General features: G+C 33.4%; 2 protein-coding genes and 1 pseudogene across 2 annotated transcripts; 1 reads left to right on the top strand and 2 right to left on the bottom strand.

Annotated features, from left to right (window-relative positions):
• Nucleotides 1-18047: 18047 nt before the first annotated feature.
• Nucleotides 18048-21495, bottom strand: LOC120174092 (peroxisomal 2,4-dienoyl-CoA reductase-like). Its single transcript, XM_039181066.1, has 5 exons — nt 21178-21495; nt 19048-19207; nt 18719-18888; nt 18405-18627; nt 18048-18225 (listed from the first exon to the last, which is right to left on the bottom strand). The coding sequence occupies exons 1-5, from the start codon at nt 21361-21363 to the stop codon at nt 18071-18073; spliced, it is 894 nt and encodes a 297-aa protein (XP_039036997.1). The 5' UTR covers nt 21364-21495; the 3' UTR covers nt 18048-18070.
• A 23432-nt stretch (nt 21496-44927) lies between these two features.
• Nucleotides 44928-45556, top strand: LOC120174113 (SKP1-like protein 14). Its single transcript, XM_039181080.1, has one exon. It carries the CDS (start codon nt 44968-44970, stop codon nt 45478-45480), a length of 513 nt encoding a protein of 170 aa, XP_039037011.1. The 5' UTR covers nt 44928-44967; the 3' UTR covers nt 45481-45556.
• Nucleotides 45557-46259: 703 nt separating this feature from the next.
• LOC120174111 lies at nt 46260-48325 on the bottom strand (annotated as a pseudogene).
• Between the last annotated feature and the right edge of the window lie 23764 nt (nt 48326-72089).

Here is a 72089-nt window from a genome sequence, read left to right as displayed (position 1 = left end):
TTCCCATATGCAACAAACCTTTGTATGGGATGGTTTATGCATTTCCTTACCCATGTAAGTTAATATCATCCTCAAAAGGAACAGAAATTTCACTAGGAGATGATGAATTACCTCCACTTTCCTCCTTAGAGGCAATTGGACTCAAGTCCAACTCTTGGCATATTCTAGGTTGTGTGACGGCCTCTGAGATTGACTTTTGCTTTTGTCTTCTCATGTAAACATTGAGTTACTTTCTCTCAAGTGGGACTTGGTTACTTTGAGGTGTTCTTGGAGAATTTTGGCTAGGTGGAGGTGTTGAAGGAATGTTTGGAAGAACAAGTTCGGGAGAGATGACCCTAGTTCGGTTAGGGGCAGTTGTGGTATTATTGGAAGTTGAGAAATAGACTGCAAATTTGGTGAAGTTTGAAATATCGGTTGCAACTCGGAAGATTTTGGGAAGGAGGGAGATTAGTGATGGTCTGAAATTCACTTAAATTGACCCCCTGAATTTCATTCTTAGCTAAATAAAAAAGGAGTACGTTAAAAAAATGTAACATCCATAGATAAATAAAATTTCTGTGTGACATGGGAGTAACATCTGTAATCCTTCTTAATTGAAGAATATCCTAAAAATATGCACTTGACATACTTGGGATCTAATTTAGACCTGGATTGGTGATGGTTGTGAACAAAAGCAGTACATCCGAACACTCTGAAAGGGAGTATAGAAGACATAGGCTGCAAATAAGGAAAGTTCTCAAGGAATATTTCTCTAGATGTCCAAAACTTTAAAGTTTTGCTAGGCATTCTATTGATCAAGTATGTGGCAGTAAGAAGTGCCTTTCCCCAGAAATGTGTAGGAAGGTTACCAGAAAAAAGTAAGGGCCTAGTGACTTCTAAAAGATATCGGTTTTTTCTCTCGGCAATCCCATTTTGTTGTGGGGTATCTAGACAAGAACTAATCTGGATTATCACTTTTTCATGACAGTAAGCCCCTAGAGTTTTGGCAAAGTACTCCCCCTATTATCACCATGAAGAATTTTTATTTTATTTTGAAATTGTTTTTTCAACCATACTATGGAATATCTTAAATTTCTCTTCTATTTTAGATTTTTCTTTCATTAAAAAGGTCCAAGTAGCTCTTGAATGATCATCTATGAAAGAAACAAACCACTTGCAACCATTAATATTCTTAACTGGTGAAGGGCCCCAAATGTCACTGTGGTTAATTGAAAAGGGTTTAAATGGTTTGTAAGGCGAAGGAAGATAAGTGTGTTTTTTATGTTTTGCAAGTTGGCAGACATCACAATTAAGAGAACGAAGTTGTCTTAATGAATAAATGAGGGAACAATTTTGCAAGATAGAAAAAAATTAGGGTGTCTTTACCTAAAATGCCATAACATAATTTGGCTAACAGTAAGAGAAAAATCAGATTTAACAATACTGGACTGAAAAGGTAAACTTGATTTGGCTTGTCTTATAGGAGGTAATTGTCCTTGAATGATGTAGAGGCCACCATACAACCTCGCATTGCCAATCACTTTCCCTGAATCCAGGGCTAAAATTCACAACCATTCATAGCAAATTTACTTACATATTTCATTTCATTAGTGATTTTACTAACTGTCAAAAGATTGCAAGTGATGGAATATAAAGGACGGAGTTTAAGCAAAAATTCTGGTTAATCCAGACTGAATCACTCCCTTCAACTGGTGATAATGACCCATCTGCTGTCTTGACATGAGGATGAGAGAAAGTGACTTTGTAAAATTTTGGAACAGGGTAATGTGTCCTGTCATATGATCGGATGCTCTGGAGTTGACAATTCATGTTCCCATGCCATTTCTATTAATCATAGAGGGAAAGGAAAAAATATTTTCATGGGTTGTGAAAAGAAAATTGGAAGTACTAGTCTCGAGGAATGTTTTAAACTTACCATTTTTACCAGATCTGCGTCTTACCAGAAATTTGTCGGGTTCAAGAGCCAATTACAAACAAGGAAGGATAAGCACTTTCGAATTGTCCTTTTCGTACCATCACGATTATCTATTGTTGAAATTGTGAAAATTGAAATTTAAGTAAAAATTTAAAAATAAGTTCCAAATCACTTACCTTTGAGAATTGGTTGTTGTAAATAAAATAAATTAGTATTTTTAAAGAATGAAAATAAGAAACATTTGGATCCAATATGCATGCACAAGGTGAAAAGGTCATAGATACCAAATAAAATGATAAAATAAACTAACAACAAAATTAAAGATAAAAGAAATAAACAAATGCATAATACAAAATACAAAATAACAAATCATAAAATAAATAAAAAATAATATCATCACTATAAACAATTAACATTAAAAAAATGAAAAAGACTAAATTAAAGTAAATAAACAAATTCGTATGGTGCTAAATTAAAAAATATAAAATAAATCAAAGATGAATTCATCAAATCAAAAAGAGAAAAAAATCAAAATTATTAAAAGTAAACGGCAAAAGGAAATGGAAATAATTTAGAAAATATGTTAGGTCATTAATATATAAATACAATAGAAAACAATAAGGAAACAAAATTAAAACAATTTTGAAACATAAAAAATAAAAGAAAATATTAAGGAAACACAGTAATGCATATTGGAAATAAAGATAAGAAACAAATCAAATTAATGGAACAAGCGATAGTAAAAAAACAATTAGGAAATAAAATAAATTTTTCAAAAGAAAGTATAAAAATTAAGTAAATAAATAGAAAAATAGGAAAGGGATTAATATGAATTGAAATAAAGTTACAAATATAATTAAAATAGAGTTAGGGTATGAGTGATCAATATAAATTTTTAAAGAAAATAGAAGGGACGACGGAATAAATTACTCCTACTCGTGCATGATACGTGAATCCCAAAAAGATTTGAGTCAGGTCATCAGGTCATTTAATTGAATATAAACTCTAAAATTCTAAAATATCAATTCATATTTCTTTTCAAAATTCTGGGTAAAAAAATCTTGTCTATTCAAGAGCAATCATCTATTTTCATCAATAAACCTCAAGGTTAAATCTATGAAGATTTATCGAAAGCTCTTTCCTTATTCTTTGGTTCTCTCTTCGATGAAGTTTTCAAAAAAAAAAGGTAGCCCAACGATCGAAACAACCGGAACACAAGCAAAAAAAAAATACCTTTAAACAAAAATTCTTCTTTTATTGATCTTTTTTCGGTCTTCTTACAAGAATTTTCCCTAATTCCTCACTTTTTGTCTCTTCTCTTATTTTTTCTCTTTTTTCCCATCTTTTTTTTGTGTCCTAAAGAGATGGAAAATGTCTCTATTTATAGTTGAGGCTTCGAAAATCTAATGGTCTAAATTTTTTACATCAATGGCTAAGATGTCCCCAAATAATACAAGTTCTTATTATCTAAGGAAATAAAATCTAATATTATATATTCACATCAATTAGCATATTATTTTTCATTGATAAGAGACCACACTAAATATGGCAAGATTCCTCTAAGATATTCTCTGATATGATGACACTTTCCTTTTCACCAAGATCAGTGTGTACAGGCTCTCTTGCATTCAGATAAGTTTAGAGTATGGACAAAAATTGGAAAAAACAACTTTACCTCTTTGCTCATTGGTGTGTAACGGGAATAAAGAAAAGATAAAAGATGACCAATTTTTGTTCGACTGATGTATCTTTGTTCCTTGGATTATCACTTTCTTTTACCTTTGGTTGATACGCTCTTCCACTTTTTTTGTGTGTCTTCAAGAATGAGTGAGCCTTTTTTAGTACATTTCAAGGGTTCTTCAATATCTTCAAGTATATGGGTTTGAAAATATTTTTCTGGTTCATCTTGGTCACAAAGTAGTTGAATCTACAAAAGTCAACATAATCATTGGTTAGTGGGTCTGTGAATATTTAAAGTTGATAAAGATGACTAGTTCTCCTGCTCGAGGTAGGGAAATCGTGCTAAAGTTGGATTCTTCGAGCCCGGTATCTTTCATTGTGAAGTTGAGATCTAACTTAAAGTTATAGTTGAGTCGTCAAACATCCAATGGTCTAGATTAGTTACATCAATGGCTAAGATGTGCCCAAATAATACTAGATCTTCTTATCTAAGGAAATAACATATAATATTATCTAATCACTTCAATTAGCATATTATTTTCTATTGATAGAAGATCACATTGAATATGACAAAATTCCTTCGGGACATTTTCTGATATGATCGGACTTTTCTTTTCACCATGGTGAATGTGAACGAATTCTCTTGCATTCAGATAAGTTCGGAGCCCGGACAAAAATTGAGTATTACAAATGTTATCAACAACATATTTTGTATCTTCTTCAGAGGTGAAGTAAGTCCTAAATGTTTCACGAGTTTCATGGATTTCAGTAATAACAGTGTGAGTTTCAATGGTTTATGTTCTATAATTTACTTCATTTTCTTTAAAGTACAAGTGGATTTGCGTAGTCTTATACGTATCATCTAACATGTTAAGAATATCACCGCCTACTCTTAATGATTTAACATGGTAAGAATACCCTAACTCTTTCACAATATCAAACATTTCAGCATTGACATATTGTCCACATAACACATAAAAAAACTTACTTTCTTATCAATGTATTTAAAACCAGATGAATTTACCATAAAACTACCATGGTGCATGACAATTGTGAAATAGTCAAATGATGTACTTGTAAAAAAATTATTAAAAAATAATTTATTAAAACATATTATATGATCTACTTTATTGATTATTTTATTTTCAGATTGTGGTCCCCTTATCCAACTTTTAGAATAATGGTTGCATAAACATAAATCATAATAGATGAACCATCATTCACATGTAGACTATAAAATAATATTTTAAAAAATAAAAGTTGGACCACCATTGGTGATAATTTTACAATAATGAACCATGCAAACAACAAATTAGATGCAACAACTGCTCATAAAAAGTACAAAAATAATCAAGCAGAAACATTTATGTATTCATGTAATGTAAATAAGACAGAAATAGAAAATTAATTTTTCTTTTGGAACAATAACAGATTAAATGAATAGTTAAATGTGTTTTGGGAATAATAAGAGTCCTTTAGTAATAAAAAGAGTCGTTAATAAAACTACGTCGTTTTAATAAAAATTTCCAGGACATCACCGTCATGGCACGGAAATGGCATGTCACCATCCAAGGACGGAGCTAGAACTAGATCTCAACAATTGCCTAATCTTTTTAACAACTTTACCTTAATTATTTGTTTATTTCAAAAAATATAAATGATAACATCAAATATGCATAGTTATATATTTATATGAAATAACAAATTAAAAATTAAAGTAAAGTAAATAATAAAAAATATGATTTTAAAAAGTGCAAAAGACATAACTATCACATAATCACAATAAAAAAAATGTTGTTCCCTCAAATATCGAAATGCATCCACAAGCGAATGTGTACTAAATCTCCTTGCAATATCTCTTTCAAAGTTGATAAGCATGCAACACTAAAAAATTCATCCTTCATTTTGTTGTGAAGTGTTGTCTTGATGTTATTCATTGTAGGAAAAGCTCTTTCAGCACTTCTTGTAGAAACTGGGAGGGTCATTAGAAGTTTTATCGTTCATAATATATATGTATAAGTGTTCACTTTTCTAGTATCCACCAACCATTAACTTAGGTCAGAGATTGTCAACAATTTTCTTAGACCTGAATTCCAAGATAACTCCACCTCATAATGACGCAATTATGTTCGTAAATTATTCTTTTCAACTTCCATGAAATTCTCCAGCTAAAATTTATTCACAAGATTGCAAACGTCTTCAACCTTGAAAAATTTGTCACCATCTCTTGGCTCCAAAGCACAACCAAGAGTTAATAACTCTATCGACTTCTCATTAAATCTACTGTTTAACTCTTGCAGTTGAACATCAACTATAGCATAAAAAAATTTCTACTCGATAATGATGTTTGTAAAATGATTCTATTGGAGACGAGCGTGACCTCCTCTTTTTTTATAAATAGAACTCGTATATGGTATATCTATGTTGCGACTTTCACAAAATAAGGTAATCTACATAAAAAGATTAGTCCACCCATCATCTCTAAATTTCTACAAAAGTATCTTTGAACTCTCAATAAGATGTAGTGAATTCAAAAATATCATGAGATTTTTGTTGTAATGATTGAGAAAGTGAATTTGTGATTTCTAATATTTTCTTCATAAGATGTAAAATGAAGACAAAATCAAAGGAAGTCAAAGTCTCTAAAGTTGTCGCCGCTTCTTCACGTTTAGAAGATGTACTTCCTTCATCAATGAGTTTATATAGAACAACACAAGTGGAACTAAACATTTTTATCAAGCTTGAAATTGATCTCAAGTAAGAACCCCATCGAGTATCACCTACCTTCTACAAATTACTTGTTTGGTTCAAACCAGTTCCAGTTTCAAGTTGTTCTTCTTCAATCAAATGATTTATCTCATTAGAATAAGTATTTTTTTAGTTCATCAATACGCTTATGTGAGGCAAGAACAACATTGATAATAAAGGATAACTTGAAAAAAAATTGATAAACATGTATGACCTCTTTCGGTGCAGCTACTAGTGCCAATTGTATATGATGGGCAAAACAATGCACATAGTAAGCAAAAAGACACTCATTGCTAACTAATGCTTGTAACCCATTCCACATTACTTGCATGTTACTTGCACCATCATAACCTTGGCCTCGAATATTCTTTATGTCAAAGCAATAACGAGAAAGAATTTTAAATATCTCATATTTTAAAGTCACTGCTAAAGTATTAGGAACATGAATAATGCTAAAAAACGTTCCTTTACTAGACCAAAATTATCAACATGTCGTAATATAATAGCCATTTGTTGTTTTCTTAATACATCCTCTGCTTCATCAATAATAACACAAAATTTTTCTTCACCAATTTCGTCACGAATTGCTCTCTTAATTTTCTCTGCCATAATATATAAAATGTCCTTTTGTATCTCAGGCGAAGTGTAAGAAGCATTTTTTTGGAGCATTTTATAATACAAAATTTTCAACATCTTTATTATAAGCGACTAATTGTTTCACAAGTTCAAGAAAATTTCCTCGGTTAGATGAAGATTCGCTCTCGTCATGACCTCTCATTGGTAGCCCTTGTAAAGCTAGCCAACGCAATGTATCTATGGAGTTTTCAAGTCTAAGCCTATTATTAGCAATTTGTAATGATGTTTGCTTATGCAACAATTGTGACAGGTGTCTAGACTGGTTAAGAAAATCCTCCAATTTTTTCCCAACAATTTTATGAGGTGAATTAGGTTCTGAACCTACATGCATCTTAATATAACAACTTTTTTCCATTTACTTTCTTCCAATTTCGAAGCCCATTCATAGTGAAAGTCTTGTGTGATGGATGACTAACTGGTTTGTTTAAAAAAAAAGCAAATAAAATAGAAGGTATCATCATTTTCAGGAGAATATTCTAACCATGAAAAAAAGTTTTTATACCAAGAAGCTTGAAATCGACGAGGGTAAGAAATTTCTCATGTCCAGATTTTTGAATTCAGATAGTACTACTTGATATAGACCCTCAACAATATAAGCTCTTCGAATTGTATTTCTTTCTTGTTTAGAAGGATATTTCCATATTTGCTTTCCCTTACCAGGATCTCGCTCCAAGTAATTAGAGTTGGCACTTGGTTTCTAATTTCTAGCTAACTTTAAAGGTCTATCTTCCAAAGGTGAAACGTCAATAGGTATACTAGTTGAAGTTTCAGTTGTTGTACTTGTATTTTTTGAAGTTCCCTCGCTTTTTCTCTCAAAAAGCTCAATAATTGTTGGGTTTTTCCCATGGAAAGCTGCATTTATATAAAATTAATTCACGAACATAAAAAATCAAATTTAGTAATCACCATTCACCTTAACAATAATTAGATTAGCTAAAGGAATACTAAAATTAAATATAAGATCAAATAATTCTAATTAAAAAATAATAAATATAATATTATTTAATTACATACCTTTAAAAAGTGAGTGTCGAACAATAGAGAATCATATTAAAGCAATATTGGAAGAGGTTTAGTTGATGGGAGGGTGATTAACTCAAGGTTTTTCTATAAAAGATTTTAATATTTTACTCTATTTATAAGCCTTTTGTTGACTCCTACAATTATATTAGTACTAGGGTAAAAAAACATAAAATTGGAGCAGGGGCCAGGGCCCTTTGTCTCTGTTATCATCTCGTTAAGCCATTAACAATGGGTCGGCAAAATTGCAGTTAAACATAAACATCAATGTTAAAATTGACAAAATTAAAAGGTCAGTGGCATAAACGAGTCATAACTTAAAATTGAGTGGTATTTGACGTAGTTTACCTAATAACAATGGAGTATTACTTTTGGTTAATTATCTTTTGGGTAAACTACATCAGATGCCACTAAACTTTGAGCGTTGACTCGTTTATACTACCAAACTTTTAATTTTGTCAATTTTAACATCAATGGAATGATGGCATGGTAGTTGTAAACCGTTAAATAACTAATTGTTGCTGACGTGTGTGCCTTACCAAAATGACATCATTTTGATATAGTTATTTTGATGCCCAGAAAATCTAAAACGACGTTTTTTAGATGAATATGCACTTTTCATTTCAAAACTCAAAGATAACAAAACCTAAAGAACCAAACTATACTAGGAGCTATAAAAAACAAACAAATCAAACCAATAAACCCAATAGCCTATTATCTACCACAACAAATCAAACTGACAAGCCTCACGCCAAGCAGAGAGCGATGTTGGCCAAACTCTCAGTTCTCAGCTTCATCCCTTTTAACCTTAGCTTTACCAACTCCTCAATATTTTAATCAATTCTCCCACTATGGCAATTACACCCCGAAAATGTCTGTAATTTTGTTCCCTTCATATACAAGCTAAGACGGAGGGCCCTTGGGGCCCCAGCCCCTGCTCCAATTTTATATATTTTTACCCTAGTATTAATATAATTGTAGGAGTAGACAAAAGGATTATAAATAGAGTAAAATATTAAAATCTTTCATAGAAAAACCTTGAGTTAATCACCCTCCCATTAACTAAAGCTCCTCCAATATTGCTTTAATCTGATTCTCCATTGTTCGATACTTAATTTTTAAAGGTACGTAATTAAATAATATTATTTATTATATTTTAATTAGAATTATTTGATCTTATATTTAATTTTAGTATTTCTTTAATTAATCTAATAATTGTTAAGGTGAATGGTGATTACTAAATTTCATGTTTTTATGTTCGTGAATTAATTTTATATAAATGCAGTTTCCATAGGAAACAAACCAACAATTATTCAGCTTTTTAAGAGAAAAAGCGGGGAAAATTCGAAAAATACAAGTAGAACAACTGAAGCTTCAACTGGTACACCTATTGATGTTTCACCTTCGAAAGATAGACCTTTAATAGCTAGAAATCAGAAACCAAGTACTGGCTATAATTACTTGGAGCAAGATCATGGAAAGCGCAAGCAAATATGGGAATATCCTTCTGAACAAGAAAGAAATGCAATACGAAGAGCTCATATTGTTGAGGGTCCATATCAACCAGTACTCTCTGAATTCAAAAAATCTGGACATGTTTCTCACCCTCGCTGACTTCAAGCTTCCTGGTATAAAAACTTTCGTTCATGGTTAGAATATTATCCAAAAAATGATGTTGCCTTCTGTTTTATTTGCTTTCTTTTTAACAAACCAGATAGTTATCCATCACACAAGACTTTCACTATGAATGGGTTTCGAAATTGGAAGAAAGTAAATGGAAAAAGTTGTTATATTAAGATGCATATAGGTTTAGAACCTAATTCACCTCATAAAATTGTTGAGCAAGAATTAGAGGATTTTCTTAACCATTCTAGACACCTTCCACAAGTGTTGCATAAGCAAACATCATTACAAATTGCTAATAATAAGCTTAGACTTGAAACCTATATAGATGCATTGTGTTGGCTAACTTTACAAGGACTACCAATGAGAGGTCGTGATGAGAATGAATCTTGTTGGGATTTTACGGAAGCTCGAATCGACAACTGAAAGGGTTTGTAAAGAGGGTTGGGATTGGTCTTTATGTTTAGAGAGTAAGGAGATTGAAAGATAGAGAATTGCACAATGATTTATAGTGGTTTGACTTCTTAACCAAGTCTACATCCACTACCTTAGCTCCTCACCAAGGATTTTCCAAAAAATTCACTAATTTGTTCTTTCTTTTTACAGGATCAAGAGTAACCTTTACAACTCCCTAGTTTTTCATGGGCTAAACTAGAACCTTTTCCTAGCTTTTAACAAGCTCATCTAGAACCAAAACCCCTTTATAATGAAAGGAATATGTAAACAAGGAAATCTCTCTAAGGTAGGTGTTACAATAATTAAGCTCACAAGAACAAAATATTTACAAGAGAAAGATGAAATAAAATTGAAAACTCTTCTCTTGTGTTTGATTGCTTGGATAGTTGTTTTATTACTTCTTCAAGTGTCCTTAGCTTGTATTTATAGCTTCAAATGAGTTTGAAGTCATATATAGCCGTTGGCGATGTTTTGGAGCCGTTGGGGATTACTTTTCTGCAAAATAAGGTTGTCCAGAACTAGAAGTATCAGTACTCCTTCATAGAGTATCGGTACTACCTTTGTTAATTTTAAATTTAACTAGTCGTTGCTAGCCATTGGAGCCTTGTAGTATCGATACTACCTAAGGGGTATCGATACTACTTTGCACTATGGTATCGATACCCTTGCATGGTATCGGTACCCATTTTGTATTCAATGTTTTTGCCTTCATGGTAGTATCGGTACTACCTTGATGGTATCGGTACAACCTTTACCTAAGGTATCGATACCCATTCATGTGGTATCGATATTGCAAAGAACAATATCGGTACTACTTGTAATTGTTTTTTGCTCAATTCATCTTTTAAATGGACTTTGAATTATTTTTGAAATCTTTTAAAACTTTGAATAAATTCAATTCAAGTCAAAAAAACATTTTCCCATAAATTGTTATATCAAGATATAGTTCTACAATCTCCCCTCTTTGATATAATAAAGCATTTGAAAATCGTTGAAAAAATGTTTTTGGCAAAACTCCCCCTTAATAAAATATTTAATGAAAAAGATATTAATTGTTACCGATTGTTGAAAAATATATGAAAATGTTAAGCTCCCCATTTTTCATTAAGAAACTGAAATTTTCAAATCAATACTTCTCTCCCTTTTTGTTATATAAAAAATAATTCAATCTTTAAAGTTATAAAATAACATTGGAGAGTAAGTGGTAAATTTGACATTTAAAAAATCATTTGAAAAATCAAAGCTCCCCCTCAAAGAGTGCATTCCAAACAAAATTTAACTTTAAAATCTTGACACTTAAACATAATTGAATTTCAACAAAGAATAACAAACATGTTAGTAGCACATGAAATTCAATGTATCCAAGTCTAAAATACTTTATGCAATACCAATTATTGAAATTAAGTACATTTGCATAAAGCCTTCAAAAATGTTATGCATTTGAAGAATTTGATATCAATTGTTAAAGAGATATATTTTTCATTTAAAACACATACATAAACATTTAAATTTAGGTCAAAAAAATAAAAATTTATAAAATCAAAGCATTTGAAAATTTGATATCAATTGTTAGAGAGATATCATTTGCATTGAAAATCATGACCAAAATTCATTATGATGAACTAAAATTTATGAAAAATCATTAAAACTTAAAATGTTCATCATAAAGCATTTTTCAACATACATGAGTTGAAAAACAAAACGTAATCATTTAAGATCAAAACTCATGCATGCATAAACTAAATGAGCAACCAAATAACCAAAATAAAAGCATTAAGCTTAGAGGTTACCCATTCCTTCCTCAAAAGTGTGGCTAGAGCATCTTGATTTCTTCATCTTCATTATCATTGCTCCCACACACCTACAAGAGACATTTATTTCGATTTTGGTATCCAAATTGCTTTGGATCCTTGGACATTAGTTTCAATGCCCCTTGTTCCCTTGGGAACCCATACTTTTATAATTTTAAAAGATCTTTTTTTCCTTTATAGGACAAGTATGTTCCAAATGACCATGAAAATGGCAATGTGAGCATTTTGCCATTTTTAAACATAATAAGTTGTTTTTAGAAATTAATTCTTTTTCTTTTGTTAAGCTTTCAAGCTTAACTTTTAAATCAAAATTTCCTTTTTCTAAATCATTTATTTTAATTTTTGAAAGCTCTAAATCATTTTTCAAATTTTATTTTGATTTTCAAAAGCAACTTTTGTTTTCAAAATCGATTTATCAATTTTGTGTTTTGAAATTAATTTCGTATATTTGGAATTCATGGTCTCAAATCCCAAATACAACTTATTATAAGCATCTCGTAACTCATCAAAAGAATATGAATTCAATTCATTTGAGTTAGAAGATACCTCGGGCTCTTCACGAGCCATTAAAGAGACCACCTTTGTTGGTTCTTCTTTCTTGTTTCCATAGATTTCCTCGAGCTTATTCCAAAGCTCCTTGGCACTTGAACACGAAGAAACTCCTTCATAGATTTTAGGACCAAATGCACAAAACACCATGTGCATGGCCTTGGCATTTTGTTGAGCTTTCTTCTGTTCTTGGTTACTCCACTTCTTCTCATTCTTCTTTGGAGAAGAGTATCCTCTCTCGATCATCTCCCATGCATCAAGATCATTGGCTTTGATAAATAACTTCATTAATTTATTCCAATGATGGTAGTTGGCTCCATTGAAGTATGGAGGCTTGTCGGTTGGTAGGGAGTCCTCCATGTTGAACGAGCCAGAGGTGGAAGCCATCTTATCGGTTGTTTCAGAAATTGGTAGATCTTCTTCGAGGATCATCTCAAGGTGGTTAAACCTTCTAAAAAGTTAAGTTGATACCAATTGTTGGGATTTTGCAGAAGCTTAAATCGACAACTGAAAGGGTTTGCAAAGAGAGTTGGGATTGGTCTTTGTGTTTAGGGAGTAAGGAGATTGAAAGATAGAGAATTGCACAGCGATTTATAGTGGTTTGACTTCTCGACCAAGTCTACATCCACTACCATAGCTCCTCACCAAGAATTTTCCAACAAATTCACTAATTTGTTCTGTTTTTTACAGGATCAAGAGTAACCTTTGCAACTTCCTAGTTTTTCACAGGCTAAACTAAAACTTTTTCCTAGCTTTTAATAGGCTCAGCTAGAACCAAAACCTCTTTATAATGAAAGGAAAATGTAAACAAGAAAACCTCTCTAAGGTAGGTGTTTACAAGAATTAAGCTCACAAGAACAAAATATTTACAAGAGAAAGATGAAATAAGATTGAAAAACTCTTCTCTTGTGTTTGATTGCTTAGATAGTTGTTTTATTACTTCTTCAAGTGTCCTCGGCTTGTTTTTATAGCTTCAAATGAGTTTGAAGTCATATCTAGCCGTTGGGTATGTTTTGGAGCCGTTGAGGATTAATTTTCTGCAAAATAAGGCTGTCCAGAACTAGAAGTATCGGTACTACCTTTGTTAATTTCAAATTTAACTAGCCGTTGCTAGCCGTTGGAGCCTTATAGTATCGATACTGCCTAAGTGGTATCGTTACTACTTTGCACTATGGTATCGATACCCTTGCATGGTATCGGTACCCATTTTGCATTCGATGTTTTGAGCCTTCATGGTAGTATCGGTACGACCTTGATGGTATCGGTACTACCTTTGTCTAAGGTACCGATACTACATGTAGGGTATCGATACTACATTATCACTACTACTTGTATTTTTTTTGCTCAATTCATCTTTTAAATGGACTTTGATTTATTTTTGAAATCTTTTAAAACTTTGAATAAATTCAATTCAAGTCCAAAAACATTTTACAATAAATTGTTATATCAAAATATAGTTCTACAAATCTTCATATAACCGAGGAAATTTTCTTGAACTCGTGAAACAATTAGCCTCTTATAATAAAGATGTTGAAAAAGTTGTATTAAAAAATACTCCAAAAAATGCTTCTTACATTTCGCCTGAGATACAAAAGGAGATTTTACATATTCTGGCAGAGAAACTTAAGAGAGCAATTCATAAAGAAATTAGTTAAGAAATATTTTGTGTTATTATTGATGAAGCATGGGATGTATCAAGAAAACAATAAATGGCTATTATTTTACGACATGTTGATAATTTCAGTCTAGTAAAGGAATGTTTTTTAGCATTATTCATGTTCCTAATACTTTAGCAGTGACTTTAAAAGATGATATATTTTCTGTTCTTTCTCGTTATTGCTTTGACATAAAGAATATTCGAGGCCAATGTTATGACGGTGCAAGTAACATGCAAGGAAAGTGGAATGGGTTACAAGCATTAGTTAGCAATGAGTGTCCTTTTGCTTACTATGTGCATTGTTTTGCCCATTGTTTACTGTTGGCACTAGTAGCTGCAGCGAAAGAGGTCATTCATGTTTATCAACTTTTCTCCAAGTTATCTTTTTATTATCAATGTCTTGCCTCATATAAGCGCATTGATGAACTAAAAAAATACTTATTCTGACGAGATAAATCATTTGATTGAAGAATAACAACTTGAAACTGGAACTGGTTTGAATCAAACAAGTATTTTGCAGAGGGCAGGTGATACTCGATGGGGTTCTTACTTGATATCAATTTCAAGGTTGATAAAAATGTTTAGTGCCACTTGTGTCGTTCTATATAAACTCATTGATGAAGGAAGTACATCTTCTGAACGTGGAGAAGCGGCGACAGCTTTAGAGACTTTGACTTCCTTTGATTTTGTCTTCATTTTACATCTTATTAAGAAAATATTAGAAATCACTAATTCACTTTCTTAATCATTACAACGAAAATATCAGGATATTTTGAATTCACTACATCTTGTTAAGAGTTCAAAGATACTTTTACAGAAATTTAGAGATGATGGATGGAATAATCTTTTTATTGTAGGTTACCTCATTTTGTGAAAGTCGCAACATATATATCCCATATATGAGTTTTATTTATAGAGAAAGAGAAGGTCACGCTCGTCGCCAACAAGATCATTTTACAATTGAACAACATTATCGAGTAGAAATTTTTTATCCTACAGTTGATGTTCAACCACAAGAGTTAAATAATAGATTTAATTAGAAGTCGATAGAGTTATTAACTCTTGGTTGTGCTTTGGAGCTGAGAGATGGTGACAAATTTTTCAAGGTTGAAGACGTTTGCAATCTTGTGAATAAATTTTATCTGGAAGATTTCACGGAAGTTGAAAAGAATGATTTACAAACATAATTGTGTCATTATGAGGTGGACTTATCTTGGAATTCAGATCTAAGAAAATTGTTGACAATCTCTTACCTAACTCGGTGGTTGGTGGATACTAGAAAAGTGAACACTTATCCATATATATTCCGAACGGTAAAAAATCTATTGACTCTCCCAGTTTCTACAGCAAGTGTTGAAAGAGTTTTTTCTAGAATGAATTTCATCAAGACAACACTTCGCAACAAATGGAGGATGAATTTTTTGAGAGTTTCATGCTTATCAACATTGAAAGAGATATTGCAAGGAGCTTTAGTACAACATCACTCGTAGATGCATTTCGAGATTTGAAGGAACGACACGCTTTATTGTGATTATGTGATAATTATGTCTTTTGCATTTTTTAAAATCGTATTTTTTATTTTTTACTTTACTTTAAATTAATTTTTAATTTGTTATTTCATATAAATATAGAACTATGCATATTTGATGTTATCATTTATATTTTTTGAAATAAAGAAATAATAAAGGTAAAATTATATATATAACTTAAAGCTGTTAAAAAGATTCGGCCTCTATTGAGATCTAGTTCTGGCTCTGTCCCTGTACAAACCACAACAATTCTAAGCAATCTTCTACAAAAATAACTAACGGTTGTTGACGTGGTTGTCTTATCAAAATGACATCACTTTGATTAAGAAATTTTCTTATAATCTTGGGGTTGAAAAATCCGAACTCCAGACCTCTAAAAAGATAATATGGAGCTTAGCCAACTTGATTTTCTATATGTTATTATAAGAATAATAGACATGTAATATATTTGAGAACGCATTTTCTCATCATCTCCGACGTCTTCTATTGACACTATCGATGATCCGCCGACGTAAAACTCTCCCAAACGTATAAATAATTTGCAACTATACACACAAAGGAAATTCAAAGAACAATTATAAATTGAATTACAAGTCCTCCTTTTATGTCAGTTGTCTTCAGTTTTTATTTTTAAATTCGCCTACTTTATTCCTCATTGTGCCAACTTTCTTTTATGGGAATTCCGTTTTCTTCATCTCCTCCAACTACAGTGCAGCGGAAATAACAGAGAAGAAGCACCGCTGCGGATGAAAAGTCGAGTTGAAGTGGACTTGGCAGCGAGGAAGCAGTAGGAAAAGGCGTGGGGTGGTTGGGTCTTTTGGAATGAAAAGAAAGGAAACGAAGGGCGTTTTGAATCGGAGTGGCCGGTGTTAGAGCAGCAGCAACAATTTTTGCACCACTCTTCGGTTTGCTTTGCTTGGATTGGGCTCTTTGTTAACACTGTCGTGATTTCGATCTTACCTGCATAAATTTCATTTTTTATCTCCTCTTTATCACAAACAGACGATGTAGGCATCTGAATGGATACCATAAATTATTGTATTAGGTGATTTGGACATGTTGGAAAATATGTTTCAAATATATTATATGTTTATTATTTTTACGATAAGATATAAAAATTCTTGATTTGGTGGCTAAGTTCTGGTCTCATTTTAGAGGTTTGGAGTTTTGAATTTCTCTAAACACATAATTGTTCGAATTCCTCCGAACACATAATTATAAAAAAAATTAATAAAAAAAAAGTCGTTTGGGGTCTTCTGGGAATCAAAATAACTACACCAAAACGAGTCATTTTGGTCAGACAATCACGTCAGAAACCGTTAATAATCTATTGGTGAGTAACTATCATGTTACCATCCCATTAAATCATTAACGGTAGAATGACATAATTGAACGTAATTTATTCAAAATAAAATAATTATCTATGATATATTATAATGTTAGTTTTTCATATAATTACATTCTTTAATCATTATAAAAACTACGATCATAAATCACAAAATTAATCGGAAAAGAAAAATAATTTAAATAAAAGAATTAGCATGATAAAGCAAAATTACCCTCAGAAAAGCTTCTTTCTTCTTAAACTTATATATATATATATATATATATATATATATATATATATATATATATATATATATATATATATACACGACTTAAGAGTCACCTTTGTCCCTGTAGTAGACCAAATTTATTATTTTTATCCCTATTGCATTTTCGCATTAATTTAACCCTCAAAGTTATTTAATTGCATCATTATATGCCCTTCCCCTAACTTAAAACTCTAAATTATAAATCATAAGTTAGTGTTTAAAGGTAATGGGGTTATGATTTAAGGTTTAAGGGTTTTAAGTTAAGAGTATAGTTATAAAATAATACAATTGAATAATTTCGAGGGCTAAATTGATACTAAAATACGATAAGGATAAAAATAATAAATTAAATCTATTACAGGAATAAAAGTTATCCTTCTATCCCTCTCTCTATATATATATTGGTTGTCATCCCCTTTTGCCCCTCTCTCTCTATATATATATATATATAGGTTGCCGTCCCCTTTTGCCCCTCTCTCTCTCTTTATATATATTGGTTGCCGTCCCCTTTTGCCCCTCTCTCTCTCTATATATATATTGGTTGCCGTCCAATTCTCCAAGACTTTGTTCTGATTCACCGGTCCTAATTTCACATCCAACTTTGATAAGTGAATCTTCCAAGAAATTTTTTTGCATATTTATCGACGAGGAACCTAGCTTTGGCCTTTTTATAATTATAAACAAATTATATATATGATAAGATATAGGGAGAGTCACTAGTAATTTGTGGTGCATGTTTTCCGTTCCATGGAAGCAGCTAGTAGATGATAAATTATTACAATAAAATGTTCACACACGGAACTATAATTTGTAGCTGGTACGTTGAACCATTGATAATCACTCTGTTGGTTTTACAGCTTGCTGGATGGAGTTCCAACTGGTTTTTCTCTTGATCTCTTTTCAACCACCCGAGACAACCGCTTGACTTCCTCTTTTGGTAGACGGCGCGGCCGGTACAGCCAACTTCCTCCATCAACCACAAGGGTGGTCCCATTCACATATTTACCTTCAAGATTCACATAAATTATGAATTAATAATAGCTCAAAATTTGCTGAGTCAAACATTAAAGCTGGAAAAACAATGGCAATCAAGGGAAAATGTTTGCTACTCTTCCTATCAGTTCAAAAATAGTGTATTTCATAGATGTTTATTTGTTGGTAATGGCAGGGATCAACAAGACTCACCCGCATCTGAAACAAGGTAAACTGCTGCCATAGCGATATCCCATTTGTCCCCTATGTGAAACGAAGGCAATTGCTCTCGAGCTTGGGTTTTAATCTCGTAAGGTGCGAGTTTACTCAAGCCAGGAGTATCTGCAATAGGGCCTGGGGCAATACCATTGACTCGGATATCGTAGTCGGTTCCCCACTCGAGTGCCAAGCTTCTAGTGATGCTATCAACGGCTGCCTAACAAAAAGTAACACTGCAATTAAGCACTAACTCAAGAACGAGATCGTGGTTGCACGGACATCAGAAGAAGAAAATTAGCACACCAAACCTTGGCTGCAGAGACATGTATTTGGTACCAAGAAGCTGTGTAATGTAAAGTAGCACTGATATTCAAGATTGATCCACCACTCGTTGAGTCCCTTCCATGTCCTCCCTTTCTGAGATACCCAAGTGCTTCGTGGCACATTGTAAATGTACCAACAGAATCAATATCCATAACTGCATTTAGGAAAAGAGAAAATGTTAAAGCTTCAAAATGCAGGTATTTAACGGCAAAGATCGAAGTCAAACTTAAATATTGCTATCATTTATAGACAGAATGATTAAAGATTAGATGACACTGAACACCTCAAATGGTATTGAGAAGGCAGAAAGTACCTGTTCGAAACCCGTTAGGGGACAAATCCTCAGCATTCACAAGAAAGTTGCCAGCAGCAGCATTCACAAGAACGTCGATCCGGCCAAAATGCTTGAAAGTTGATTCAATCACTCTTTTCGCATCTTCCGGTTTGCGAACATCCCCCTCAAAGCCAACAGCCTTAAAAAACAATAGCAAGCAAATACAATGTCAGATGATCTTCTGTAGAAAGTAGAAAATCCCCAAAAAAAACAAAGCATATCAAACAATTAATGGATCAATAACCAGCACAAAAAAGAAGCAACTGCTTCAGCTGAATGAATTTATCACAAAAAAACTTAATGATCCGTTTGGGAACTTGGATTTCATTTTATATGTATATGGTAAGAGTTAAACGCATATATTATGCATAAAAAATTAAGATTCAATATAACGTATAGTTAAAAAGAATAAAAAAAATGGATTTATCAAATTCAAATTTATATTAGGATTTTCAAAATGACCACGAAATAGGCATCTAACAAATCCATGGTTTGGAAAATATCACAAATGCTACATTTTTTAAGTATTTTATTAGTCATTTATACTATCTCTGAAATCTAAACCCAAATTTTAAAATCCAAGTTCCCAACCACTAAGGCGCTAACTAAAGATGATGCAACAAAGTAAACATCAAGCAGCCACACAATTTTACAGTTAATTCTAAATATCTCAGTGCAAGCATTGTCTAGAGGACCTGCCGATTAACTTTTCTTCTTTAACTATTGATCGCACTGATTGAGACTAGCAATTTTATCAACAACCCAAAAAACCACAAATTGGCCCCTAAAAGAAAATGAAATCAACAAAGCATGTAATAACAGAGAAGAATAAGAAAAATATTATCTCGGGAATTAATGGAGTATAGCTGAATGTGTGTACATATAAAGGTAGCATGTGCTTAACTTTAAGCTATGATAAAGAACAAAGTGGTAACGAATTAATGAGATGAATCAAGGAGAGAATACTAACAAAGATGGCACCAACTTCAAATGAAGACCGACCACGCTAACAAAGCATAAAATACATGTTTCAAGTACTATTACTCTGTTCCCAAAGACAGGTCTGATAAAATATACACCGGACTCATTTAAACGTCCAAATGGGCTTTTCCTTTCTTACGAAATGTGGGATTAATACATTATATCGAATTCTCTAGAATGCTTGGTAAGAAACACGTTTTCTCGAGGCATACTCAATGGTCTGGCTTGAATTCACCCTGCTTTCTGCTTTCTTTTTCAAAATTTCGTTGGGTATTAAAAGGGAATGTTTTTGTTAGAGGAACCGGTTCAAACAGCTGCTTCTGCATGTTGTTTGTATTGTCAATGACTAAGAAAGATTTTAAACAAATTGCGAATGCGGCCGCATTTTAGGTCGCGTTACGTTTAAATCGGTTGCGAATATAATTGATACTATTGTGGTCATTGCAGATATAACAAATGTTATTACGGTCATTGCGGATATTAAATTTTTTCCAAATGAGTTATTTAAAATAAAAAAAATTGTTTTTTCAACAACAAAAAAATGAAATAACGGAATAACAGTTCTCTGCAATAGATTGCAGCGATTGGCCGCCATCCGTTAAATTGTGGCCACGATCTACCACTATTGGTATGATTATGCTTTCACACCACTATTTTCCACGAAAATGATACTGGCACAGCAGCTATACCACTATTTATATATATATCTACTTACACAATATAAAACTATTTTAATTTTTAATTTTCCACTTATTTATAAATATTAGATGACTGAAAATAAATGAAGGGACAAAATTAACTTTTTTTTCTAATAATATCTTCTCATTCTTAATCTCAATCATATATATATATATATATATATATATTAAAACTTACAAGAAAAGCTAAAATTGGAATCAATTTAGATTAAAACAAAGTTCCCAAAAGAACATGAACAAAATTAATCCGAAGATGTTGATGTTAAATCCCGAAGAAGGAAGGGTTGATACTTATGGGATCAGAGAGATTGTGCAACTCAAGATTAGATATAAACTATCAATTGAATTCACACAAGAAAAGCCTTGGTATGATGCATGCAAATATGATAAAAAGGAAAGAATCTGAAGTAAACAGGCGATGGAAATTTACATGAATCCCAAGGGATTGAAGAGCAGAGACGGCAGCTTGAAGGACTTGTTTGCGTCGACCCATGATAGCAACGGATGCTCCATGTTTTCCGAACTGAGTAGAGATCTCGAAACCAATGCCTGAGCCTCCCCCTGTAATCAAACCCACTTTCCCTTTCAAAATCTCTGCTTTGAACGGTGACTCCATCGCCGTTCCTCTTCCCTCTCAGAATTCAGACGGGACCTTGTGGTAAAAGGCAAAAATGAAAGGACAGCAAACACGGATTGGTCCACCAAACACTAAAAGTTTGAAGGTGTGGACTCCATGATTCCAAGTCGATGATTCCTATCTCCCACGTTTATCGTTTTCTCTTTGTTTAAAAGAGTATATTCTTAAATGGAAAATTCTAGAATGGAGGTCATTTATATTTTTAGAAATCACTAATTTTAAAATTTATAAACAGTCATTAAATTATGTTAAAATTATCTTTTTTAATATTTAATTTTTAAATATTTAATTTTTAAAAGTTACATAATAAATATTAAATTTAATTTTGTAACAAAATGGACACAAAATTATTAAGAAATATCTCACTTGACTCTTCAATTATAACTAAAATTTCATTTTATTCTTTATTTTAATTGAAATATTTTTTCTTAGGTTCGTTGAATTGAAAATAAAATTAATATAGATAAAAATAAATATCACCTTTTAATTATAAATATTGAATTTGTACCATATAAATTAAAAATTATTTTATACAATATTATAATATTATGGATGTATAATTTTTAAATTACATTTAAATTTTATAAATAAAAATTTATGCTTAAATAACATCATTAATAAAAATAATAATTTTATTATTTGATAATATAAATTTTTGGATATATAAAAATTATAAATTTTTTATTTTACAAATACAACAACAATTAAATAAATAATTAGTTATCAAATAATTTCTGCTTAATAAAAAAATTAATTTCATTTTTTGATAAATGAATTTTTTTTAAATATTTTTAAAATTTTAAAAAATAATTTATTTTCATATATTTTTAAAATATTCTAAAATTTCTATTTTTTAGAATTGTTACTTAAAAATATTGACAAATATTAAAATGAAATTTTAGTTATAATTGAGGGGCTAAATAAGATATTTTTTTATTAATTTAGTATGTTATGTCACCCCTTCATAACATTTAACTATTGTTATTTATTCATTTTAAACAAAGTTCAAAGTTTAATGTCTATTTTGTAACTTTTAAAAATTCAATGATAAATAAAATCAAATTTAAAAAATTTTGTGATAACTAAAATTATAATCTTAGTTTGAATATAAACTTTAGTTTGAAAAAATAAAATAAAATAAAATATTTTTATGATTTTATACAACATATTTTTAATATCAGACATTATTCGATTTGAAATTTTAGATAAATAAAATTATAATATGAGTTTGAATATAAACTTTAATTTGAAAAAATAAAATAAAATTTAATATTTGTAAGATTTTATACAGCATATTTTATACAGTTACTATATATATTTATCAAAATATACTTGAATAATTTTAAGATAAATTTTTTATGTGTCTCAAGTATTTGAAAAAATAATCTAAAATTGAAAAATAAATAATCAATAATCAATAAAGAAGAATATACAAAAAATAAAAAATAAAAATAAAACTCATTTCAATGCAAACTTAGGGTAATTTCAAAATATAGTAATTGAATTGTAAATATTTTGATTATTCAATTTATGTCATATGTTAAGCTTGATATCCGCTACTAATAATCATTAATTTTTTATTATTAATTATAATTAATTTTCACAAGATATTTAAATTTATAAATCTAATTAACAAAAAAAATATCATTAAAAAAATTATAGTTATTCGGATATCCAATTCAATTCAATTTTCAATTTAATCACTAGACATAAGATATAAACACAAAATAGATTTCGAAGATTGATTAGAGGCCACGAAGTAATGCAAGGCAAAAATGGGTACATGAAGACATTGTCAAATAAGGTTCAAGGCTACGCAGGCTAAGGGTGAGTTGGTAAATGATCACGTGAGGCAGTCTTAATATACAACTAAAATAAGGTGTTATCGGTTTTGTTATTATTTAAATAATAAAATCGGTAAAAAAATTACCAGAAATATTATTATTTCTACCGATTTTGTTATTTTTTTCTACCGGTTTTGTTATTGTTGGGCACTTTACCGGAAATGTTAAAAAAACATTGATGTTTTAAGTAGAAATAATAATGTTTTAGGTAATTGTTTACCGATTTTGTTATTTAAATAATAACAAAAACAGTAACGCCTTTTTTTAGTTGTATATTAAGGGTGTCGCACTGTAGAACTTCTCGGGGTGAGTTGGGTGGTTGGGATTGGGTAAAAAAATTAGGACGTGTTTGTGTTCCGTTCATTAAATGTAAGATTATTTTTAAAATTAAGATTATTGAAATGTAATATTACATTTGAATATTATCTTATTTGGTTTGTTTAATATGAATGTAAGATTATAGTGTTTAATTAGAAGAATATAAATTATTTGGATGCACATTTTATCAAATTATCATTGTGAGAAATTTTTTTAACAAGTTAAACTTTAACATTAAATTATAAATACTTGAATAAAAATTCATAAAAATACTTTAATTGTTATATTATCTAACTTTTGAGAAAAATATATTTAATACATAATTAATAAAATTAATTTATATTTACCTAAAAAATATAATTATATCGAACTTAATAATTTTCATAAGTATCATTTTTATTTTTATAAAATATGATATAATATGAAAAAACATTATTTTGGTATGAAGTTAACAACGATATTGTTTTTAATGTATAAGACATTTTTTTTAATAATTCAAACTTAGATATATTTTAAATAATTATATTTTTATAATAATATCATTTTCCTCTTGTAATTATAAATTTTGTCCAAGCCTAATACTTAGATCCAGATCTATTGCACAACCCAAAACCTAAAGGAAAATCCTAGCCCATTTTTTTTTTTAAAAAAAAACTAACATAATTCCACTCCTAGGAGGACTCCACCACTACCTTATCCCATCAAATCCAATATCCTACTAAACTCAACTTCCCCGAGAATCCCATAAAATCCAGACTTTCACCATCAGATTTTTGCTCTCATACATCCCTATTTAAAACCATCTTCACACCTTGCAGGAAAAATTCCGGGGAAAAAATGCAAAAAGCACGAATTTTTAAGAAGATAAATCTACGAAAAGAGAGAAAACGTTTCAAGAATTAATAGAAGTAAAACGCCAAAGCATCAAGACGGCAAGCGAGCCTTCAAATCTCGGACGAACGAACGTTCAACGACGAATTTCTAGACTTGAAGAAGATAATATGCGTGGCTTCGTTTCTATGGTTGAGTTGGATGATTAAATTCCATGTTGGCTTTGTTTTTTATGGTATGAATTGAAATAATTAAAACCTTAATTACCTTTATTAAGTATGGCATGAAAATTGTGATATATGATTTTGCATTCCCAGGTTAATTCGTTTAGAATAATATGTGATTACATCTTTGCTTGGCTAGCATGATTGAATTTCTTTTTCTTAATTTTGGTTGATATTGTAACCACCCAAAAATTATAAAATAATGTTTAATTGAAATTTGAGGTTAATTATGAAATTTGGTGAAATTTGGGGACTAAATTGGAAGTTCTTTAAACTTGTAGCTTGTTTTAGAGTTAAAGGAAAATTCAGAGACCAAGCCCTGAATTTACCCTAAAATGTTAGGTATTGGTTGTTATATACGTGAATTGGTTTCTGAAAATTAGAAATCAATTCCTCCCAAATATCCCTCTCCCAACATCAACTTCCGACGACGATCTCGACGCCGTCCGAATTCTGATCGCCGTTTTGAAAGCATCATCGTGTTCGTTATCGAGTCAGGAACAATCCCCTCAATTTAATTGAAGCAAAACGCTGCCAAACGTCGTGAATTTTAAGTCAAAGTATCGACTTTTTTTTAGCTCAATCGCCTAGAAAATCCTAAATTCATCGCCGATCGTTGCTCCGTTTACGACACCTCCTGCACCATCGTATTCCTTGTGCCGTTCCGAGTCCGCCGGTGTCATCCTCAGTCTCCGTCGACGGCGGCGCGTGGGGTGGTGGATCAGTCAAAGATTCGGCCGAGTCGAAATCGAGCTCTCCGCCGTTCAAAAATTTGAACCGATCTTTGTAAGTATCTCGAAATCGCTCAAAATAATTTTTAGAAATTTTTCCGTGATTTTTAGAGCCCCGGAGGACGTCGCACGCGCCGCCGCAGGGCGAGTGAAATCTGGAAACCGGTTTAACCGATTTTGAACCGATTTTGATCGGTTTGACCGGTCATGACCCGACCCGTTAACCTGTGCTATTTTGGAAATTAATTCGGTTTTTATGTTATTCTGGGAATTAATTTGAAATAGGTGCTATTTTGGTAATTTTGTTTCGAAAAAGGTGATATTCTGGGAATTAATTTGAAATTGATGCTATTTTGGGAATTAATTCTTAAAGGGTGCTATTTTGGTAATTATTTTAAAAAGGATGCTATTTGTGTAAAATGTTTGACAATTTGTTGACCTCCTTTGACCAGAACTTTGACCGGCTATTAAACGACCGTTAATCTTTTTCGAAAATACCTATCCTGACAATTTTTGACGTCCCGAATCCATTTTTGAGGTCCGTTTCGCTAAATTCAAACCCGAAAGTCTCCAAATCGTCAGTAAAACCCGTTGACTTTAATTTTTACCGAGAATTCGAAATTTCGGAAGGTCATACTTTCTGTTTTTCGACGTCCTGAATATAATTCCGATGTCCGTTTTGCCAAATTCTGACCCGAAAATCCCGAATCGAGCTTGTAAACCCAAAAGGCTTAATATTTTAATATTTTGATTTTTTAAATGAGATTTGGTCAAGGATTTATTGAATAAAAATATTTTATGAAGGTACTCGTGTTTCACCTGAGCAATGATCAATTAGGTCCGGTGTTATCCGTTCGTTAGATCAACCTGAATCGCGTACTACGAGAATTACCCGTAGGTTTCCGTATATTATTTAAATAATATTTAGATTATTTATATTAGGATTCCAATATGGATTTTTCTAATTCGTAGGATCTAGCGCTGCAGCAGAACGTGATCGACAGACCCAGTAATAGGCTTCCCTATCTGATTTCCCAGACTGTTACAGGTGTGTTTCCTGATAGTGTTATATTATTGTTTTAAAGTATATAAATATTTGAATATTGTGTATATGATTTCTGATTTACTGTATATTTCTGATATGATTTCTGGTTACGGTATTTATTCCGTTTTCTGAATACTGATTACTCAACATCTGAATTACTATACATTACTGATTTGATTTTTGATTTATGTATTTCTGTTTATGGTTTTCAAGCTTGAAATATTCTTATGTTTTTAAAGAATTATTCATTGTTTTATACGAATACATTCATGTTCATTTCTATCATTGGGGGGAATATTGTTGGAGGAAGATTACTGCAGGCTCCTCGGCTGTGTTCTCAGGGCCTTACTGTTACTGGTTGTGCGGGGTGTATGGTTCTGGGGAACCTACACAAACAGATTGTGAAAGGATGGGGGTAGTGTTCATGTTTTCAAAACATGTGCATAAACAAATTTTATTGAAATATTTCGTTAGTATGTTTTTATACACTGTTTGGAGCACACTGGGCTTTTTAGCTCATTCTGTAAATTTTAACCTTTTTCAGATAACAGCAGACCGTAAGCTAGCAAATTTGGCATCAGGAGAAATCAACTATTTTATTTTGTACGAACATATATTTCTATATGTTTTTCGGTTATGTTTGGTGACATGTATTTTATTATCGTTTTGGACATATCTGTATTATTAATATTATGTTCTATATTATATTTAACGTTCTATAAGTTATATAAAAAAAACCTCTGAATGGGATATGTGACCCGCTTAGGTTTGGGTCTATCTTACAGACCGGGTCTGGGGGGTTACATTTGGTGGTATCAGAGCTTTCGGTTTTAAACACTCGGACTGTATATGGGTCATAAACTTTGAATTTTTAAGAAATAAAAAAAAGGTCACCTTATGTTATGATTTAAAGTTTTCTCGAGGTCCTTGATGCTAATCTGACATATGTTTTAAATTCTTTCTGTAGAGCCTTATAGATCCAACGATGAATGCTGCTAGAGGTCGTAAGACAGGACGTGGACGTGGTAGAGAGCGAGTCACTCGACCTTCTGTTACGATAGACGATCCGATGTCACCAAGTGATCCTCCTGTTCCGCAAGTAGATCCGACTCTTTCTCATGATGATCAGTTTACTCCCCGTGAGAGACCATCCCGTCACTGAGTATGAGGATATTGAGATGAATAAAGACGCCATTAATAGAGCTATCTTCCGCATGTTTCAGAGAGCTGCTAGAGCCCCTAGTAACATGACTGCAGTGGAGATTTCAAATTCTTTGGTCGCTGCTGGTGTAATTCCATTCGAGGGTATTACTGGTGGACCTCCGACAGACGCTGAGTATTGGCTGGAGGACACAGAGAGGATTATGGATGAAATGGACCTCAGACCTGAGCAGAAGTTGATGGGGCCCTAACTATGTTGAATAAAGAAAGCTTCAGATGGTGGCAATCCATTTCTGGTAGTATTCCGAGGAACCAATTAACATGGGATCTTTTCAAGACGCGCTTCCGGAGTCGTTACAACGGAGAGAGATATATGCAGGAGTGATGCCAGGAGTTTCAGAATCTGGAGCAGGGTAATGTCTGTTATGGATTACGAGGTTGAGTTCATCCGATTGAGCCGATATGCTCCTGGACTTGTGGACACTGAGATAGATCGATGCTTGAGGTTCGAGAATGGACTCAGGTTTGAGATCAGGAGTCGAGTCGCTACCCATCGAGATAGGAATTTTGATGCTTTGGTTGAGATAGCCAAGACTGCTGAGGAAATAGAGCGACTGGGTATGGAGCACACGAGAGATAGTGATCGAGCTCAAACCCGATTCAGGAGGCCTTCTGGTTCTGTTGATTCTTCAGCACACCCTAGCAAGAGAGGCAGGGGTGAGTCCTTTCAGAGAGGTGGTAAGAGTGTCAGACCTGTTGCATCTGGTTCTTCAGCTGTTCAATCTTCTAGACATAGTGGATCTTCTGGGTCGCAATCTTTGTAGTCATGTAATTATTGTGGGAAACCTCATTATGGGGAATGCAGGAAGAAATTGGGCACATGTTTCAGATATGGTTTAAGTGACCATATTGTAAAGGATTGTCCGGAGATAACTCATTCAGTTCAGACACCAGCTCGTACTCCCGCTCGTACTCAGAGTACTGTTCAAACTCATGCGGGTGGTCGTACTCAGGAGAGAGCACCTGGATTAGCTAGTAGAGGCCGAGCATCTCAGAGTAGGGGTCCAGTCAGATCTGAGGCCAGACAACCTGCATTGGTTTACACTGCTAGACTTCGACAAGATCGTGATGGGCCTAATGTGACTGCAGGTACTGTTACTATTCATTCAATTCCATACTTTGCATTGTTTGATAGTGGCTCTACAAATTCCTATGTATCACATTCCGTTTCTGAGGGTCTAAATATTCCTATTGAGAATACTGAGCGTTCAGTGATAGTTCAAAGTCCCTTAGGCAAATCCATCGTGTTGGATCGTATTTTTAGAGAGTGCCCTATAGAGATCAATGGGGAGATTTTTCTGGCTGACCTGATGGAGTTACCCTTTGAAGAGTTCGATTTGATTCTCGGCGTAGATTGGTTGGACAAACATCGAGTAAATATTGATTTTGAGACTAAGAGAGTTGTTCTAAAGACCCCAGATAATCGAAAGATTGTAATGATCGGGGAACGACGTGGATTTCTAACGAATGTTGTGTATGCCTTGGTAGCGGAGAAGATGATCAGGAAGGGTTCCGAGGCATTTCTTGCTTATATTTTGGACACTAGGAGATCACAATCCGATATTGAAGGCATCCGAATTGTCAAGGAATTTCCCGATGTTTTTCCCGAGGAGTTGCATGGATTACCTCCAGATAGAGAAGTCGAGTTTGTGATTGAAGTATATTCTGGTTCCACCCCGGTTTCAATGGCTCCTTATCGTATGGCCCCAAAGGAGCTTAAGGAACTAAAAGTTCAACTTCAGGAGTTGTTGGACAGGGGATTTATTCGACCTAGTGTATCACCGTGGGGAGCTCCAGTTCTCTTTGTCATGAAGAAAGATGGGACATTGAGACTGTATTGATTATAGAAAACTGAACAAGCTCACTGTTAAAAATAAATATCCTCTGCCCAGGATCGATGATCTATTTGACCAATTTCGAGGGGCTTCTATCTTTTCAAAGATAGACTTGAGATCTGGTTATTATCAACTCAAAATGAAAGATTTGGATATTCCGAAGACTGCTTTCCGTACTCGATATGAGAACTATGAGTTTTTAGTGATGTCATTCGGGTTAACTAATGCCCTAACTGCTTTTATGGATCTGATGCATAGGGTGTTTCGACCTTATTTGGACCAGTTTGTAGTTGTATTCATTGATGACATACTGGTGTATTCTAGAAGTGAAGCAGAACATGAGGAGCATTTAAGGATTATTCTTTAGACTCTAAAGGAGAATAAGCTATACGCTAAGTTGAGAAAGTGTGAGTTATGGCTCAGCGAAGTGACTTTTCTTGGACATATCGTCTCTGCTGATGGCATTCAGGTGGATCCGAGCAAAGTGGAGGCTATTCTGAACTGGAAGCAACCCAGAAACGTCTCTGAGATCCGTAGTTTCTTGGGCTTAGCGGGTTACTACCGTCGTTTCGTTGAGAGGTTCTCCCTTATTGCAGCTCATCTGACGAAACTATTGAGGAAAGATGTTCCATTTGTCTGGTCTGAGGACCAACAAGCTAGCTTTGAGAAATTGAAGATTGTTCTAACTCAAGCCCCAGTGTTGATTCAGCCTGAATCTGGGAAGGATTTTTCTGTCTACAGTGATGCTTCTTATTCTGGATTAGGATGTGTTTTGATGCAAGATAGGAAAGTTGTTGCTTATGCGTCACGTCAGTTAAGGCCGCATGAGCGTAACTATCCTACTCACGATCTGGAATTAGCTGCTGTGGTTTTTGCTTTAAAGATCTGGAGACACTACCTCTACGGAGAAAAGTGTTATATTTATACTGATCATAAGAGTCTGAAGTATCTGCTTACTCAGAAAGAATTGAATTTGAGACAGCGTAGCTGGTTGGAGCTTTTAAAGGACTATGATTTTGAGATAGAATATCATCCAGGGAAGGCTAATGTAGTGGCAGACGCCTTGAGCCGTAAGACGATATCAGATCTTAGAGCCTTATTTGCCAACTTGAGTTTATTTGTTGATAATAGTTTGTTAGCAGAGTTATAGGTTAAACCTACTTTGGCCGAGGAGATTAAGGCCAAACAACTCCTTGATAGCTCGTTGCTTCCCATTATTGAACAAGTTAAACAATGATTGAGTTCGGAGTATATGGTGGATCAGGATGGTATTTTGTGTTTTCACGGTCGTTACTGCGTCCCTAAAGATGATGAGTTGAGACGGGTTATTCTTCAGGAGGCTCATAGTAGTCCTTATGCTATGCATCCTGGTGGGGACAAAATGTACAATAATCTCAAAGAGCGCTACTTTTGGACTGGTATGAAAAAGCATATTTCAGATTTTGTGGCGAGGTGTTTGACTTGTCAGCAGGTTAAGGCAGAGCACCAGCATCCATCTGGATTGTTACAATCAATTAAGATTCCTGAGTGGAAATGGGAGCGCATTACGATGGACTTGGTTACTGGTCATCCTCTAACTCCTTTCAAAAAGGATTCTATCTGGGTGATTGTTGATCGACTCACCAAGTCAACGCACTTTATCCCTATTCGGGTTAATTATTCTCTGGATAAACTGGCTAAGTTGTAAATTTCTGAGATCGTTAGACTTCATGGTATTCCATTGTCTATCATATCTGATCGAGATCCGAGATTCACTTCCAGGTTCTGGAAAGCTTTGCACGAGGCTCTGGGTACTCGTTTGAATTTCAGTACAGCTTTTTATCCTCAAAACTGATGGACAGTCTGAGTGAGTGATTCAGGTGTTGGAGGATATGTTAAGAGGTTGTGTGATTGATTTTCGTGGTAGTTGGGAAGATTTCTTGCCATTAGCTGAGTTTGCTTACAATAATAGTTATCAGGCGAGTATTCGCATGGCACCGTATGAGGCTCTGTATGGACGTAGATGTCGTACTCCTATATGTTGGACAGAGTTACATGATAGAAAAACTTTGGGTCCAGACTTGGTACGAGAGACTGAAGATACTGTCAAATTGATCCGTGATCGCTTAAGAGAGGCATTTGATAGGCAGAAATCATACGCATATAAGCGACGTAAGGATATTGAGTTTGAGGTTAGAGATCAGGTTTTCCTCAAGGTATCTCCATGGAAGAAAGTATTGAGATTTGGACGTAAGGGTAAACTGAGTCCGCGATTTATTGGGCCTTATCGTATTCTGAAGAAAGTTGGACCTGTTGCTTATCAGCTTGAGTTGTCTTCCCAGCTCAGACGTATTCATGATGTTTTTCATGTATCTATGTTGAGGCGATACTGTCCAGATCCAGATCACATCATTCAGGTTGATGAGGTAGAGCTGAGACCTGATTTGTCATATGAGGAGGAGCCTGTTCTGGGTTTAGAGAAAGATGAGCGAGTTCTTCGGAATAGGCGTATTCCAATAGTCAAAGTTCAGTGGAGTAATCGTAGCCCCTCAGAAGCTACTTGGGAGACATTGGAGTCAATGGAGGTTCAATTTCCTCATCTATTTCCATAAGGTAAATTTCGAGGACGAAATTTCTTATAGAGGGGGAGAATTGTAACCACCCAAAAATTACAAAATAATGTTTAATTGAAATTTGAGGTTAATTATGAAATTTGGTGAAATTTGGGGACTAAATTGGAAGTTCTTTAAACTTGTAGCTTATTTTAGAGTTAAAGGAAAATTCAGGGACCAAGCTATGAATTTACCCTAAAATGTTAGGTATTGGTTGTTATATACGTGAATTGGTTTCTGAAAATCAGAAACCAATTCCTCCCAAATTTCCCTCTCCCAACCTTAACTTCCAACGACGATTCCGACGCCGTTCGAATTCCGATCGCCGTTTTGAAAGCACCATCGTGTTCGTTATCGAGTCAGGAACAATCCCCTCAATTTAATTGAAGCAAAACGCTGCCAAACGTCGTGAATTTCAAGTCAAAGTATCGACTTTTTTTAGCTCAATTGCCTAGAAAATCCTAAATTCATCGCCGATCGTTGCTCCGTTTACGACACCTCCCGCACCATCGTATTCCTTGTGCCGTTCCGAGTCCGCCGGTGTCATCTTCGGTCTCCGTCGACGGCGGCGCGTGGGGAGGTGGATCAGTCAAAGATTCGACCGAGTCAAAATTGAGCTCTCCGCCGTTTAAAAATTTGAACTGATCTTTGTAAGTATCTCGAAATCGCTCAAAATAATTTTTAGAAATTTTTTCGTGATTTTTAGAGCCCTAGAGGACGTCGCACGCACCGCTGCAGGGCGAGTGAAATCTGGAAACCGGTTTAACCGGTTTTGAACAGGTTTTGACCGGTCATGACCCGACCCGACCCGTCCGTTGACCGTTAACCGTTGACCGGTACTATTTTGGGAATTAATTCGGTTTTGGTGCTATTCTTGGAATTAATTCGAAATTAGTGCTATTTTGGTATTTTTTTTGAAAAAGTGATATTCTGGGAATTAATTCGAAATTGGTGCTATTTTGGGAATTAATTTGAAAAGGGTGCTATTTTGGTAATTATTTTAAAAAGGGTGCTATTTGTGTAAAATGTTTGACAGTTTGTTGACCTCCTTTGACCAGAACTTTGACCGGCTATTAAACGACCGTTAATCTTTTCCGAAAATACCTATCCTGACAATTTTTGACTTCCCGAATTCGTTTTTGAGGTCCGTTTCGCTAAATTCAAACCCGAAAGTCTCCAAATCGTCAGTCAAACCCGTTGACTTTAAGTTTGACCGAGAATTCGAAATTTCGGAAGGTTATACTTTATGTTTTTCGACGTCCTGAATATAATTCCGAAGTCCGTTTTGCCAAATTCTGACCTGAAAATCCCGAATCGAGCTTATAAAACCAAAAGGCTTAATATTTTAATATTTTGATTTTTTAAATGAGATTTGGTCAAGGATTTATTCAATAAAAATATTTTATGAAGTACTCGTGTTTCACCTGAGCAAGGATCAATTAGGTCCGGTGTTATCCGTTCGTTAGATCAGCCTGAACCTCGTACTACGAGAATTACCCGTAGGTTTCCGTATATTATTTAAATAATATTTAGATTATTTATATTAGGATTCCAATATGGATTTTTCTAATTCGTAGGATCTAGCGCTGCAGCAGAACGTGATCGACAGACCCAGTAATAGGCTTCCCTATCTGATTTCCCAAACTGTTACAGGTGTGTTTCCTGATAGTGTTATATTATTATTTTAAAGTATATAAATATCTGAATACTGTGTTTCTAATTTCTGATTTACTGTATATTTCTGATATGATTTCTGGTTACGGTATTTATTCCGTTTTCTGAATACTGATTACCCAACATCTGAATTACCATACATTACTGATTTGATTTTTGATTTCTGTATTTCTGTTTATGGTTTTCAAGCTTGAAATATTCTTATGTTTTTAAAGAATTATTCATTGTTTTATACGAATACATTCATGTTCATTTCTATCATTGGGGGGGAATATTGTTGGAGGAAGATTACTGCAGGCTCCTCGGCTGTGTGCTCAGGGCCTTACTGTTACTAGTTGTGCGGGGTGTATGGTTCTGGGGAACCTACACAAACAGATTATGAAATGATGGGGGTAGTGTTCATGTTTTCAAAACATGTGCATAAACAATTTTTATTGAAAAATTTCGTTAGTATGTTTTTATACACTGTTTGGAGCACAATGGGCTTTTTAGCTCATTCTGTAAATTTTAACCTTTTTCAGATAACAGCAGACCGTAAGCTAGTAGATTTGACATCAGGAGAAATCAACTACTTTATTTTGTACGAACATATATTTCTATATGTTTTTCGGTTATGCTTGGTGATATGTATTTTTATTATCGTTTTGGACATATCTGTATTATTAATATTATGTTCTATATTATATTTAACGTTCTATAAGTTATATAGAAAAAAAACCTCTGAATGGGATATGTGACCCGCTTAGGTTTGGGTCTATCTTACATACCGGGTCTGGGGTTTACAGATATGGTATTAATTGTTAATTAAAACATAAGTCAAGCTTAATTAGTTTGCCAATAATCTTGATTTGATTTGGATTATTAATTGGTAATGAACATGCCTTTTTCTTCTTTACATAATAAGTAGAAAAATCCATGGTTTAATGTGATTGAATTTAAGATTAAGGTATTACTTAAATTAATTGAGGGGGTTAATTGATTTGGTTAGAGTCGTTTATGGTATTTGTTTACGTATTCACTTCCATAGTTGATTAATAATTTTTTAATTGATTAAATTGATTTAAATTAAAATATTAGTGTTGTAAGTTTATATTTGATTATGTTACTAATTAGTTTAATTAGGTTAATCGGCTTAATTGAATTATTAATTCACATAATTAGATTTGTTTTATTATGGCATTAAGTCGATTTAATTACGGTCATTTTTTCGATTAACAAATTTTTAATAACTTATTAATTGATTTTTTTATAAATGATTAATGTCATGAAATTCATTATTTTATTAACTGGTTTTAATTGGCCTTAATTTTGACACCTAGACATTCTTATTATTTATCCTTAATCATAATTGAACCTTAGGGAAATAATTTGGTGATTTAGTAATTATCTCTCCTTTGGCTTTAATTAAGAATTTGAACAATAATTTTGATGTGTTATTGAAATTGGGTATGTTTGAACCAAGCATTGATTGATTGATGATGTGTCCAAGTCACTAATTGGTTTTTTTTACTTACCATGTTCGGTTATTTATTTATCTTTATTTTACTGTAGCTTATGACTATTAATGTTGTGTGATTTTCATGCAATACTTGATCTTTTTAAAAAATTATTTCATGAAAATTATTTTTGTCTTTTAAAAATTTAGGCAATGTTATTTTGTTATATCGGCTAAAAAAGGTTGTGTCTGAGTGGCTAGATTGTGAACTTTTTAGTTGTGGACTCCTTTTTAAATGGGTGAAAACATAAATTGTTACTTCCAAACGAGATCCACTATATTTCTTTAAAATTGCATTCATATGTTAGGTTAATATTAGGTTAAATTCGTATTTGCAATTCTTTTAAAAATGAACATCGTGTATTTTCAAAAAGCTATCAATATTTGGACGTTGTGGTGGTACTCTAATCTTTCCCACATATAACCGACTCCCGAACTCATTTTAATCTATTTTTAAACGTAGACCAATTTTAAAGGTATTCGGTCGTACCTAGCCCAAAACTATTGATGACGAATCTAGTTTTCAAAAACATTTATCTTCGCCAAGACTATTTTCGAACCACCCAAAAATGGTTTCGCCTATCATAAAATTATAAATGATAATATTTTAAGTATTAAAAATATAAAATAATTTTTGTAATACCACATATCAATACGGGTGGTCCAATCTAATTCGATGTGTCAATTAGGGTAATCGAAGCGACCTACACTGAAAAACTAGGGGAGATAAAATTTTTGACAAACCATTTAAAATCATACAAAAATTTATAAATAAAAATATAAGTTCAAAAATCATTCAAACATTAAAATAAAATTCATTAGTACACAACAAATTTTAAACTCTAGCATAAAAATAAGATGTGATATGCATTCCCCCTAATTACATATTTCTCGTGCTCTGTAAACAACATCGAAAGAACTTTTATTACTGATGTCGATAACAATATCAAGATCAATTTCTTTTAACCTGAAATAGTAAATAATGGAATGGACTTTGGGAAAAGCTTGGTAATATAGAACTACCAAATGAATGCAATAGGCTATCATGTATATGGTAAAGCATAGATTTTTACGGGATCCTGACATTTACAAATTCCAATTATGAATTGAAATTTAATTAATTAATTCGTTAGGTAACAACCGAGAAGCCTATAGCCCGGAAGAATCATAGAGAAAGATAGATTTATGAGTTAGAGTTAGAGAGCCTAGTGTGTTCATTTGTGAAAAGAAGTGTACAAATAATTTAAAAATAGTAGGAACATATTACAGTAAAACAGAATTTAAAAAGACAATGAAGTTAAGTTTAAAATCACATAATTATCCTCTAATCGAACATTGATATACCATTCCCAAAACTACATTCATAAGATATTACCCTAGGCCTATTCGGCATAAGAGCCTACCTAAGGGAGCACCTTAGGTCCATAAGAACTTACCCTAACTGAAGTATAGGAGCTAACCTAAGGGAACACTTTAAGTCCATAAGCACTTACCTAGATAAAGCCTAGGAGCCATCCTAAGGTGGTGTCTTAGGTCCCTAAGGACATACCCTATGCTCATTAAGCGTAAGAGCTATCCAAAAGGAGTGTCTTAGGTTCATAAAGTCTTACCCTAGACCCATTAGGCCTAAGTACCCAATGGTCGCCTTAGGTCTACAAGGATTTACCAGCTTGATCAAAATTGTACCTGCTTGATCAAAGTTGTACCTGAAAAGACTTCATATCATAGATAATACCATAGTAAAAATTAGTTTGAACAGTAAAATAATAATATAAAAAATTATGAACCAAATATATTTTGTATCAAAAGACAGAAACCAGAGATTGTACTTTCATTTTAGAAAACAGAGTTATACTATTATAATTAGAGAAAATATTCATGTGCATAGGGAACACACTAGAGGATCCATTTATTTTTCAATGGTACTTGATAATATCAAGAAGGAAAACAAAAAAAAATTGTTAATTTTAAACTGATTTCATAAACAATATATCTATTTAAAGAGGTTCAATGGCTAACAGATCTAATTAGACATTCGAAAGTTAATACATTAGGATCATTTAGGATTTATATATATCAAAAAGATATTTAAGAACTGTTACAATAAGAATATTTAAGATTTGGACAAATCAGAAGTGATCCTATCAATTAGGCATGTAAGGACATTTTAGTTATTTTGATTCTAGGAGAAATTTTTGTAATTCAGTTTAGAGAGGATAACCAATTATTTACAATATTCAAGATTTCAGATGACTTATCAGGCTTTCAATTCTAATCGAACTAACATGATCCAAAGGTATGATACAAACCATTATTCAGATAGAGATACTTCATGAATATCCATTTTATAATATTGACTACATTATATCATTGAACTGATTACCTTCTGAAAGTCATAATTGAACGGACCCTGAGGAGAGAAATATGTATTGCAACAGTACTAGGAATGACTAACATACTTATGTCACAATCCATAACTTGGGCCGTACAACTTTTAGGTTTATTGATATTTTTAAAATTTATCCAAATATTTCCAATTATAAGGGTACTTAAGTCATTTTAGTACTCAAAGGTATTTCAGTCATTTCAAAACTCGATATTTTTTTTTTCATTTTATTCAGTTCGGTCATAGGCATGACGTCTGATAAATTGATCTTAAGGTGTTTGTTCAAGAATCGTAGATTATAAGGCTTCTTCCACCTCAGAGATTCGAAACCAATTACTAAACTTTTTCCAAATAGGTTAGAATTTAACAAGTGAATCGATAATTTTATCAGGTCAAATATGAATTCTCAAGTCTATTCAACTGTTAAGGTTAACCCATGTCCTTTTTTACATCACATGGGTGTTTTCGTAATTTTTTATCCAAGTGTTTCCAACATTAAAACTTTTAACGAGATTAATTATAATTTAAGGATCCTGAGGTTAATTGTTTTACCAATTGATCACTGAGCTTGAAATTATTTCTTATCGACCTTCTAATTTCTTAAATGAGTCAAACAGGTCTTAACCAATTTACCATCCTTTTACCATATTTAGTATTGATTTCAGAATAATCAACGATAAGCACATGACCAATCATTTTTATTCGTGCATTTACTGATTCTCAACAAGTTTCGTAAAGCATACAAAATGTAGTAGAATATTACCTTGACTTTGAACATCATTATTCGATCTTTGAAACTCTCATTGATCACTCTTGAACTCGAATTAAATGTCCCATAATAAGTCGGATACGTGGAAAAACAAATTACATCAAAAATAGAACTTAAATGAGAAAAACATATCAAACCAGAATGTCAAACACTGAAAATAGATTATTGGGTTTGAATTTGACGAAATAAACCTCAAAAACTGATTCAAGACATCGAAAAACTCAAGCTTTAACTTTTTAGAAAAAAGTCAACTTTTTTATAAACGAACAATGCAGGTTAACATCAATCAACGGTTAGTAGAAGTTAATGGCTCAACTCAGTTCGATCAATGATGGCTCAACTCGACTCGGCTCAATATCTCGATTCAAGTTAGACTGGACTGACTCAACTAGGATAGACTAGTTCAATTCCATTGAACTGATTCTAGAAGAATCTCCCATAAAAGGCTTAGTTTGCAACAGAAAGTGCCAGAGAACGATGGAAATAAGTTTCCTCAAATTGTTGAACATCCTAAAGACGACATTCCTCTACGTCGACGATGAAGGTAGGGAAAATGGTATTAGCTGGATCGAAATAACACAAGGACTCTATGTTGTTGGCAATGTAACGCCCATTTCTCGTATACGTCTCCATACACGAGTCACATATGTCACATGACTTTTAAAACATTTTCGTTCTTGAAAACCAGTAAAATTTTGTTTCTTTAAATAAACAAAGTAATAATAAAGTTTATAAAACGTTATTCAATTATATATAAAATAACATTTGAAATCCATCAAACAATAGTTTAACTTCAAATGTAATATAATACTAAAATCAAATACCACGTATCTTATCATAGCATCACAACATATCTAAGTGCATGCCAACTAGTAATATCAAAATAAACATCTAAAGATGTCATACTATTACTGATGAGGCAACCCTTGACAAATGATACTCCCAATACCACTCACTCTAATCGTATGCTAATACCTACGCGTAAAAATCATCACACGCTAAGTATTCACTTAATGAGGCATAGTAAAACAAATAAGGCATTTTAAAAACATGAGTAAACCATTATAATATCAAAATACGATTTAACGTATAAAATTCATAAAGGCATAAAAACTGGCTTGATAAGCCAAGTTTCCGTCAAATAACCTACGAAATAGTATTTGGTATGCCCAACATACCTATCAATCGATATATTCAAAAGTATTCATTCATAGCCTAATGTATGTCAAATGAGAATGCAAGGTACATGAATTACACATAAGTGCTAAACGAAAGTATAGGTTCTGTGATGACCGCAACACTATACTAAGGTAACGAAATGGTAATTCACAAACTCATTATGAATACCATGGGAGCACACATAGTACCGAAATGGTAATTCACAAACTCATTATGAATACCATGGATACACACATAGTGTCCTAAGTACACAAAGTACTGATACGAAAATGCAACATACGCATTAAACAAAATCGATCGATAACCATCATACACAAAGTCAAAATGCACCTACGACTCTCAATAAACATACAATAGGCCTTTAAATCAAATTTGCAGATTAAACATTTATTATGAAACATTGATAACTGTTAAAATAATATAAAATTCATATATCTATTTTAGGGCAATTCATACCCTAAAATTATTCGTAAAATCATTTTCATAAACTTTATGAAAATGTTTAAAAATACTGTAAAACATGCTTTTATAAAAACATTTGAGGTTGACTCATCGCAAATCGTCCTCATATCATATAAGTACATAATAAATGCACTCACTTGATATGTATCACTATTATGTCTTACTATCGAAATCCAATTATTCTTGAACTCTTTCTTTGCCTTTTGCTTTGCTCGTATCACGAATTTGATCATGATCTATACAAGCACCCATAATCACACATACAATTATAAAATACAATGTTGGTATCGTCACTAACATTTATTCAAAATAATAATACTCAAAAGTACCATTATTTTCGAATTCTTTTAAAATTCATCTTAACTTTTCCTTTTTATTTATAATGGGCCTTTATCATAAATTCTTCAATTCAAGCCCAACTAAGCCCAATAAATTTCCATCATTAAACTTACAGCCCAATATCTCAACAATACCATAATTACCACTTAAGCCACTAACTTTTTTCAATATTCACCATTTTGTACTTAAACTTTGTCAACTTTCCAAATTCACTTAATTTCACATTCTAAATTCAATTTCAACCCTCAAACAATAATTTCAGTAATTTAAATCAATTATTGAGTAATTACACAATCATCCCATAACTTTTTGAAATTATCGAATATGTCCTTCAACTTTTGAAAAATTACACTTTGGGCCAAAAACAATTTATAAGGCTTATAGAACCTTCCAAATATCATTTCTAAGCCATGAGAATTTTTTTTACAATTTTTCTTACCCTTTTACCTCATGGTCGAATGCTTTAGGGTTATATTTCTCATGATTTTCACTTGATTCAAGCATGAAATCAACCTCTATTCAACACTTCATGACCTCTAGAATCAAACTCCAAACTTAATTTCATCAAAATACATCTCTCTCCAAAAGCTAGGGTTTGGCCGAAATCAACATAGGCTTATATAGCCATGTACAAGTGATTTTAATCAACAATCATGATTGTATATGATTCTACAACCTCAAAAACATAAAAACATTTCATTAATTTCATAAACCCTAATGTGAACACAAACCCTAAAATTTGGGATATTTGAACACAAACAAGATTAGCATGCAATATTGGTACCAAATGATAGCATTTTTCGCGTAGAATAATTTTCTATTTCACGACATAACTCAAAATACAAAGGAAATTGCTCAAAAATTGAAAATAAAATTTCTCTTACCTTTCTAAGGGGTGCACAACTATGTTTCTGGAAAATGACTCAAGTTTCATGAAATTTTTAACTTAATTTCATGTTAATTTAACCTTATTTAAGCTTAAAATGAATAAAATATTCATTTAATGACAAATGTCCATTTTTCCATTAATGAAACTTGATAATTACCTTAATACCAAGCCACATAACCTTATCATCTTTCCAAAGTCAAAGCTGAACAAATTATTTTACCCTTTTTCCAATTTTACCAAGCAACTTTTCAAAAATTACAATCTTGTCACTTTAATCCAACGGTCCAAATTAAACATGAAAAAAATCTTCAAATCCAATGATCCATATTATTTTCCATCATTTTAACATGTGAAAATAATATTTTTAAGCCTAATTTATTATCCTCCTATTTTTCCCGAAAATTCTATTTGATCCGATTTATCGATTTCTTGCCGGACTTTAACCCTTTTTAGTTTTCAACATAAAATCTGTATCAAGAATCTAATTTCAATCAAACTTTTCCCATTTGTATACTTTAGCCACTAAACTTTTAAAACATACATTTTAGTCACTAACCAAAATTTTGGGTATTACAGGAAATGTCAGTCATAGACGACCGAGTGACAATGAATGGTCAAAAAACAATGAGAGGAAGCCTTGAATTATAAAGTACCTTTGAGGCAATCTCTACGAAGATCAGCTTGGTTTCATGAAGCGTGGAGGATAAAGTTTTGGTTGGAGTAAGGAGACAATTTTGATGATGTCAACAGTGATGACTACAGGCCAATGGTGGTTGAAATTGGATAAACTACAACCAATGTCCCTAAATCTTTGGATTTCATCTTTTACACTTCAAGTTTTTCCTCATATTCATCTTGGTCCATTATTTTCATAATTTATTTTAATTATTATCACAAAATTTAATATTTCATAATGTTATCCTTTAATAAAATTAAAGGTGTTACAATTTTAATTAATCAAATTTATTAATATTTTACTAAATCAAGCTCTTCGAATATTATTATTATTATGTTTATAATTTTGAGTAAAGCACAAAGAATAAGAATTGAGATTGATCCATATGAAAAGAATTCATTATTTCAGGGGTGTTCTTTTCTAATGTGGTGGGAATTGTGCAATACCTAAGAATTTGAAGGTAATGACATTCCCTCCATTTTAACCAAAAAAAATGATACTATTGATAATAATTTATTACATGATAATAATATTTTTCGTGAAATACAATTCCAGAACCAAATGTCCCCTTAAAAGTCATTTTATCGAATTTTAAGATAATTTGAAATTAAATTTTAAACTATCCAACTTCAATTCAGATATCTATTTTTCTCAAATATTCAATTCGAATCATCTAAAACTTAAAAAATGAATGAGATATCCAAATTTTTGGATTAGATCAACGGATTGAATGTTTTGCACACCTCTGCTTTCAAGTTTCAAGGGTGCCAAGGGTTGATCTCCAATCTTAAAATTTTCTTTGAATTTACTCTTATAATTTAAAACACATATTTTAGTGTAGTTAATTCAATTATCATGTATAACCAATCGCTAAGTGGTTGAAACTTTTCACACAAATCATGTACAATTGTATGAAATATTTGTGCATTTATTATTAAATGGTTAAAAGTCTCTAGAACAGATAGTACCACTTGTAATCACCTTAGATTAATAAAAAAAAAGTGGTTGAAACCTTTCCAAAGGGCCAAGGAACAAATCTGACCAATACTACAAATTTTTATAACTTATTGGTAGAATAAAATTAATTTAAATTATTATTAAATTATTATTGTGAAAATTAAAAAATAATTAAAAGTGACACTTTCTCATTAAAAATAATTTTAAAAAATCACATCAACATTATTATTATTATTTTTAAACAATGAACGCTCAAAACAGAAACAAAACGTAGCGTTAGGTGTAATTTTGAAAGAAAAAAGTTGAGTGATCAAAATAGAAATGCAAAAATAGGTAGGTGACTAAATAGAGAGTTTACCCAAAATTTCATTGAACCCAATTGGATCAAGTATATTTGTTTTAAGTTTTTATTTATATTAATTATAATTATTTTCAATATTATGATACTAGTTGATTCTAATTTAAACGATTATCTCTAACGATGTATATATATTGTTGGAAAAATCATGTTAATCCGAGAATAATATAGAAAATAATAATGATTGAAATATCATTATAAAATCAATGAGAAAGAAAAAAATTTACTCTTTCATAAGATTGTTAACTAGAATAACAATCCGAGATGAAATTTAACTTGAGAAAATAAAATAAGAGAAGTTAAACTTCGTAAAAATTAAATGAAATCATGTAGAAAGAAAAATACTCTTTTTCAATTGATCTTTTGATCAGAAACAATTGAGGCCTTCCGCTACATAGTTTCCTCAAGATAGATTTTCGGCCACCCCTTTGGTGCTCAAGTTCGTTGGTCATCTGTCTCCCATGATACAACAACTAGATGATCAGCTACGGTAGCACAACTGTAGAGATCATGAACTATTCTTACCTTTGTCTATCACTGAAAAACTAGTAGAAGAGAAAACTTGTTCTAAATTGTTTTGTTGAGTCAATCAATCAAGGAAAGTAGCCAGGAGGGGATTGAAATTAGCAATAAAAATTTGTTGGAAACTTTATTAAGAAATAAGAAAATGACACAAAGATTTTAGAGTGGTTCAACTTTGTTAATGAAGTCTACATCCACTACCTTAGCTTTCTAAATAAGGATTTCAACAAATTCACTAATTTGTTCTAACCTTACCTTACACAACACAAAAACTTATACCCTAAAAAGTCGTAAGTGTTCAACACTTCCTAAGAAGAAAATACAAATTGAGCAAACTTTGAATATCCTCAAAGATAGATTATTTGCAAAATGAAGTTCTCTTACACACCCTAGAACACTAGAATAAAATTACAATGAATGGAATAATGTTCAATGAAAGAAATACACAAAATGAATATTAATTTGGCTCTATTTGCTCTTTGATTGTTGGATAGCTTTCTTGTATCTTCTTAATTGTTTGAAGATCCCTTTTACGTGCCCTCATTGAATTCTAGTTGTTTGAGGTTTTGGAGGGAGTTTGGAGCCGTTCGGAGAAAGAGAATGAGAATGATCATCATGTAAGAGAAAAATTAGCCTTAGGGTACGATTTAGACACTAAAAATATATAAAATTATGTATTACTATCCTTAGTCATTTCATAAGATTTAATAATGATCAAAAGGATTAAAAGAAGTATTTGGGGTGGTGTTTGAGGGTTATTTTAAAGAATAAAAAGATACTTTTAATACTAAATGAATTGATATTAATATTATTTTTTACAAATAAAAATTTAGGCATTTTACAAAGATAATATTGATATTATATTGTTCATAAGATATTGATATCATTCCCCTAATATCGATATACGAGACTTGATATTTTGGGTTTGACTATTATAGTATGTATGTGCGCGAGTTTAGTCAAATCCAGATCTTTTAAAAAAATGTTAATTTTCTAATAAATTAATAATATAAGTAGCTAAAATATAATCTTTAAAAAATCAAGTAATCAAAATAAAACAAATAAAAATGGACCACCAATATTATTTAGCCATTCATTTATTTCTTAAGAGTTAATACATTGGGCCGCTATATATACCTCTCCGCATCGTCTTCCAAAAAATTTCTCTAAAAAAAAATCCTCAAATACAATTGAAAAACCGTAGCCCCAATTCACCACTTGTGTCTCCATCCCCACAATGTCAGATGTTCCTGCCAACACCAACAAAGCAACCCTTATATCCGGCGATAATCACGAGTTCGAAGTCGATGAAGCTGTAGCCATGGATTTCGGCACCATCAAGACTTTCTTCGACGAAAATCCCGACGCCTCCATGGAACCCATTCCCCTCCCCAATGTCTCCTCCAAGTATCTCTCGACTATCATCGACTACTGCAAATTCCATCTGGCACTCCGCGCCCGAGACCACTCTTCGGCGGCGGATGACGAAACCAAGGCCTACCATGAAGAGTTAGTGAAGCCCCTGGACAATGAGTCGATGATGGAGTTGGCTCTGGCTGCACATTATCTGGATGTGAAGGATATGGTTGATGTGATAAGCCAAGGGATTGCTGACAGGATTAAGAATAAGAGCGTGGAGTATGCGAGGGAGCTTTTTGGAATTGAGAATGACTATACGCCGGAGGAAGAGGCGGAGTTGAGGGCACAATATGAATGGGCGTTTGAAGGTGTTGATCCAGACGAAGATTGATTGATAAATTTTGATGATGGGCTAGGGTTTTACAGCGTTTGTTTATTTTTCCATAAGAGTTGTGTTAATTCCTTGAACCGGGACTTCATCATTATTTGGTGTTATGTGATTTGGTATCTTCTGAAATTGAAAATTTCTGTGATTTGATCATTGGTAATTACCTGCTTTAATTATGATTGACGGAATCTGTTTTAAAAAAGCATCTACCCTTCCTCATTAGTAGAGAGTGGTGGGGCATATGGGCAAAGGAATTTTTCGTCCACAGTTTGACGTGGAAAGGGAAGTCATTATAAGCCCATGAGCCATTCAAATGAACTCACTCAAAATATTAACGGGACACTAGATAACCACAAAGAAATCTCTCAAGCAACTCAATAAATGCAGCATAAGATTTATTGTTTCAAACTAGAGTTCGAGCTTCAACTGAACTAAGTCTAAGAATATTCCAAGTTTTTTCAAGCTAAAGTCAGCTTCAATTTTTTATTGTGTTCGAGTTAAGTTTGCTAATTTTAAACTTGCGAGCTCTTGAGTCGAGTTAACTTCGGTTTTGAACTTTTCGAGTTGAGTCAAACTCAACAATACTCAGACTCGACCCATCTCATTTATAGTCCTGATTGCGACCTTGAAAACACAAATGTGCATCAAAATCGACTGGATGCCGGACAATAAAATGAGTATGCAGAGCAAAGAAGAATGGAAAATCTTTGGGACACGAGCCCTCAATAACAAACGGACTTCAAAATTGACGGGCATAAGAGTATAACAGTCTACAACTCGGAAAAAAAATCACGTCTTGGTAGCAGATACTAGTATACCTAAAGAGAGATTTGCTAAACAAAACTACTAAATTTCAGGAAGGGGAAAGCATATCTAAGAATTACTCAGCTGGCAGCTGCTATCCTCCCAGCTACTTGATCGAGATCCTGTTGGCCGTTCGATGTGATTCTCCTACCACTGATGCACGGCATAAGCAGATGAGATGACACAAGTTGATGAGTAGCAATATACATTAAACAAAAAGATTATATCACTAATTCTGATAAAATTTAAACCTTTAACCCCTTGAACCTATATCAAATATTATCTCATTCAACCAAACAAATTGATATAAAACAATTAATAATTAATGTTAAGAACTCACAGAGCTACCTCAGTAGTAAAAAGGGCATTTTCTCCTTAGAGGTCCCGGGTTTGAACAGTTGCGTCTGACGTGTGTGTGTGCATTGTCAATGGTTAAGAAAGGTTCTAAATAGATACTTACCATGTAATCACCCTAGACTATTCAAAAATAATAATAATAATAATGTTAACTCACTTGGGCTGATTCAATTAATCCAACCAATTAAACTGGTTGAACCAGTATGCTGCTCATTGAAAATACTTGAGTTGGGGAAAGTATGGTGAAATAATATGGTTTAATAACTTATGCAAGTGCTTCACATTGCTGTGAAAAAAGCCATGTCTGGTATTGAAATGTAAAATAAATGTTTTTTTTTTAAATAATGACAATGTGAAGATATGAGGTTAATAAAACTATTTATCTAAAAGTCAACTTTCAAAAGCAAAAAATACTATGTTCTTAGTTTTATTTATTTGGTTTCAAACCATAATTTTACCAAGAGCCAAAATAATTTGCCCATTTATTATTGCTTTTGCTATGAAAAACAGCTTTTAACCTCAAGGGTCAGTTTAGTGTTGATGATTTAGTTAAAAGTGCTTTTGAAAAGAACCAAACAGCCGGTTTATTGGCTAGATTCTAAAAGCATTTTCTAAAGGTATTCATTTCAGATGGGAAAAAACCTTTGGTTAGACTTAGCATTACTATAAAAAAAAAATGCTATCGGGCATCGGACATCCAAGTAATGCTAATCACACCCCAAGTCTGAGTTAATGACATTAACAAAAATTTTCTAATTGACTTTCATTGTAGGAGATGACCAAATCTTAATACCAACAAAACATTAATGTGGGAAGCAATCGGCGTTTAAGAAAAGAAAAGGATCATACTAAATAAAACTCACCCTTTAGGATCAATATCAATGATGTTAACATTCTGCAATTGCTGAAGAATGTGCCGAGAATGTGCCGAGCCACAGATACACTGCTCTTGCAAAAATGGCGAGGGCGACTTCCATTTCTCATAGCCCCTCCGTAAATCCTCCTAAAGGCACCAACACCAAGACCTCCCCTCTAGTATATTTTCCTTTCCAAGCTACAAACGTTAAGGGATTTATCACTCACTAGAACATAAAGATGTATTACAGTGAAGCATCATTAAGTAGGGAGGAGGATTTTATGCTGGGGCTAACTTCAAAAAATTTTAGGAGGTAACAAACTTATAAAATTCGAGTGATGAAAACATATTATAAATAGAAAATACAAAGAAAAAAAATCTAAAATATGACAATTTGAAATTTCCAAGGACGACTGGTTGGTCCATCCCTGTTCGTAAGGTTTTTTCTTATAAAATGTACGTACCAGCTCTGATTAAGTACCAATCAGGATCATAGCGAGGAAGCTCCTTGAGTTTTTCAGTCTTGACAATAACAGTCCATGAAGGAAGCTCAATCTAAGCAGAAAAAAAGGAAACCCACTTTTATTTGTAATGAAAAAAAAAGAAACAGAAACGTTGAATTCCAAAACCCTAATTGCATCTCTAAAATCAAATGGGCAGTACAATTTAATAAGCACTGAGGATAAAAATAAGAAAAAAGAAGAAAAAAAGAAAGAACCTTGCCGGAGCGCTTGAGGTGAGCGGCGTAAGCCATGACGAAGTCGTGCGGGGAAACGTCCTTAACGGCCCTTGCTGCCTCCATTTTTGGGGTTTCTCTCTTTAGTTGCTGCAGCAGAGGTTGCTTCTTTTTTGCGGCCTGATGGATCCACAAAAAATTGGTTTACATAGAATTAGTGTTTCGCGCTGATGCTCCTTGCTATACCTTAATTACCCATATACCATTTCTTTAAACCATAATCTCTCTCTCTCTCCAATTTAGGGATGTCAATATCACACGAAATTATTCGATCCAACTTAATAGGATCAGTTTTTAAAGGGTAATTTACACTTTTGGTAATTGAATTTTATTATCTCTTATTTCACTCACTGTACTTTTAATTTTTTTTTTCAAATTATTCACTTAATGTTATAGATTGAATTTTTGTCACTTTGCCGTTAAATAATTAAACGGCATTATGACATAACAACTTATATTAAAATGATATTGTTTTGAATTCCTAAAAAAAATTTAGACTAAAACGATGTTGTTTTGATTAAAATATGATTATGTCATAAAGTTGTTAATAAATTAACGTCGGAGTGAAAAAAATTCAATATATAAAATTTAATGGGTAAATTGAAAAAATTAAAAGAACGGTAAGTGAAATAGAAGAGAGAATAAAATTTAATTATCAAATGTGTAGTTTACCCTTTTTTAAAAGAGAATTGGAGTTGGGTTGGATTATATTTTATAGAGTTTGAAATTGTGTTAGGTTCGAGTTTATGATAAAAATTTTCACTCCGACTTAATTCAGGATAATAGTATGATTTAGAGATAATTATTATAATATCTCTCTTTTTATGGTTTTTTAATTAGGTCTATATTTTATCGAATACAAATAATTTTTTATATATTTATGTTAGATCAAATTAGATGGAATCAAATATAAGTTTTTATATTAAAAAATTCAGTTTACATCAACTTCAGTGAAGAGAATATGTTCCTCGATCAAACCAAATAAGATGAATGGATGTTATATGTTTCTCAAATTAGATCGAATTGATCATAAATTAATTCATTGAAGAAAATTTGACCGTGATACTTATGCATCTTTTATTTTAGTCACTATGTGTTTGATATTTATTTTTAGATAAATTCTTATTGTAAGTATCAACTTTTATCTTAGTGTATTTTATTCTCTATCTGTTGTTGATATGTATTGGTTAATTTTTTTATTTTTAGTGGCAATTTACGCTCTGAATCATTTTGGTCCCTTGTGTACTTTGATTTAATATGTATATTTAGTCATAGTGTATAATTATTTTGTTCTCATTATTTCTTTTATACCAAATTGTATGATTAGTCATATATGTAGATAACATTTTTGTTTTGTTTTTGTGCGGTTCAACATTTGTTTGTTTATTTAAATGCTAATTGTTATATATATAATCTAGTTTATCACAAATTTATTAATATCTTTTCATTTTTTATGAAAACATTATTAAGTATTTTTATTACTATTATATGTGTTTGACTTTGCTATATTCAATGGCTAAATGACTCTTTATATTATTTTATGTAAATGCCAATTTTCAATTTTTATATTCAATTTGTGTTTTTTAATCAATGATGAGAGAATATTTTTACTGATAAGAAATAGACGAAATTGCTTTCTCGACGGAAGATTGCTAATTTCGAGATTTTTTTTCAAGTGAAAGAATATTCCCTAATAATATAAATAATTCGAAGCAACTTAATAAATTGACCACATTTTAACTTTATATTCGATTTATCATTTCCACCATTACGACAACGTGTAAACGATCAAGTACCAATTTTTTAACGTTGTGGGAGTGCTTATCCTTCCCCACACGTAACTGACTCCCGGACCCATTACGTCAAATCTTTGTAATCGCAATCCAGTTTTTTGTCTAAAAAACAATTTCTCTTAAAATTATTTTTAAAAGACGTTTTTAGGTATTCGACCTACCTAACCCAAAAGTCGATGACGACTCCTTTTCAATTTAATTCCAATTAATCCAAAATACCAAAATTTTCAAAATAAAGTCATAATTGTTTTTTAAAATATTTAAACATAATTGTTTAAAAAAAAAATGGTTATGACAATTCTGACCCCTCAATAAAAACCTGTTTGTAAGGCTAATCACGTCTCTTCCCATTTCCATCAATGTCATTTTTCCCCAGTAATCTTTAGAATTATGGTTTTGTTGTCTATAACAAGATTGAATGTATCAGTGGTTTGCTGCCCTCTTTTCAGTTCCTTAGTTCATGTATTTATTCATATGGTTATTTAATTGTAGCGAAGAAATTTCTATTCAAGCATTGAAGGCAAGTAAATGGAATCTTAAAGAAGCTGTTGATGCTTTCTTTCTCCAGGAGCTTTATAAAGGATATAAAGGCAAGCTTTACTTTCCTCTCTCCTTCCATAATTTTTTTTTGTTTCTCATTCTATTTGGAGCGTACATTCAGTGCACCATAGAGTTTAATTTTCAGTATCCAACAAGAAAATATTTTAACATGTTATGCATGTTGCGTTTAGCAGAAGAAGTTCCTTCTATATAGATATATTTAGACAATCAGCTTTTTAATTTTTTTTTCTTTTAGCCCTCCAAATTAGTTATGTATATTAGTATGTTTTGATTCATAAGCAGAACTTATTTTTGTGATGCATGCTTGTTTTCGTCTTTGCTTATCGTGACTGCAGAAAAGATTCGTGAGATATATAACTTTGCATCTGGCTGGGGAAAAGAAAAGGTAGGCAATCCTTTCATGTCAACTGTCCATAATAGAAGTTTTCTAATCTATAGGCAGAAGAACAATTTGCTGCTATTAGTTTTATCAAAGTTAATCTGAATTAGACTACTTTTTTTCTGGCATGGTGTTTCTTTTTCCATGTCAGCAGTTGACCGCCTCACATGATTGCCATTGTTTGAGCAGTTGGAGAATGTTTATGTTACAAAAATAAAGTTTCAGCCTTTAGATTACTTGTCTTGCTATATATTTAGGAATAAAATTACTTTAAAACGTGATTTAACAAAGTCAGAAGATCCACTGGAATGTTAATCTGGTGGAAGAATACATTCACCTACATAATAGCTTTATGAAGGTACTTAATAATTTATTTTCTGCCTCAGGGTCAGAAATCTTTGGCATAGGATACTGCCATTGGTATGTGGCAATTGCTCTTTGCTGAGATGCAGTGGCCATTGGTGCCAGTTTTTACAGGTACCTTAAAAACATATGCTTCCCTTCCTAATCCTGTTTGGAATTCTGTAGTATGCTGCGAAAAATATAGTCACCAATTCAGAAGTAATAATTTTGAACTGACCTGCAATATTGCTTGAGATAATAATTATATGGTATGGTTTTCCTCGTATAAATTTAAATTAGACTATGAACACCGTGATAAGAAACTTTGCTGTGAAAAGGTGATAATGCATAATCTCTATGCTACCAAAGGTTTAATGTTCTACCTTAAGTGGATCTTTTGAAAGCTGGCTTAGTAGGAATTTCTTTCGCCTGAAATTATGGCTGGAAATTTTAAAAGAATCGGGATCCTGGTGTGTTATTTCTTTCTTTCATCAAAGCTGCATATTTTGCATTATGATAATCACCCTAATCTCTTATCCTTGTTTGTAGAGTTTTGTCAGATATGACATTTCAACAGATTTGTATTTGTTCCACCTTGGTTAGTTCTTTACCTGTATTTGTGCTTTGATGCCGATTGAACCAGGCCCGGCATAGAAAAGCGATCTCTGAGCACAAATGGTCTCAACTTTTGGAGTTTGCTAGAGTAAGTTAAAGGCTTCAATTCAGTGTCTTGGATATTCCTTCCTGCTCATAGAGTTTAAATCAACTGTATTCAATCATCATCAACCGCACCTTAGATTAATAACTTCATGCTACCCGACTTGCTGCAAATTGAGTGCAAGTGTTTATACATGGCTATGTCGTTCAGATTCGGGTGTACCTACCATACCAGTAAGATCTGAGAGTTTAGTCCATCATAATTCAAAACATGATAATTTGTTTTTAATGTGTTGTTATCTTGCAGACGATAGACTATCAAATTACGATGAAGAAGGTGCATGGTCCTATCTTATAGATGAATTTGTAGAATACTTGAACGAGAATGGCATTATTCAAAATGGTGAGTCTAGTGATTCGACCCCAAAACGATAAAAGGACTGGTGGGCGATAGTATCATTGTGTGGAATTTGTGGAAGTGCTTGATCTTTCTGGAAAATAAGATGCAAAATATGCTGAAAGTCATAGCAGCCCAAGTGGGGCGGCTAAATGATCAAAAAAATGGCTTAAATTTTATTATTTTTGTATGGTAAAATTACTAAAATTTAGTCACTAAACTTTAGGGTATTTATAAATTAGTCCTTATGCTTCAACTATAAATACCCTAGCTCGTTTAGCTTCAAAACCATCCCAAAGCATTCTAGCTTTCTTCCAATACTAGAGAGAATTTAGAGAGTTTCTTGAGAGTTGTTTTCTCCTTTTTATCAAGAGAGAATTATCATTGTTTTCTCCTTGGTCAATCGAGAGAAGTTGTAATTCCTATTTTCTCATAGTGAAATTCTTCTACCGTTGCCCGTGGTTTTTACCCTATATTATTTAGGGTTTTCCACGTAAATTTTGTGTCTCTTTTATCTTCATTTTTATTTTCTCAAATTATCAGTTGCGATTTTGCTCTATCCGATAGCCGTCTTCCGCAACAATTGGTATCCGAGCCATATTAGAGTGTGTAGTATCTGCTTATTGTCTTTGTGGTTGCCACCAAAAGATGGATCCTCCAACATAAGAAAGTAAGAAGGTATTATCCATTCTTTGAAGGTTCCAGAGAACTATTCACGATAGTGAAATAGTGGAAGCTATCCGTAATTGAAGATATGGCAACGAAATTTGATATTGAAAAATTCAATGGGAGAAATTTCTCATTGTGGAAATTAAAGATAAAGGCCATCTTGAGGAAAGACGGGTGTCTAGCGGCTATCAGTGAAAGGCCGGTGGATTTTGCAGATGACAGCAAATGGATTGAAATGGACGGAAATGCTATGGCAAACTTTCATCTAGCATTAGCAGATGAAGTATTGTCAAGCATCGAGGAGAAAAAGACAGGTAAGGAGATATGGGATCATCTCACCAAATTATACGAGGCCACATCGCTGCACAATAAAATTTTCCTGAAGAGAAAATTGTACACTCTCCGGATGCCAGAATCTACTTCAGTGACGGAGCACTTAAACACACTGAACACTTTATTTTCTCAGCTTACATCCTTAAGCTATAAAATAGTAGAACAAGAACATGCTGAACTTCTACTTCAAAGTCTACCGGATTCGTATGATCAACTCATCATCAACTTGACAAACAGTAATGTCACCAGTCTAGTCTTCGATGACGTTGCTGCTGCTGTTCTACAAGAAGAAAATTGGCTCAAGAACAAGGAAGATAGACAAGAAAATCTACAACAAGCAGAAGAATTGACAATAATTAGAGGGAGATCAACAGAACATGGCCAAAGCAGCAGTCACAAACATGGTAGATCAAAGTCGAGGAGCAAGAAGAATTTAAAGTGCTACAACTGTGGAAAGAAGGGTCACTTGCAGAAGGATTGTTGGAGTCTAAATAAAAACTCCAATCCACAAGGCAATACCGCAAACACTTCAGATGATGGAGGTGCTCTATGCTGTGAAGCGTCAACCACCGTGGAAGGCAGAAAAAGATTTATAGATATATGGCTCATTGATTCGGGAGCGACATACCACATGACCTCAAGAAGAGAATGGTTCCATCATTATGAATCTGTCTCAGGAGGATCTGTGTATAGTTGCAATGATCATGCCTTAGAGATCATTGGCGTGGGAACCATCAAATTGAAGATGTATGATGGAACAATTAAAGTTGTTCGAGATGTGCGGCACGTGAAAGGCCTGAAGAAAAATTTATTATCTTGCGGATTATTGGATAATAATGCAAGAAAGATTGAAACACGGAAAGGAATCATGAAGGTGTTCCGTGAAGCGCTTATGGTACTGAAAGGCGAAAAGATAGCAGCAAACTTATACATGCTGAAGGGGGAGACTTTGTTAGAAGCAGAAGCCTCTGTTGCCTCATGTAGTTCAGATTCTACAATACTATGGCATCAGAAACTTGGACACATGTCAGAACAAGGAATGAAAGTCCTTGTGGAGCAAAAGCTACTTCCAGGCTTAACGAAGGTATCACCTACTTTGTGTGAGCATTGCATAACAAGTAAGCAGCACCGGTTGAAATTCAACACATCAAATTCTAGAGGCAAAAGTGTTCTAGAATTGGTTCACTCTGACGTATGGCAAGCACCAGTTACATCCCTAGGAGGAGCAAAATACTTTGTCTCATTTATTGATGACAACTCCAGGAGATGTTGGGTGTACCCTATTAAGAAGAAGCCAGATGTGTTTTCAACTTTCAAAAACTTCAAGGCGCGGATGGAACTTGATTCTGGAAATAAGATCAAGTGTTTCAGTACAGATAATGGAGGAGAATACACAAGCGAAGAATTTGATGACTTTTGCAGGAAAGAAGGCATCAAAAGACAGTTCATAGTGGCGAACACTCTTCAACAAAATAGAGTGGCAGAACGGATGAACAGAACCTTGTTAGAAAGAACAAGAGCAATGTTGAGGGATGCAGGCCTAGAAAAATCATTCTGGGCAGAAGCAGTCAATACCGCCTGTTATTTGGTGAATCAAGCTCCATCAATTGCAATAGAGCTGAAGACACCAATGGAGATGTGGACTGGTAAACCAGATGATTATTCAAATCTCCATGTATTTGAAAGTATTGTGTACGTGATGTACAACTCCCAAGAAATCTCAAAGCTGGATCCAAAATCCAGGAAATGCAAATTCTTGGGGTATGCTGATGGAGTCAAGGGGTATCGCTTGTGGGATCCCACTGCCCGCAAAGTGATCATCAGCAGGGATGTTATCTTTGTATAAGATAAACTATAAAGAAAAGAAGATGATGATAGCGCTGAAAAGTCAGAGACTACACAGATACATGTGGAAAAAGAGGTTGAACAAGGAGATTCTTCTGAAGTAGAACCAACACATGATGAACAAGAACCAGAGAGTTCTGAAACTCCAACAACTCGTCAATCAGATCGTGTGAGAAGACGTCCCAATTGGCACTCAGATTATATTATAGAAGGAAATGTTGCATACTGCCTTTTAATAGAGGACGGTGAGCCATCAACATACCAGGAGGCAATAAACAACTCAGATGCTTTACTGTGGATGATGGCGATGCAAGAAGAAATCGAAGCCCTTCATAAAAATAATACATGGGACCTTGTGCCACTACCACAAGGAAGGAAGCCAATTGGTAACAAATGGGTCTTCAAAATCAAGCGAAATGGTGACGATCAAGTTGAGAGGTATCGTGCAAGACTGGTAGTCAAAGGATATGCTCAAAAAGAAGGTATTGATTTCAATGAAATATTTTCTCCTGTGGTTCGACTAATAACAGTTCGAGTAGTTTTGGCAATGTGTGCTACATTGAATTTACATCTAGAGCAGCTAGATGTTAAAACAGTTTTTCTTCATGGAAATCTTGAAGAAGAAATTTATATGCTCCAGCCTGAAGGTTTTGAAGAAGAAGAAAAGAAGAACTTGGTTTGCAGGTTAAACAAATCTCTGTACGGTCTAAAGCAAGCGCCGAGGTGTTGGTATAAGAGATTTGATTCCTTCATTATGTGCCTTGGATACAACAGACTTAATGCAGACCCTTGCGCTTATTTCAAGAGGTCTGGTGATAACAATTTTGTTATATTGTTGTTGTATATGGATGAAATGTTGGTTGTAGGACCCAACAAAGATCATATTGAAGAATTGAAGGCACAACTAGCTAGGGAATTTGAAATGAAGGACTTGGGATCAACAAACAAGATTCTAGGGATGTAAATTCACCGAGACAGAAGTAATAAGAAGATTTGGCTTTCACAAAAGAATTACTTGAAGAAATCTTGTCACGATTCAGCTTGCAAGATTGTAAGCCAATTTCTACCCCTCTTCCTATTAACTTCAAATTATCCTCCAGTATGAGTCCTAGCAGTGAAGAAGAGAGGATGAAAATGTCTCGAGTACCGTATGCATCAGCAGTGGGAAGTTTAATGTTTGCTATGATATGCACAAGACCAGACATTGCACAAGCAGTGGGAGTGGTTAGTCGGTACATGGCGAATCCAGGTAAAGAGCATTGGAATACAGTAAAGAGGATCCTGAGATACATCAAAGGGACCTTAAATGTTGCATTATGTTATGGAGGATCAAACTTACTAATCAATGGGTATGTAGATTCTGACTATGCAGGGGATTTGGATAAAAGCAAATCTACTACAGGATATGTGTTCAAAGTTGCTGATGGAGCTGTAAGCTGGGTTTCAAAATTGCAGTCAATTGTGGCTACATCCACAACAGAAGCAGAATTTGCAGTAGCTACACAAGCCAGTAAAGAAGCAATTTGGTTGAAGATGCTATTGGAGGAGCTTGGGCACAATCAAGAGTATGTCTCTCTGTTTTGTGAGAGTCAAAGTGCCTTGCATCTAGCAAGGAATCCGACATTTCATTCAAGAACAAAGCACATACGAGTTCAGTACCATTTCATTCGTGAAAAGGTGGAAGAAGGAACGATAGATATGCAGAAGATCCATACCAAAGACAACATAGCAGATTTCATGACGAAGGCAATCAACACTGATAAATTTACCTGGTGTCGATCCTCTTGTGGCCTGTCAGAGACGTAAGCAACATGATGGTACAAGGTAGAAAGAATGGTGTGAATATATGATTGTTCAATCAAATCTTCAAGTGGGAGATTGCTGAAAGTCATAGCAGCCCAAGTGGGGCGGCTAAATGGTCAAAAAAATGGCTTAAATTTTATTATTTTTGTATGGTAAAATTACTAAAATTTAGTCACTAAACTTTAGGGTATTTACAAATTAGTCCTTATGCTTCAACTATAAATACCCTAGCTCATTTAGCTTCAAAACCATCCCAAAGCATTCTAGCTTACTTCCAATACTAGAGAGAATTTAGAGAGTTTCTTGAGAGTTGTTTTCTCCTTTTTATCAAGAGAGAATTATCATTGTTTTCTCCTTGGTCGATCGAGAGAAGTTGTAATTCCTATTTTCTCATAGTGAAATTCTTCTACTGTTGCCCGTGGTTTTTACCCTATATTATTTAGGGGTTTTCCACGTAAATTTTGTGTCTCTTTTATCTTCATTTTTATTTTCTCAAATTATCAGTTGCGATTTTGCTCTATCCGATAGTCGTCTTCCGCAACAAAATACCTTGTGTAGTGACAATTAGTACACAATGCACTTTTTTTTTAGTTTGATGGGGACTGCTAGTATCGTTTTATGCAATTTTTTTTAATCAAATAATATTGTAATAATATAAATATTTATAATTAAATTTAAACAGAAATTCAAATAACTTGATTTGACTCAAATTTTATAAATTAGATTCTACTCGAATATATTTCACATAAAATTTAAATTATAAAATAAAATTCGTCAACTCGAGTAACCAAAAAAATTATTCAACTCGATCAAATACTCACACTTAAATCTTAAATATAACCTAATCACAACAATAAAGAAAGGAAAAAGAAAATGATAGGGAGTATTTTAGTAATTACGATGATGGAGATTTTGCATCTTCCCAATAACACCTACCGAGGGAGGATATCGGCTTTGTAAAGTACCCCTCTAAGTTGTTAAATAAAGATGGGCCACGCAGCGTTGCCTTTGCAAAAGGAATATATTCATTCTAAAGAATATATTCTCCAAAGCACCAAAAAAAAATGCTTGAAATTCAAGCAAACATGGCCTTAATACTAAGCCACCCAACCTTTCTCCCGTTGGTTTTAGGGTTTCCAACACAACCGACTTAACGCTAAACTTGAGCTTTGCTAGATTATTTTATAAAGGGACAACAATTGTACCATACCCGTCTAAAGAGGAATCTCCAGATGTAATTGACATTCCTCATTCTCCTTAGATATGTGATGCAATTAGTACATGTTATAATAAGCAAAAGGGTGGCGGAAGGGACGCTTCAAAGGGGGTCTTGTGTTAAAATAATATTGGCAATTAATATCAACGGGGGTTTATTAAAACCAGATGTATGTAGTATGTTGAACATTTAGTGACATCATATATCTACATGAAAATTTCTATGAATCCATTTTCTTGGAAAATTTGTGAATGTAGGGTCAATTGATATTGAGGATGACAATAGTTTAAGTTTATAGAAATGGGGTTCACATTTGAATACCCAATAAGCCGTTTGTTGAGGCGATAGTAGTTTTGCCTCTATAAGAATGAATATACATATTTAAATTCAGAAAAGTTTAATAGAAGGTTTTGTCTTGAATGCTTTTGATCATGTTTGATTAACCACAAATTCACCGTCACTTAAGAGATACCTTAACGAGTTTATATACACAAATTCTCGACTTACAGCAATGATTTATTTTTAGCTTAAGAATCCTTTGATTGTCAATGAAGAACGGATGATCATTTCTATTAGGATTTGGGTATTTAGGGTTTTTTTTATCACCACCCACCACATTTTGACATCTTTTAGCATATGTGGGGTTATGGGAATTTGTTGGAATTGAGGCATTGGCATTCAAGTGCATTTTGTTTTATTTAGCTTTGAATGTGGAAGGCGATATGCATGGGAGGACAATCTTCAGTTCCACAAAAGTGATAAACGAGTGTGGCCCATCAAGCTTTAGGACAAGGGTCCCCAACTTCTATTTCTACTACTGCATGCTGCCATCCAAAGCAGCCACCCCCTCCCCCCTTTTGAATTGATGCTCACGTCCTCACATTTTACAAATTTATTGCTTCTTTAGCTATTTTTTCTAAATATATCGTTTCCATAAACTATTTATGAAGACAATACTTTTTAAAAATTACTCATCAAAATAACGTTTATCTATGTCACGTAGGAGAAAAACGCATCCTATCAACCGTGTCTTTTGAGAAATATGTTTGATTGAGCACGATTTTAACTTACGTGACATGTAGAGTCAGAAAAAGGGAAAGACATGTTAAATCTTAGCCTTTATAATTATGATAAAGAATTATTTTAGATAGATGTGATCTTTTTGTAATCTCTGTAGTTTTTTGAGTTTACATAGAGGTTTTGTAGAAATTTCAGGGGAGTGCTTTGGTATATATGTTAGGTTATAAGATACCTGAGATATCCTATTTTTATACTATCCGTGATCTCTAAATTTGTATAGCATTATTTGTTCTTCTTATCTGTAGAGATAAACATGTTAAATCTCGCTTTAATTACTTTCCCGGTTACAAGTTCCTAACCGTTCTGTTATACACAATCATTGCTTCGTCTATATATATCATCAGGGGGCTAAAATAATGTATTTATTCTTTTTAAAGGAAAAGACATAAGAAATGAGAAGCACATGTTTGATTAGAGAGCAGCAAAAGTATGATTTAATGCTTTGGTAAAGCTTTGGCTAAGAATCATAAGATTTTGCAGTGAAAGATGATGAGAACCTTTTTCCTTGGTAATGGCATAAAGTACATGTCTTCCGTGTAGGTTTCAAATTTCATTCCAACCTAAAAAGGGCCAACAAAATGGGTCATCCAAGATTTTAGTTAATAATAATCAATGAGAGAAGGATGGCTATGTACATTTTGCATGGTCGTCATGACCATTGCATGACCTCTCTCACTTAGTCCATTCAAGAATAACTATACAATTTTGATGGAAGATAGGTTATCTTAGTGACGAATTTGAAAATTTAAAAATATGATAAAAAAACCTTAATATTTGTTTTAATGAAATAAATATACAATTTTTCTTATTTAATATATTAAATTAAATTTAAAAAATATATTTAAAAATAATAAACATACACTTAGTCCTATAATATATATTAGATTCTGTCTCAAGTAGACATTAAGGAGAGAAAATATATTTTATATTAAATATATCTTAAAAACTTATGTAATAATACTTTTATACTAATAAATTTTAATTATTTTATTTAAAACTATTCTAAAATAAAAAAATTATTATAATAATGTTAATTAGTATTAAATAAAAGAACAGTTTTAATAATTTTACAATTGAATTGATACTCATTTAACCACTGACATTAGTTCAGTCAAACACATAATGATAATAATGATAATAATAATAATAATAATAATAATAATAATAATAATAATAATAATAATAATAATAATAATAATAATAATAATAATATATTTTAATAATTCCATAAAGAGAAAATAACCTCAGTGACCAAAAATGCCTTATAATATACGATTTTAACCAATTTTTTTTGGATTCGCCAAAATGATCAACTAAATCGCAATGCGATCGATAATTCGCAACGCGATCTCCGGTATCGCAAATCAGTTTCCAGATTCGCAACGCGATTCTGATTATCGCATTGCGATTTCCCAAATTCGCGTTGCGATTTCCTAATTCGTAATGCGAATACGTAAATCGCAACGCGATTACGTAAATCGCAATGCGAATTAGGAAAATCGCAATGCGAATACGTAAATCGCAATGCGAATCTGACTATCGCAATGCGATTTACATAGCGCCATTCGTATTAACGCATATTTTATTTTTAAATTCCAAACACGAATTTCTTAATATATCGGAAACTGAACCGTCCACAGTATATCCCGTAATCGCAACTCATAACCTAAAACTTAAAATCACAACTCAGTCTCATCTCCATCTCTCACTCTCTACGGCGAAATCCGTCCCCATCTCCGAAGATTTCCGTCCCCATCGCCGGCGAAATCCCTCACAACCATTCACGGTCAGAAATCCCTCACAATCATTCAGAAATGGAAAATCAACCTTCGAGGGTTAGTTTTTTTAATTATTTTTATTTTGAAATTTTTGCATTATTTTAGGTTTTTCATATTGAAATTGATGATAAGTTTACTGGTAATTTCAATAATAGATTAACCATTTCACTTAGATTTCTTATTAAATTCATTCGATTACTGCTAAACTGTTTAGTCTTTAACCCTGTGAAGTTAGTATTTGTCTTTGTTTTGTCTTTTGGTTGAAGTAATGCAGAAGAAGAATAGTTTCTAAACTTAAAATCGCAACATGAAAATGAAAATCGCAACACAAAAATGACTATCGCAACGAGAGAAATGAAAATCGCAACGCGAAATGAAAATCGCAACGAGATAATCGCAACGCAAAACCAAAATCGCATTACGATTTTCATTTCGCGTTGCGATTTTCATTTCGCGTTGCGATAGTCATTTCTGCGTTGTGATTTTCATTCTCTCGTTGCGATTTTCATTTCAACCAAAAGACAAAACAGTGTTGCAAATTTTAGTTTCAAGAATAAACTACTATTTATGTTTATTGTTTTTGGTATATCTTCACAGTGTAGTTTTTGGTATATCTAACTTGGTATGTTTATTGTTTTTGTAGAAATTTTTTTCGCTTCATTAACATTAAGGAATCAAGTTAGCCTAGCCACTACAATTGCTTCGAAGCTTTCACCTGCACAAAGAAAATTGTTTGAGGAAACCTGCTTCGGGCCATGGCTGAGAGTACAGCATCTGGGTGGAGATGCTAATTTGACCCATTTGTGGCTTCAGACCATGACTAGTGATCTACCCGACAGTATACAACGTGGTGAGGAAGAGATATGGTTTCATTTCCACCGGCGTATACTTGTTTTGGGCGGAAGGAGTTCTGCTTAATCACTGGTCTACGATTCGGACACGATGATGTAGGCCGGTACACTCATCATATCACCCGCCCATCATGGTTATCCAGGGTTTTTCCTGATGAGTCAATAGAGAAGCCGAACTTACACGTCGACGACCTGAAGAAATTGTTTAATAAGAAAGATGGTTTTACTCGGATGAATGACGTCGATGTTGTCCGAGTATGCCTTCTACTACTTTTGTATGCAGGCTTTTTAGGCAGAGAGGCCAGACAACCTATTCCTCAGGAGCTAATATTATTGGTAGAGGACCTAAATGAATGGAATCTGTTTCCGTGGGGTTCGTATATATGGAAAACTACCTGGACTAAGTTGTCGTCTGCCTTTGATGACCGCAAAAGTTTACGTGGCGATGGGTCGAAATACACTTTGTCAGGCTTTGTTTGGGCCTTTAAAGTAAGAATTTCTATATAATGTTTTCAAAATTATAATTAATTATTTAACAATTACTAATGTTTGTTATTATATTGTTTGTAGATTTGGATATTCGAGGCTTTCCCCAGCATGCGGACATATGCATTAAAAACTTCAAATGATATTCCTAGGGCTATTTCCTGGAAGAGGAAACGTCTGTTAGATTAGGAAGACTTAATACCATATGCGACAATAAATAATGTAAGTTAACACAAATACTATCATATATAAACAAGTTATTAATAGTAGACGTTTAACTTTGTTTGAGTTTTTATATTTTTAGGAGGCCAACACTCCATTAATGAGACTGACACCCATGGAGGCTGAGCTTGCCACTGATTGGTGGCAAGCTAGTCAGTGTTTTCTTGATGGCACGAATGATGAGCAGCCTCCACTTCCTCCACTTTGAGAGCTATCACCTCACCCAGAGCCATCACCTGATCGACCCGACTATACACCTCTACAACGAGAGCCATCACCTATCCCGTCACATCATCGAGCCTCTTCTCCACCATCACCTCATGATAGGCGACCGACAAAGATGCCACGACTTCTATCTCCCTGTTCTCCACCTCCACCTCTACGGGATGAGTCAAGGGAGTTACGTGATGAGGTCAATGCCTTGCGTGAGGAGATCGGTACTCTACGCGATAACGATGGTGCATGGCGTGTGGAGGTGTCTACTTTACGTGGTGAGGTTGTCGCTCTGCGTGAGATGGTAGCATCGTTGCAGAATGAGGTTCATACTCTACGCAACGAGGTAAGTTTAAGATTTTCCATATTTAACTTGATGATAAATTTACTCGTAATTTCACTTAGATTAACCATTTCACTTAGATTGCTTAGTAAATTTATTCGGTTGCTGCCAATACTGCTAAACTATTTATTAACACTATGAAGTTAGTATTTGTCTTTTGTTTTGTCTTTTGGTTGAAGTAAATTTATTCGGTTGCTGCCAATTTTGCTAAATTGTGTATTCTTTAACACTGTGAAGTTAGTATTTGTCTTTGTTTTGTCTTTTGGTTGAAAGTAAATTTGTTCGGTTACTGTCAATTCTGCTAAACTATGTATTCTTTAACACTGTGAAGTTAGTATTTGTCTTTGTTTTGTCTTTTGGTTGAAAGTAAATTTATTCGTTTGCTGCCAATTCTGCTAAACTGTGTATTCTTTAATACTCTGAAGTTAGTATTTGTCTTTGTTTTGTCTTTTGGTTGAAGTAATGCAATCCATTCAAGTTTTAATTTGCAGAAGAAGAAATTGTTTATTCTTGAAACTATATTTTAGCAACATTGTTTTGTCTTTTGGTTGAAATGAAAATCGCAATGAGAGAATGAAAATCGCAACGCGAAACGAAAATCGCAACGCGAAACCAAAAATCGCAACGCGAAACCAAAAATCGCAACGTGAAACTATAATCGCGTTGCGATTTTAATTTCGCATTGCGATTCTCTCGTTGCGATTTTTTTTTCGCGTTGCGATTTTCATTCTCTCGTTGCGATTTTCATTTCACGTTGCGATAGTCATTTTTCACATTGCCATTTTAAGTTCCAGAAACTATTCTTCTTCTGCAAATTGAAACTTGAATGAATTGCATTACTTCAACCAATAGACAAAGAAAATACTAAGTGACAGTGTTGCAAGTTTGAAACATATTTGCCTTTGTTATCTGATGCATTTTGTGAACTATGATAGAATAATGACTTGGGTGAATTCAATGCAAGTTTGAAACATATTTGTCTTTGTTTTCACTGTTTAAATATCATGTCTGTTTATTTACTGATTTTTGTATTTAATTATTTAGCGGCCCGATAAGGTGGATGCTTTATGTCGGGTTTTTCTTGCACGACAGAGTTCACGCATCAGACGGCGTGCACGTGCTATTAAGTCTCCGTACACCCCAATAGTGCGAAGACACTACAAGAAGAAGCCCGACTCGCCTGTCATCCCTCAAGAGTCCACTCCTATCGTTGAAGAGGCCCCTATCATTCCTCGAGAGTCCCCTCCCACCGTTCAAGAGGCCACTGTCATCGTTGAAGAGGTCCCTCCCACCATTCAAGAGCCCGATTCACATGGCGTCATATGTAAGATTCTTGAGAAACCCTCTGACATGCCGGACATGATGGATGAGAGTTGGCTCTCGTATGAGTTACCGACCAGTACCATACCGGTATTTGAAGTGGAGAGGAGACAACTACCAAAACACAATTCTGGATAACACCCTTTGGGCTAAGACCGCAGTTGATTTTTATCTACATGAGCGGAGCCAGGGGTGTTTCACTGACATATGCAAGCTCAACGATGATATCTATTTGTTGCTTGATCGGTCTTGGTGGGGCGTATTATTAGGGGTCGAAGACAATGGCTATTTCGATGGAGGGGTAAGTCTTATATTTTTCTTATATTTCAATTTGATTTTTTTTTTAAATTTATGTAAGTTACTAATATATGTCTTTTTTTGTAAAACAGCATATCGATGCGTGGGTGTCACGTCTTCTAATAATTAGGAAACTTAAGGAAAATAAAAGAAATACACGATATATAATTATGCCGACGTCTTTTAACGTCGTTCACTTGAAGAATCAACGAGATGAATCATTTGCGTTGGGCAATGGACAAGCTAAACTTTATCCTGCATGGTGGGAGGTCGATAAGGTTAGTATTTATTTTAGATTGAGTTTAAAGGTATTCATAAATAAGTGCGCAAATGAATGAATTATTACTTATGATTGCAGGTGTTTATCCCTGTTTTGGAACGTAAACATTGGCTTCTCGTCGAGCTTCAGCTCCCATCCCTTAAGGCAATAGTATATGACAGCATGATAAATTACATATCATTTGCTGATTTAAGAGATTTTATTAAGGGATGGAGCTCTCATTTGGCTAAATTCTTGGATGCGATAAATTATTGGACTCGTTCTGGAAACAAGAAGCCAAAGAAGCTAAATATTATAGTTAGCAGAGACGAGACCGCACCACAACAAACGAAAGGACCCAGAGGGGATTGTGGTCCTCTCGTATGCTTGGCGTTGGAGCGTTTGATCACAGGAAGTATAAAGTATCTACCTCCCACCGATAGAGATAGAGCTACAGTAGGCTTGTGGTTTCGGCATTATATGGCTAGATCGATATATACGAGACGTTGCCTACCTGCATCCGCATTATAAAAATGTCCATAAACAATTGCTAAGTTTATAGCCTTTTGGTTTGAAAATGTTTGGCTAAGTACCTAGAATTCAATAATTTGTTGTTCGTAGGTTTTAGATGTGTAGAAAGTGTTGTTTGAGCAAATGTTTGGTTTCTGCAGGTTAATCTCAGAAGTGAGCTGCGTGAAAATAATGTATGGCTGCAAAAGTTGATTCAATAGTAGACGAGGAAATAAGAATTATTGCTTATTTTTTGATTGTTTAATTGATTTGTAAAAGATGATTTGTAAAAGTTGATTTGTTTAATTGATGTGAACATAATTCTTATTTGTGCTTGTTTAATTGATTGAAATGTAATGGTTGATTTTGTTGATTTCAATCTGCATTATGTTGAAGGCAAAAATGTCTATTGCAATGCGAAATGAAAATCGCAACGAGAGAATCGCAACGCGAAATGAAAATCGCAACGCGAAACTAAAATCACAACGATTCTCTCGTTGCGATTTTCATTTCGCATTGCGATTCCCTCGTTGCGATTTTCATTTCGCATTGCGATTCTCTCATTGCGATTTTCATTTCGCATTGCGATTCTCTCGTTGTGATTTTCATTTCGCATTGCGATAGTCATTTCCGCGTTGCGATAGACATTAAGATGATTGCAAACGTCATTTCCGTGTTGCGATAGTCAAATGAATGCCTAATAAGTAATAACAACTGAACAGATCATAGCAATTTTCAAACTCAAGTTACTAATACATGCCTAACTGAAAATGTTAAAAGTTCACACATAAAATCCACATAATACAACGTTTGCATTTAAAAATCACCTAAGTTAACAGTCCCAAAAGGTGAAGCCGGTTGTGATTGGGATTTTAAAGATGATTGCGATTTTGATTGCCTTTGCTTGACACCATATGAGCTTTGGATTTTGATGAGGATCCATTTTGGTAGAGGAAAAGATGATTGTGATGGCATTGGTGATCCACATGTCAACCTTGTATGACCACTTTCCTTGCACCGACTACATGTCGATCTCTTCTTCTCTTCACCCTTAGACGGTATACAATCGTGACTTTTTGGTCGGCCAGGTAGCCTTCTGTCCATGGCTGGTGGCAAAACTGTTTGTAAGTCATCTGGTATGTCCCACTCAGAAGGATGTGGAATAGGGTAGACAATCTCGCCATAAGTCTGTCGATATACTTCTGTAGTGTAGCAATCCATAGCGTATGCGCTTGAATCATCTTGGTTTAGATGAAGAGAAACTTTTATAACATGGCCACGGATAACCAGATGTTGCCATTTCATACAACTACACGTCTTTGCATTTAGATCGACAAGCCCATTTAAGTATTATCCAGTACTTCAAACAAAGTGTTTGAACATGGTTCAACTCTCCATGACGTTGACTTCACAACACGTTTCGTTATCTTTTTTCTGTCCATGGTGTAACACGATGTTCCAATGTTCCTGTAAATTTAAATAAATAATACTTAGTAAAATATATGATAAGTTACGAATTTAAAGAAATAATACCTGCATGGTTTCTTTTCTTGTAGTACCACTGTTGAATAGAGGCTCGAAAAAACTCCATTAACATAGTAATGGGTAATTTTCGGGAATGACGACTTAGAGCGTTGATTGATTCTGCACTATTAGACGTCATGAAACCATATCTTGCTCCAAGTTGATGTACTCTTGACCATCTTTCAAACCCGACATCTTCTAGTGTTTGAGCACACTGAGGTAAAACACGTCTTAAACAGTTTATATGCTTATTAAAATCCACTTCCCGATAAGCTTTTACAGCCTTCCAGTATATCCATTTGTGATTTTTTATACCAGCAGACCTTGATTTTAGATTTCTATACAAATGAACACCACAAAGTCCATGAAAAGCATCTGGGAAACACCTTCTAACAGCGTTGTCAATTGAGTTTGCCCTATCGGATATGATTGTCAGATTGCTAATAGGACCTATGCAATCCCTAAGATGCCCCATAAACCATGTCCATGAATCAGAGGTTTCAGATTTTCCAACCCCGTAAGCTATTGGCAGTATCCCATTGTTAGTATCCATGGCTACTGCTAATAAGTTTACTCCAAGGTATCGACCTTTTAAATGTGCTCCGTCAACTATAATAACTGGGCGCATGCAATTAATAAACGAACGAATCTACAAAATCATATACACAAGAAATATAATCATTTAAATGTGAAATGCATGTAACTAACAAAAATGAGTCAACAAAATTATATTGATTTACTAACCGCAACACCAATGGTGATAAACAGCAACTCAAAGCGTTCATCTCTATCTGTTTTGATATGAGTTACCGACCCAGGATTTTTCAGCTTTAAATTGTGACAATAAGCCGGCAGTTGGGCAAACGATGCTTCTGGCGACCCCCTCAACAATTCCAAGGCATAACATTTGGCTCTCCAAGCTTGAGAATATGAGCTACTAATCTTGAACCGAGCATTCATGTCAGTCATAATTTCATGTCCCCGATATACCCTACCATTCAAAAACATTAACTCAGCCAGAAAACCACCCAACACCTTTTTGTTTGCCTGTCTATGGTGAGGAAAAAATTGGGTTCTTGAACATGTATGTTTATCAATAAAAGTCCTAACTTGAAACATTTCGCAATCTTTTATCCTCTTTGCAATCATACGCCATATACAGTTTTTGACAATCATACACCTTGTTTCGAAACGATCTTTGCTTGATTTGTTAACTTTTAGTTGATAGCCATCTTCGACACATTTCGTATACAAAGCTTTCTTGATACGAATAATTTTTGTGTGACAATCAACTGCTATCTTTACCAACTCTTCTTCCGGTATCTGAAGTAATTCTGGCATATTCCAGTTATACTCCCGTGACATTTTCTTCGGGGACTTTTCTTTGGGGATTTCTTCTTCTTCTTTTTCTTCTTCAGTGTTATATGAATTACAGAATGGATGTTCAACATGTTCATTTACAGTCGTAACTTCCTCCATTATCATCAACAACATCTTCCTCGGCAACAGCTGTTTCATCATCAAAATTCAGGTATTGACCAATATCAAAATCATTACACGCAGGGTCTGTTTCTTCTTCTGAAAAATCATCAAAATCCGAGTATTGACCAAGATCAAAGTCTGGGTATTGACCAAGATCAAATTTCGAATACTGACTAGTACTCACAAATTTTTTTGTTGGCTCATCATCGTCTAACTGGTCAATACGAAAACCAAAATTTGGTGCTGAAAGTTGATTGGGATTGGGATTTGGATTAGGGAAAGGTTGTGGGTTTTGAGATTGTGTTTGGTATTGGAAATATGGTGAAACAATATTTGCTTGGTGATGAAATTGTGGTGGAACCATTAAATTTTGAGCACCATAAAATGGGGTTAAAAAACTTAGTTGATTACTACCCGCTACTGACCCAACTTCACTACTTCTAGGTTCAACAACATACAATGTAACATCATCACTTGAAACACTAATGTAAGTAATGAATCGTTCAACATCTTCATTGTCGGTTAACAAATAAACTTTACCATTTCTCTAATAAGATAGCCTAAATCCACTTAGGGGCTCTAAATTCAATTTATTTGCAACACGTAACATTAGAGTTTCATAAGTTAACTTTTTTTAATGACAGTTTTAGTTGAAGATTCATGGGTAAAGGCATATATTGTAAAACACCATGAACATTCTCCCATGACCCTACAAAACACAAATCTATCCAAACATGATCAACATTAGATGATTTCATTATTGTAAATTAATTTACTAAACAAACGAGCTGCGAAACTAAAACATGTTGCCGGATGGGGAAGGATGTCGTTGGATATAGGAACGGATGTCACCGGAGAGAGTGATAGATGGAGATGGAATAAGTTGCGATTTAGGGATTTAGGTTATGAGTTGCTGCTGCTGCGTATTTATATACCCAAAACATTTGTGTTGCGAAATTAAAACCTGTTGCGAATTCAGAAATCGAGTTGCAAATTTGAAATTCAGTATTGCGATAGACAGAATCTCGTTGCGATTTACTAAATCGCAATGCGATTACGTAAATCGCAATGCGATTACGTAAATCACAATACGATTACGTAAATCGCAATGCGAATTAGGAAAATCGCAATGCGATTACGTAAATCGCAATGCGAATTAGGAAAATCGCAATGCGATTACGTAAATCGCAATGCGATTACGTAAATCGCAATGCGATTACGTATTCACATTGCGATTTACGTAATCGCATTGCGATTTTCCTAATTCGCATTGCGATTTACGTAATCCCATTGTGATTTACGTATTCGCATTGCGAATTAGGAAAATCGCAACGCGAATTTGGGAAATCGCAATGCGATAGTCAGAATCGCGTTGCGAATCTGGAAACTGATTTGTGATACCGGAGATCGCGTTGCGAATTATCGATCGCATTGCGATTTAGTTGGTCATTTTGGCGAATCCAAAAAAAGTTGGTTAAAATCGTATATTATAAGGCATTTTTGGTCACTGAGGTTATTTTCTCTTCCATAAATCAATTAATATCCAGTTAACTGGTAACACTTAGTCGATCAAACACCTAATAATAAAATAGCTACATACATGTTCGTTTTTGAGATTTTGGCAGCCCTGGATGAACTAAAATATTAGGCCCCTAATCAGAGGTTTATTTGTATTTGTCTTTGACCGTGTTGTGTTTATCGTTATTGTGAACACTGTAACACCTACGACTCGTATACTTATACCAATACATGTTATAGATGTCACATGAGTACTTAAAACATTTTTCCACAATAGAAGTGATTAAAATTAATTTTTCCAAAGTATAGTATTATTATAAAATATTAAATCACATAAAACTGTCGCATAATATTTAAAACATATATTAGTATAAAATGCATCCCTTTATAATACTAATACTGATTCATACTATCCATAGTGAAATAGGGTAAAACAGTTTAATTTAGCTATTACAAACCAGTTCCAAAATAGTTCAACAGAGCAACTAGATCATTGATAAGTAGATGTCACTAAGTCAAAATCACATCAAAGGATGTCTTATTGATATTGTAATATACTCCTTGATGCTTTGTGTTGTTCAGTACTCCTTACTCCTACTTCTGTTTCTTACCTACGCGTGAAAATCATCACACGCTAAGTATATACTTAGTGAGGCAATTAAAATAATAAACAATGTAATACAACTCATGCATGAAAATTAAATGTCATTTTCCAAGGCCATAAGATCACCTTACCTACATGATCAATATGTTGCCATAATCACATGATAATAATATAAATATAATCATTTTTACCAATAGTTATAGCCCAAACGTAAACCTATGAATACTCTTGGTATTCGAGTAATATATGCACCAAAGTACTAATCTGTAACCCCCCAGACCGATGCGGGTAGCCCGATCCGATCCGGGAAGTCGCATTAGGGCCACCGGAGCGACCCACTGTAAAAATAGCAGAAAATTTAAAACTTTTTATCAGAACATGCAAACTTATAAAATCATTTGTCGCTATTTAAAAATAAAAACAGATTTTCAGACTCATATATAAATCAAAATACAATTATATGCCCCCTCATCACATGTACCATACTCTGCAACAACGCCGAAAGAACTCCCTTACTGAAGTCGATAGATGCACTGGTACAATTCTTTTAACCTGAAAAGGTGAGTAATAGAGTGAGCTTCGAAAACCTCAGTAATACAGAACTACCAGATGATGCTGAAGAACGTACAGATACAAATAAACATATTTTTCCTTATCGATTCAGACATTTACAGATTTTTATACTGAGCTGAGATTCTACGGATATTTCAGGTAGTAACAAATAGTATTCATTCCAGATGGAAATATTTCGGATGTCTAGGTTCAGGAGATCAGAATAGGTTTTCTAGTGTGTTCCCAAAAACCATGTAACTTTTCAGATCTTTTTAAAACATATATATATATATACCCCCATCCCATCACAACATAATGTGTAGGTTCCCCAGAACCATACACCCAACACAACATATAAGGCCCTGAGCACAAAGCCGAGGTACCTGCGGAAATTCTTCCTTCAACAATACCCCCCAATTAAAACATTTTTCCGTCATTAAATGAAGATATCAGAAATCAAAACAGAATTCAGAACAGAATCCAGATCAGAAATCAGAACAGAATTCAGGTCATTTATCAGAACAGAATTCAAGTCAGAAATCAGATAAAATATTTATATGATTAGGGAACACACCAGAGTTTACAGATATTATTCAGAGATGCTAAATAATCTTAGCAGGGAGAGAAACACGGATTTTCAGTATACCGATAAAATACCGAACGTTAGAAATACTATTGGAAAAGTTCAATAACTGACAGAATCCTCAGTTATTCAGAATGTGAATTATCAGGATCATATCTTAATTGGACAGTTTTCAGAAGTTGTATGTAATCAGAAGGGTATTCAGAATCATTTATATCCATGTCAATTGATCGGATAATTGA

Source organism: Hibiscus syriacus, unplaced genomic scaffold (assembly GCF_006381635.1).
Source record: "Hibiscus syriacus cultivar Baekdansim isolate YM2019G1 unplaced genomic scaffold, ASM638163v2 tig00112000_pilon, whole genome shotgun sequence".
Taxonomy (NCBI): domain Eukaryota; kingdom Viridiplantae; phylum Streptophyta; class Magnoliopsida; order Malvales; family Malvaceae; genus Hibiscus; species Hibiscus syriacus.
Note: the sequence above shows the minus strand (reverse complement) of the source record. Positions and strands in the feature narration are given on the sequence as shown.

Coding starts and splice junctions, on each gene's coding strand:
- LOC120174092 (XM_039181066.1), bottom strand. CDS start 21,363: ATGGAGTCACCGTTCAAAGCAGAGATTTTGAAAGGGAAAGTGGGTTTG. Junction 18,889..19,047: donor CCCTAACGGGTTTCGAACAG/GTACTTTCTGCC, acceptor TCCTAAATGCAG/TTATGGATATTGATTCTGTT. Junction 18,628..18,718: donor TACATGTCTCTGCAGCCAAG/GTTTGGTGTGCT, acceptor ACTTTTTGTTAG/GCAGCCGTTGATAGCATCAC.
- LOC120174113 (XM_039181080.1), top strand. CDS start 44,968: ATGTCAGATGTTCCTGCCAACACCAACAAAGCAACCCTTATATCCGGC.